The sequence below is a fragment of the Mixophyes fleayi genome, chromosome 11 (genome assembly GCF_038048845.1).
Source record: "Mixophyes fleayi isolate aMixFle1 chromosome 11, aMixFle1.hap1, whole genome shotgun sequence".
NCBI lineage: Eukaryota > Metazoa > Chordata > Amphibia > Anura > Limnodynastidae > Mixophyes > Mixophyes fleayi.
The window spans coordinates 45,986,877-46,041,024 of NC_134412.1; the positions used below are offsets into that span (position 1 = coordinate 45,986,877).

At 36.9% G+C, this 54,148-nt stretch overlaps 2 non-coding genes and 17 pseudogenes across 2 annotated transcripts; all 19 read left to right on the forward strand.

Moving 5' to 3' along the window:
* The first annotated feature begins 20,932 nt into the window (after positions 1–20,932).
* Positions 20,933–21,051, forward strand: LOC142108082 (5S ribosomal RNA; annotated as a pseudogene).
* An 83-nt stretch (positions 21,052–21,134) lies between these two features.
* LOC142108086 (5S ribosomal RNA) lies at positions 21,135–21,254 on the forward strand (annotated as a pseudogene).
* A 91-nt stretch (positions 21,255–21,345) lies between these two features.
* LOC142108042 (5S ribosomal RNA) lies at positions 21,346–21,464 on the forward strand. The gene has a single exon (XR_012680079.1). It is a non-coding gene; the product is annotated as a 5S ribosomal RNA (ribosomal RNA).
* A 79-nt stretch (positions 21,465–21,543) lies between these two features.
* On the forward strand, positions 21,544–21,662 carry LOC142108103 (5S ribosomal RNA; annotated as a pseudogene).
* A 92-nt stretch (positions 21,663–21,754) lies between these two features.
* Positions 21,755–21,873, forward strand: LOC142108093 (5S ribosomal RNA; annotated as a pseudogene).
* An 83-nt stretch (positions 21,874–21,956) lies between these two features.
* LOC142108088 (5S ribosomal RNA) lies at positions 21,957–22,075 on the forward strand (annotated as a pseudogene).
* A 91-nt stretch (positions 22,076–22,166) lies between these two features.
* Positions 22,167–22,285, forward strand: LOC142108050 (5S ribosomal RNA; annotated as a pseudogene).
* Positions 22,286–22,386: 101 nt separating this feature from the next.
* On the forward strand, positions 22,387–22,505 carry LOC142108074 (5S ribosomal RNA; annotated as a pseudogene).
* A 93-nt stretch (positions 22,506–22,598) lies between these two features.
* Positions 22,599–22,717, forward strand: LOC142108089 (5S ribosomal RNA; annotated as a pseudogene).
* A 92-nt stretch (positions 22,718–22,809) lies between these two features.
* Positions 22,810–22,928, forward strand: LOC142108084 (5S ribosomal RNA; annotated as a pseudogene).
* An 84-nt stretch (positions 22,929–23,012) lies between these two features.
* Positions 23,013–23,131, forward strand: LOC142108085 (5S ribosomal RNA). The gene has a single exon (XR_012680101.1). It is a non-coding gene; the product is annotated as a 5S ribosomal RNA (ribosomal RNA).
* Positions 23,132–23,224: 93 nt separating this feature from the next.
* On the forward strand, positions 23,225–23,343 carry LOC142108104 (5S ribosomal RNA; annotated as a pseudogene).
* Positions 23,344–23,434: 91 nt separating this feature from the next.
* LOC142108044 (5S ribosomal RNA) lies at positions 23,435–23,553 on the forward strand (annotated as a pseudogene).
* Positions 23,554–23,646: 93 nt separating this feature from the next.
* Positions 23,647–23,765, forward strand: LOC142108091 (5S ribosomal RNA; annotated as a pseudogene).
* Positions 23,766–23,857: 92 nt separating this feature from the next.
* LOC142108063 (5S ribosomal RNA) lies at positions 23,858–23,976 on the forward strand (annotated as a pseudogene).
* Positions 23,977–24,067: 91 nt separating this feature from the next.
* LOC142108083 (5S ribosomal RNA) lies at positions 24,068–24,186 on the forward strand (annotated as a pseudogene).
* Positions 24,187–24,278: 92 nt separating this feature from the next.
* LOC142108081 (5S ribosomal RNA) lies at positions 24,279–24,397 on the forward strand (annotated as a pseudogene).
* Positions 24,398–24,493: 96 nt separating this feature from the next.
* On the forward strand, positions 24,494–24,612 carry LOC142108090 (5S ribosomal RNA; annotated as a pseudogene).
* Positions 24,613–24,702: 90 nt separating this feature from the next.
* Positions 24,703–24,821, forward strand: LOC142108101 (5S ribosomal RNA; annotated as a pseudogene).
* Positions 24,822–54,148: the final 29,327 nt, after the last annotated feature.

Sequence of the window (54,148 nt, forward strand, 5' to 3'; positions counted from 1 at the left end):
ATCAACACAGCTACAAAACACTGAATATAGCAAGCAACACAGTGTCAGATTCTCAATCCTAAAACCTTTCACCTCATTTTAAAGGATGAGATCTGCAATTTATTTGTAACCCATACGCTCTGATCAAATATTTTGAGACCAGCTAATAGGATCAGTGTTCTGAATACAGAAAAATAAAATCATCTGTATGTCTCAACCATTGTCACATGTATACCTGAACCATTAAATATTACATTACCTCTAATTGTCCTTCAGAGTGACATCACCACCCTATGGCCAATTTGTATAACTTTAACCCTTAATCAGAGTCACATCACCATCTTCTGGTGAATTTCTATATTTTATTGATTTTAAATCTTCATTAGTGACATCACCACCTTGTGGCCAAGTTCTATATTACATTGGCTTTAAATCTTTTTCAAACTGACATGCCATTTTCTGGCCTATTTGTTTAATGCATTGACTTTAAATCTTCCTCGGAGTCACATCACCATCTTGTGGCCAATTTCAATATTGTATTGAATCTTAAGCATCAACGGAGTGATGCTACCACCTTGTGGTCAATTTCTATATTATCTTAATTTTAAAGTTTCATCACAGTGATTTTACCATCTTGTGGCCAATTTCAATATTGTATTGAATCTTAAGCATCATCAGAGTGATGCTACCACCTTGTGGTCAATTTCTATTTTATCTTCATTTTAAAGTTTCATCACATTGATTTTACCATTTACAGGCCAGATTCAATATTGCATTGACTTTCAACAAAACTATACTTTCACTCTGATGAAGCTTTAAACTTCTATATTACATTGTTTTATCTCCTCAACTGGGGATCACCACCACCTTTTGACCAATTTATATATTGCATTGCTTTCATTCATTATCAGGGTTTTGTTAACCTACAAGATGCATGTCATAATCCTGATCTTTGTAGTTATACTTTAATACAGCTACAAAACACTGTGTATGGCAAACCACACAGTGCATTCTTGTCACTCACCGGACCGTGAGTGCTTCTTCCCGGACATTTAGGAACCGTGGCCGTCCTCCATCCTGAGGGTCTGCGCATGCGCAGCCCTTTCCTACCCTTCAGTGTATGTCCCTTTAACTTAATTGGCAGATCAGGCAACACTCCCTATATTAAGCACCTGTGGTCAACACCACGTTGCCTGATCTTGGAGTCTCATTCCCCATGAGTCTCTGAAGGTGTTTCCTCGTTTATTCAGCGCTGCTGATTCCTGTGGTTTCCAAACCACTTCTACCTCTGTGGTTTCCAAACCACTTCTACTACTGTGGTTCCCATACCACTTCTACCATCAAGTGTATCATCGTGACTGTTAGCTGATTCCTATCCGCTGCCTCCGTGCACTACAGTCTTCTAAGCCACTTCAACTCTATCTCATATCAGTGTGACTGTTTGCTGATTCCTATCCGCTGCCTCCGTGCACTTCAGCCACTCTCCACATCCACTCACCTGTTCATCAAGACTGTGAGCTGATTCCTATCCGCTGCCTCCGTGCACTTCAGCCACTCTCCACATCCACTCACCTGTTCATCATCAAGACTGTGAGCTGATTCCTATCCGCTGCCTCCGTGCACTACAGTCTTCAACTTGCAACTCGTCCGTGTTTCCTCATCGTGACTGTTAGCTGATTCCTATCCGCTGCCTCCGTGCACTACAGTCTCCAGCTTGCAACTCGTCTGTGTTTCATCATCGTGACTGTTAGCTGATTCCTATCCGCTGCCTCTGTGCACTGCAGTCTTCATCTCATCACTCCCGTGTTTCCTCGAGACTGCTGCTATTCTTGCCATCCGCTACTCTCCGTGATCAACAGCTCCTGGTCTACTCTGCTCACCCGTGTTCCATCGCTATTTGCACCTGCTGGTTGCTACTGGTTACCTCCGTGTGTCCGCAGAGTCCTGCTGCTGCTGCTGCCAGCGCTAATCGTCCATCTACTGCTGATCCGCTCTCCACGCCTTCCTGTGTTCCGCTGGTCTCTACCCGCCTGTCAGCATTGGATTCGTGTCTCATCCGCTATCCTGCTACTAGACCATCACCATTCTCCTGGGTCCTCCAAGAGTCCAGTTCCGTGTTCTACCGATTCCTGTGGATTCGTGTCCCTGTTGGTTTACTTACCTGTGCGCTGCACCTACTAGACCTCTGCTTCATCCATCCAGGGACTTCTCATCCTGCCGGCCTCCTGCCGCTCAGGTATCGCTGCACTCCTGTCTGACTGCCTGCTTCTGAACCACGGTATGCATACTTCTCATTGACTGTGCTGGTGTATTGCATATCTTGCTGGACGGTGTTGGTTCTCCTCTGGAGGCTACTATCCGCTGAGTCTATTGCCATCATTGACTGTACTATCTTGTGCCGGATTACTTCAAGAGACTTTCCATATTTGCAGTGCTGTTCAGTCATTCATATATATATATCTATATTGTGCATATTACTGTGGACCGTGTTAAGGTGCCGTGTTTACCCTGTGTTGCAGTCTCTCCCCGTGCACCTCCTCACATATATATTCAGTGGTACAACTTGCTAGTAGCAGACCACTGATCCCTGTTTCCAGTATCACCTGTTCCAGTATCCTCCCACATAGCAGTGGTACAACTTGCTATCGCAGACCACTGACTCCCCGGATACCTCCACTTGGATTCCATTCCTTCACCCAGACAGCGGTACAACTTGCTATCCGCAGACCGCTGACTCTCATCACTTCCTCGTTTCTGTTGGACATTCCTCCTCACTATAGCAGTGGTACAACTTGCTATTGCAGACCACTGACTACCTTCACGTGTCCTTGTCCATACAGTTCCTCGTGTACTATTACCTCCATATTACCAGTGTTGCTAGTCATAGACTTTCCTGAGCATCTCATCTTCTGCTATTTCCTGTTCCGTGATCACCCTGCTACCAGAGTACCCTATTACCACCTACATTGCTCTGGTAAGCCTACCACCTGGTGATCCCTGGGTAAAGACTCCTAGTGCCCGTGACAATTCTCAATCTTGAAACCTGTCACCTCATTAAAACATTTGAGATCTGCAACTTAATTGTAACCCATTCACTCTGTGATTATATATTTTGAGAGCGGCCACAAGGATAGGTGTTCTGACTAAAGCTAAATAAAATCATTAGTATTTCTCTACCATTTTCTTTGGTATAGCTGAACAGATATATATTACATTATCTCTAACTTTCCTTCAGAGTGACATCACCACTGGCCAATTTCAATATTGAACTGAAATTGAAGCTTCATCAGAGTGATACTATCATCTTGTTCCAATTTCTATATTGCATTGATTTATCTCTTAATCAGTATAGCACCACCCCCTTTTGGCCAATTTATATATTGCATTGCTTCCACTCATCATCAGGATGATATCAACCTACAAGATGCATGTCAAAATCCTGATCTCCGTAGTTAAACATCAACTAAAACACTGAATATAGCAAGCAACACAGTGTCAGTTTCTCAATCTTAAAACCTTTCACCTCATTTTAAAGGATGAGATCTGCAACTTATTTGTAACCCATACACTCTGTGATAAAAAAATTTGAGACCAGCTGATAGGATCAGTGTTCTCAATACAGAAAAATAAAATCATCTGTATTTCTCAACCATTGTCATATGTATACCTGAACCATTATATATTATATTACCTCTAATTGTCCTTCAGAGTGACATCACCACCCTATGGCCAATTCCTATAACTTTAACCCTTAATCAGAGTTACATCACCATCTTCTGGTAAATTTCTATATTATATTGATTTTAAATCTTCATCAGAGTGACATCACCACCTTATGGCCAAGTTCTATGTTACATTGGCTTTAAATCTTTTTCAAACTGACATGTCATTTTCTGGCCTATTTGTTTAATGCATTGACTTTAAATCTTCCTCAGAGTCACATCACCATCTTGTGGCCAATTTCAATATTGTATTGAATCTTAAGCATCAATGGAGTGATGCTACCACCTTGTGGACAATTTCTATATTATCTTCATTTTAAAGTTTCATCACAGTGATTTTACCATCTTGTGGTCAATTTCAATATTGTATTGAATCTTAAGCATCATCAGAGTGATGCTACCACCTTGTGGTCAATTTCTATATTATCTTCATTTTAAAGTTTCATTACAGTGATTTTACCATTTACAGGCCAGATTCAATAATGCATTGACTTTGAACAAAACTATAGTTTCACTCTGATGAAGCTTTAAACTTCTATATTACATAGTTTTATCTCCTCAACTGGGGATCACCACCACCTTTTGACCAATTTATATATATTGCATTGCTTTCATTCATTATCAGGGTTTTGTTAACCTACAAGATGCATGTCATAATCCTGATCTTTGTAGTTATACATTAATACAGCTACAAAACACTGTGTATGGCAAACCACACAGTGCATTCTCAATCTTGAAACCTGTCACCTCATTAAAACATTTGAGATCTGCAACTTAATTGTAACCCATTCACTCTGTGATTATATATTTTGAGAGCGGCCACAAGGATAGGTGTTCTGACTAAAGAAAAATAAAATCATTTGTATTTCTCTACCATTTTCTTTGGTATAGCTGAACAGATATATATTACATTAGCTCTAATTTTCCTTCAGAGTGACATCACCACTGGCCAATTTCAATATTGAACTGAAATTGAAGATTCATCAGAGTGATACTCTGAATTTACATAGAATTAGATTTAATAGATACATAGAATCTTGTTCCAATTTCTATGTTGCATTGATTTATCTCTTAATCAGTATAGCAACCACCCCCTTTTGGACAATTTATATATTGCATTGCTTCCACTCATCATCAGGATGATATCAACCTACAAGATGCATGTCAAAATCCTGATCTCCGTAGTTAAACATCAACACAGCTACAAAACACTGAATATAGCAAGCAACACAGTGTCAGATTCTCAATCCTAAAACCTTTCACCTCATTTTAAAGGATGAGATCTGCAATTTATTTGTAACCCATACGCTCTGATCAAATATTTTGAGACCAGCTAATAGGATCAGTGTTCTGAATACAGAAAAATAAAATCATCTGTATGTCTCAACCATTGTCACATGTATACCTGAACCATTAAATATTACATTACCTCTAATTGTCCTTCAGAGTGACATCACCACCCTATGGCCAATTTGTATAACTTTAACCCTTAATCAGAGTCACATCACCATCTTCTGGTGAATTTCTATATTTTATTGATTTTAAATCTTCATTAGTGACATCACCACCTTGTGGCCAAGTTCTATATTACATTGGCTTTAAATCTTTTTCAAACTGACATGCCATTTTCTGGCCTATTTGTTTAATGCATTGACTTTAAATCTTCCTCGGAGTCACATCACCATCTTGTGGCCAATTTCAATATTGTATTGAATCTTAAGCATCAACGGAGTGATGCTACCACCTTGTGGTCAATTTCTATATTATCTTAATTTTAAAGTTTCATCACAGTGATTTTACCATCTTGTGGCCAATTTCAATATTGTATTGAATCTTAAGCATCATCAGAGTGATGCTACCACCTTGTGGTCAATTTCTATTTTATCTTCATTTTAAAGTTTCATCACATTGATTTTACCATTTACAGGCCAGATTCAATATTGCATTGACTTTCAACAAAACTATACTTTCACTCTGATGAAGCTTTAAACTTCTATATTACATAGTTTTATCTCCTCAACTGGGGATCACCACCACCTTTTGACCAATATATATATATTGCATTGCTTTTATTCATTATCAGGGTTTTGTTAACCTACAAGATGCATGTCATAATCCTGATCTTTGTAGTTATACATTAATACAGCTACAAAACACTGTGTATGGTGTGAAAAGTGGATTGACATATTGATTGGTGATTCTATATAGCCAAATATACTCCATTTTGTATGCTCAATTTTAAAATATACATTTTATGCTTAGAATATATTCTGTAAAATATGTAACAGCTTTTTGCAGTCTTAATACCTGACATTTACAAAAATGTCATGATGTTGATAACAGAGGAAGTATGTTTTTACAGATAGGACCTGCGGTTAAGCTATTTCTTAGAATTTAGCAGGGTAGATGGAGGCTTCTCTATCTTATCTACCCATATAGCTTGCGGTTAGCGGGGGCTGATGTCTGGGGCTGATGTTTGTGACGATTTACGCATTATAGGCAGTGCAATAATAAACAGCTAAAATATAAATGTAATTGTACTTTGTGGAATAAACTCAGAACTCACTTTGACAACACCAAACTTGAGTGTTCTCTTCCTGATTTCCTCAGCTAGCTGACAATTCATAAGTTGCAATATTAGTTACTGAGACTCAAGGATAGGCTGTTGATGATATCCTCACTTAAAGGATCAAGGTTGAGGATTTCACCTCTAAGATTTCTTGATGCCGAAAAAAAACCCGGGAGGCCAAGTGATTGGATCGAAGAACAAGGACGGTTCTGACTGGGAATATCAATGACGTCTATAACCGCGGTAAGTAACATATTGATTAGCGATTTTCGCCAATTGTTACTTGACGTGTCTTGAGATTCCTGTCAGACAGTTAGTTTTTCTTTCAAATCCAAGCGCCTCTCTATAACCCTGCCTCCTTGTCTCAGTATAAGAGTAAAAGTGACTAAGATTATCTGTATTTACTGTTGTCATATATTATTGATGAATTGATAAGGAAAAACAATTGTTATTCAATAGTCAAATTGTATGGTCAGCAATATTACAAAGATAATATTCTATAAATGACTGAAACCCTTAATATTTTAGAGGATGCCTTTATAAATAAGGAAAATACATACGGTTGTAATTGTTGTTTAGGAAGTTTAAAATGGTTTGTACATGGTAGAACTGCCGCTTTATTTTATTTTGTAACAAAATCAGTGAAAGAACCTTTTGGATTAAAAAAAAACTGATCGTCATAGAAGGAGGGTTTGGGGAAAAAACAAAACTACTATTTCAGTCATTTTGACAACTGGATATCACGGGTCAGTAAACCTCAGAGAAGGAAAAAGTCTCCATCAAATAATTAACGAACCAGAGCCAGACAGATTCTTTTGTCCCTATTCAATTCACTACACAGAGTTAGTGGACCACCTGATTGACGCATGTGATGTGAAGCAGAGCTAATATAACATTCTGCAACAGTTATATGGATTTATAACTAACAGAAATTAGAGGATAAAAATTGTTGTGACACATTATTCAATAATTAATACATAACAGAAGTGTTGATTGCCTATCATCATCATCATCATCATTTATTTATATAGCGCCACTAATTCCGCAGCGCTGTACAGAGAACTCATTCACATCAGTCCCTACCCCATTGGAGCTTACAGTCTAAATTCCCTACTATAGACACACACTCACACACAGACAGACAGAAAGACAGACAGAGAGAGAGAGAGACTAGGGTCAATTTTTTTTTTTTTTTATTGCAGCCAATTAACCTACCAGTATGTTTTTGGAGTGTGGGAGGAAACCGGAGCACCCGGAGGAAACCCATGCAAACACAGGGAGAACATACAAACTCCACACAGATAAGGCCATGGTTGGGAATTGAACTCATGACCCCAGTGCTGTGAGGCAGACGTGCTAACCACTACGCCACTGTGCTGCCCATGATTGCCTATAACAAAACTCTTTTTAAAGGAATAGGGAAAGTATTAATAAGTTAAGAAAGGATAGAATGGGAGCCTCTAACGGCAAGGGTGGACGCACCCCTGTCGAAATAGTCAAGGAAAAGGTTGGTCCACATGCAGTGAAGGGAATAGGAAAGATACTTAAAAGAGGAGGATTTCCCCCAGAAGGAGAATTTAATTCTACAAAATGGAAAGAATTTAGAAAATGTAACTTAGACTGGTTAAAAAGGAAAAATAAAGGAGATTTAGTTCATATTTGGGTAATGGCTAGTGAAAAGTGGGAAGAGGAGCTTAGAAGGAAAAAAGAAGATGGAGAGGCAAACCAAATGACTGTCTGTCTAGCCACATCCTCAATCACTAATGATTATAGACCCCCTCCATATCAAGAGGCAGTTACTGTTGACCAGCCAAATGACCCGCTAGTTGTGCCTCCATTAACCAGATATCCAATCATAATGACATGTCCAAAATGCACAAGTCAAACGGACCAAGAAGGAAAATGCCCCGCATGCCCTATAAACCCCCCACATATGTTAACCAGACTAGAAGATTATAACCCAAAAGGATTAAAGGAAGAAACAAGGGCAGAAACCCGGAGAAAAGGCAACCCCATAGATATAACAACAGCGGGGATACAGACCATGTTTTATGCACAAGATAATACAGACACCCTTCAAATGTATCCAGTACGTACATTCGCCTATGCCAATCCCCGTGGAGGGCAATTGGTGGATGCGAATGACCCAGGGGTATTTCATCCACAATTCCTCACAAGACCCTTTTCAGTTATGGAAGTCAATGCAATCTTGAAAGACTGTCCAGACCCCTACAAATCCCCTGGCCAGTTCGGGACTTATATGCAAACTATGTGTACCTTACATGCTGCTGCTTGGCTAGATATGTCACAAATCTGTAAAAACAAACTTACACTGAGAGACCTGAGAGCCATTGAGAACATGGGAATACATGCTGTAACCGAATATCATGGGGAAATTGTTGCAGTAAACGATAATGAAAAGAAGACAGAGTCCAATTCGTTAATCGGCTATGCAGATGGTGTCATGAAAGAAATGAAAGACACCCTGAAGATGTGGGTCCGCAGGGAGACAGACCCTTTAGAGACTACTACTATAAGATAGTCACCCAGATACGTAACGAAGGGATGGACCCTGCAGCTGCGGTTGGACTACGAATGGTCAAGAAAACAGCACTAGAGGGCATGCGACCACTGATAAAACAAAAACTAATGATGAGTACTACAGCCTACAAAACCACACCTGTGGATCAGTTGTTGGAAATAGTGGAAGCCCTGGAAGATCAAGAAAAGGAAGAAAAGGAAAGAAAAGCAGCCAAACCTAAACAAGTGTATGTGGTGACCGAAACAAAGAAAAAGTATACACCACGAGAAGAAACAAGGAGATTCGTAAGTCCAACCTCTGGACAGTGTTTTTGGTGCCAGAAAACTGGTCACATGAAGAGGGACTGTCGTCAGTATAAAAAGTGGCAAGAGAAGAAAAAGGAGACCACGCAACCAACCGAACATAACGGTTCCGACTGAAGGTTGGGCGCCCCGGTAGAAGAAATATATACCTTCCCTCCACAACAAAATCGGAGTGAAGGATTCGTGAATATCACTTTACCAGGAGGGGAGGAAATTTCCTGTTTGCTCGATACCGGGCCAAGCCAATCAGTGATTCGTAAAGAAGAAATGCCACCATGTCTCATTACCAACGAACCAATAATAGCCAAAGGACTTACAGGGGAAAAAGTTTCCCTGAGAAAGACAAAAAAGATCAATGTGCAAGTACAAAGACACCCACAACAAGTGCCAATTGAATTTCTGGTTTCACCCACTTGTCCGGTAAATCTTCTAGGATCAGATCTCCTGCAGAAGCTACAAGCAAGTATTTTGTACAGGGGGGACAAAGTAATATTTAAAACAGCATTACACCCCCAAGAGTATGACCAGTTGCAAGCAGCTATCAAGATCTTCCTCCTAGAAAAACCAGAGAGCAAGGAGACCTTTGAGTCTTGGGAACATTTTGGGATTGCGGATAAACTCTAGGCAAAGGGAAAGGATGATGTGGGAAGGATGAATGTCTAGCCAGCACAACTCACAGTCAAACCAAACACAGTACCAGTAACGACACGACAGTATTCACTGAGCAAGGAACAGACACAAGCGGTAGGGGTACAGGTGCATAATCTGGAACAAAAGGGAATCGTTAGGAAATGTAAATCACCCTATAACAGTCCACTATTCCCGGTCCGGAAGCGACCAACACCTGACTCAGATGGGACTCCAATTTTCCGCATGGTGCATGACCTGAGGGAAATCAACAAAAGATTGGTGGTCCCTATTCCAATTGTCCCGAATCCACATACCCTCCTAAATGGCATAGATCCCCGAGCAAAGTGGTTCTCAGTCATAGACTTAGCCAATGCATTTTTCTCTGTACCAATCACAGAAGATTCTCAGTTGTTACTTGCATTTACCCATGATGGACAACAATACTGCTGGACAAGATTGCCTCAGGGAGGGGCAACGTCACCTTCGGAATTCACTGAAGCAATGTCAGGAATACTAAAAAAATGGGGACCCATCTACTCCCAAGATACACTACTATTGCAGTACGTAGATGACCTACTGATTGCCATAACTTCCAAACAGAAATGTGAAGAAGAAACTATATCACTTCTCAAGTTTCTGGCAGAAGAAGATTGTAGGGTATCCCAAAGTAAACTACAATATGTTAAGGAAAAGGTCATCTTTTTGGGACATTGCATCTCACAAGGAACAAGACATCTTACAATGGAAAGAATAAGGGCAATACTAGAAGCCCCTTTCCCAAAGACTTTGAAAGAAAAAAGGGCGTTTCTGGGCCTGACATCATACGTGAGAGATTGGATACTGGGGGCATCAGCCCTAATGCAGCCCTTGTATGATGCTACCAAGAAAACGGCAGTTAATACCATAGAAGAACTACAAGCACAACAGGAAGCAGTGGACAAAATTAAGGAAGCTGTGTGCTCAGCCCCAGCACAAGGACTACCGGATTATGACAAATCCTTCACGCTGTTTTGCCATGAGAAAAAGGGACATGCCATGGGGGTACTTACACAAGAACACAGTAAAAAACAAAGACCAGTTGCATATTACTCCACAACATTAGATGGAGTCATGAAGGGTTCTCCATCCTGTATAAGGTCAGTGGCGGCTGCGGCAACATTGAAGGATAAATGCGCTGATGTAGTACTGGATCATGCATTGACAATCCAGGTACCCCATGCAGTAACTGAAATACTGCAGCAAGCATCTACAAGGCACCTCAGCACTGCCAGACGCACTAAGTATGAGGTAGCCTTATTATCTGCAAGCAACGTCACCATCAAGAGATGCACAGTACTGAACCCTGCCACTCTATTGCCAACCGAAGATGAAGATGAACCGGACGGTTCAAAAGGAGGGAAGGAAGGAAGCAAAAAAGGGGAACAACATGAAGCACCTCACGATTGTATATCAATGATAGAACAAGAAATAAAACCAGACTGGGAGTTAGAAGAGAACCCAATAGCTAATCCAGATTTTTGATTTTTCACGGATGGATCCAGCTATTATGAGAAAGGGACCAAACATGCAGGCTATGCAGTGGTTTCCCCAACGGAAGTCATGGAAGCAGAACCTCTCCCAGCAGGAACTTCAGCGCAAGCAGCAGAACTAATGGCACTCATAAGAGCGCTAGAAATGGCTGAAGGACAGACAGTGAACATTTACACAGACTCCCGCTATGCATGGGGAATGGCACATGACTATGCATCCATCTGGAAGCAAAGACACTACCTCACAGCAACGGGAAAACCCATAAAAAATGGAGAACTAATACAAAGACTGACAAGGGCACTACGCCTACCAAAACAGATGGCAGTGATAAAGACAAAAGCTCACACAAAAGAAGATACTGAAGAAGTGAGAGGAAATGCGTTTGCAGACAAACAAGCCAAGAAAGCAGCAGTAAGGGAAAAAAGGATGGGAATTTATGTCCAAAAAGAGAAAACGGAAATTGATGTGGAAATCCTCATAAAATTGCAAAAACAAGCAGAATCAGAACACAAGCTTTGGAAAAAGGAGGGAGCACAAGAATCTTGCATAGGTCTATGGAAGAAGGATGGCAAGTGGTGTTTACCAAAAGCACTGTATTCACCAATGCTTCAAGTAGCCCATGGACCAGATCACAAGGGAAAAGAACAAATGACAAAGTTAGTTCAAGAATTCTGGATAGCACCAGGATTCTATGTGGCAGCCAAAGCATACACAGACCAATGCTGGATATGCACAGAAAATAATCCAGGAAGACGAACCAGGACCAACATGGGACATGTGCCCAATGCATATTTCCCTTTCCAAAGAATGCAAATAGACTATATCCATATGCCAAAGTGTGGCACTTACGAGTATGTGTTAACTTGCACGGACATATTCAGCTGATGGCCGGAGAGTTGGCCAGTATCCAAGGCTAACGCACTCACCACAGCAAAGTAAATAATGTCAGAAATAGTCTGCAGATATGGAGTACCGGAAGTCATAGAATCAGACAGAGATAGCCATTTTACAGGAGAAGTAATGCAACATATCATGCAAGATTTAGGCATTTCACAAGCCTTCCATGTACCTTATCGACCGCAAGCTAGTGGCAGAATAGAAAGGCTAAATGGCACTCTCAAGTTGAAAATTCAGAAGGCAATGCAAGAGACAGGGAAAACCTGGGTGGAGTGTTTAGCCCTAGCCCTGTTCGCTGTAAGAACTACACCTGTGAAAGAGACAGAGTATTCACCATATGAAATATTATTTGGGGAGAAACCAAAGACAGGTTGCTATTTCCCACAAGAATTGCAGCACAAACACGGCAGTATGACAGGATATGTTAAATTGCTTGCCGAACATTTAACTAAAATACATTCTCAAGTTTTGTCTTCTGATAATAGGATTACAGATGTTGAACCACACAGTCTAATGATCGGTGATTGGGTGTACCTAAAGAGACACGTGAGAAGTACCCTGGAACCCAGATATGACGGGCCATTCCAGGTGTTACTGACTACTCCCACTTCGGTCAAGGTGCCCCAGAGAGACTCTTGGATACACGCTTCACACTGCAAAAAGACCAAGATAACCATCCAAAGAGGAGAACCATAGATAATGGGAAGTAAAGTTTTGATAATCATTTCCTTCCTTATATTTAGGTCTCTAACACTGTGTGCTCAAAGTAACAAATGTAGAGGAAAGATAGGGGTTGAGGAATGCATATGTGAGCGCTGCATCCATAACGGATCCCAATGCACCCATAGTTGCAAAGATCATTACAATAGGCTTGGACACCACGGTTCCCCACTTGTAATAGAGAATAGGTTGTCTCGAAGGGAGACTAAGCACCCTTGTGATGGACTTCCCCCGGTACTCAAGTGTATTTGTGAGTACTGTGGAGACCCCCCAGAAGAAAGATGTAAAGAGTGGTGTAGGTCACCCCACGAAAGAAATAATGTAATGATGGGATTACATAGCATGGTCTCTCAAGTGGTTAATGTTACAAATTGTTGGATATGTTCCCCTAACCCAGAGTCAGGGGGGGGAGGCCAATGGACATTTATTTCCATAAACCTAATAGAACTTGCGGTAAGCATAAAACCAAACCTGGGCACAAAGGTCAATTCCCTGAAACAGCTGACTCTCCAGGAAGAGAGAAAATTTATAACAAATCCTCCAGAAATAGATGCCCAGTTGAGCGGCAGCAATATAGAATTCTGTTTTATGATCACAAATCACACCATTCTGAGGATAATAACCATGACCAGAGGTAACATTACAACTGTCTTCAAGCCACAATACAGGGATTTGGGATATCTTCCATGCAGAAAAGCCCCATTATCATAGGAAAAGTGGACCATTTCAATATCACACCAGGAGTCCCCTTACCCTATGACATAGAAAAAGACACTTGTCTCCGTCACGATATAGGAGCCTTGATAACAACTGACATCCCAAGCTGGTTAAACACTACTTACCTTAATTGAAACATAGGTTGGTCTTGGACTATTTGACAGCACAAACAGGGGGTTACTGTATGGCCCTTTACACCCAGACCGGTAGAATGTGCTGCACATTCATAACTAATGAGGAAGATAATGTTGAGGAAGTAGTCGCAAATCACACTGCAGAAGTACAGGCCATTATGACTAAGTTTGCTACAGAGCACAAAGAACTGCCATGGTTCTATGGGGGAATAGATTGGTCATGGCTGAATCCCCTGAACTGGTTTAAGGGAATTGCTGGTTGGATAATGGGAATATTAGTATGGATCGCAAAAATTGCAGGATTGATTCTACTATGCTATATACTCACCAAAGTTTTTATGTGTTGTTTTACATGTACCACTAAGAGAGTTAAGAAACATCTGACAAATGGAGTAAATAAAGCTAATGAATATGAAAGAAATTATCCAGAACACAAATATGATGACATCAGAGCGTTGGAAGACAGGGATGAAGAAATCTACTTGGAAAGAGAAAAATATGTTTCGAAATAATGTCAGACAGGTGCACTATTCACTTTGTTATGCGGGACAGTTATTACCCTCCGGCTAGTCTGTAACAGGACCTATGGGGACAGGACGCATTTAATCAGGGCATCGCCTGGTCTGATTAACATAGTGAACTAGTGTTTTAGTATATTTGTCTTTTTAAGAATAAAAGTAGGGACTGTGAAAAGTGGATTGACATATTGATTGGTGATTCTATATAGCCAAATATACTCCATTTTGTATGCTCAATTTTAAAAGATACATTTTATGCTTAGAATATATTCTGTAAAATATGTAACAGCTTTTTGCAATCTTAATACCTGACATTTACCAAAAAGGTCATGATGTTGATAACAGAGGAACTATGTTTTTACAGATAGGACCTGCGGTTAATCCATTTCTTAGAATTTAGCAGGGTAGATGGAGGCTTCTCTATCTTATCTACCCATATAGCTTGCGGTTAGCGGGGGCTGATGTCTGGGGCTGATGTTTGTGACGATTTACGCATTATAGGCAGTGCAATAATATAACAGCTAAAATATAAATGTAATTGTACTTTGTGGAATAAACTCAGAACTCACTTTGACAACACCGAACTTGAGTGTTCTCTTCCTGATTTCCTCAGCTAGCTGACAATTCATAAGTTGCAATATTAGTTACTGAGACTCAAGGATAGGCTGTTGATGATATCCTCACTTAAAGGATCAAGATTGGGGATTTCACCTCTAACAATGGCAAACCACACAGTGCATTCTCAATCTTAAAACCTGTCACCTCATTAAAACATTTGAGATCTGCTACTTATTTGTAACCCATTCACTCTGTGATTATATATTTTGAGAGCGGCCACAAGGATAGGTGTTCTGACTAAAGCTAAATAAAATCATTAGTATTTCTCTACCATTTTCTTTGGTATAGCTGAACAGATATATATTACATTCCTTCAGAGTGACATCACCACTGGCCAATTTCAATATTGAACTGAAATTGAAGCTTCAGCAGAGTGATACTATCATCTTGTTCCAATTTCTATATTGTATTGATTTATCTCTTAATCAGTATAGCACCACCCCCCTTTTGGCCTATTTATATATTGCATTGCTTCCACTCATCATCAGGATGATATCAACCTACAAGATGCATGTCAAAATCCTGATCTCCGTAGTTAAACATCAACACAGCTACAAAACACTGAATATAGCAAGCAAAATCATTTTAAAGGATGAGATCTGCAACTTATTTGTAACCCATACACTCTGTGATCAAATATTTTAAGACCAGCTGATAGGATCAGTGTTCTGAATACAGAAAAATAAAATCATCTGTATTTCTCAACCATTGTCATATGTATACCTGAACCATTATATATTATTTTACCTCTAATTGTCATTCAGAGTGACATCACCACCCTATGGCCAATTTCTATAACTTTAACCCTTAATCAGAGTGACATCACCACCTTGTGGCCAAGTTCTATATTACATTGGCTTTAAATCTTTTTCAAACTGACATGCCATTTTCTGGCCTATTTGTTTAATGCATTGACTTTATATCTTTCTCAGTGTCGCATCAAAAACTTTTGGCCAATTTCAATATTGTATTGAATCTTAAGCATCATCAGAGTGATGCTACCACCTTGTGGTCAATTTCTATATTATCTTCATTTTAAAGTTTCATCACAGTGATTTTACCATTTACAGGCCAGACTCAATATTGCATTGACTTTGAACAAAACTATAGTTTCACTCCGATGAAGCTTTAAACTTCTATATGACATAGTTTTATCTCCTCAACTGGGGATCACCACCACCTTTTGACCAATTTATATATTGCATTGCTTTCATTCATTATCAGGGTTTTGTTACCCCACAAGATGCATGTCATTTTCCTGATCTTTGTAGTTATTAGGGATGTGCACCGGCGACTTTTGAGGTCTCGTGTTTTGTGTTTTGGATCCGGATTTTCATTATTTTTGGGGTTCGGATTTGTCTCGCAAAACACTTGACGAAAGGTCTCGGTTCGGATTTAAGGTTTTGGATTCGGATTTTTTTTGAAAAAAACATAAAAAGTTTAAAAATCAAGTTTTTGGGCTTATTTTCACTCCTACGCTATTATTAACCTCAATAACATTCAATAACAAGCATTTCCACTAATTTACAGTGTATTCTGAACACCTCAAAATATAGTTATTAGTCCAAAACGTTGCAACGAGGTATCTTTCTGGACTGCGTTGAGGAGTGGGTCACCACAATATATATAATAAGAAAACCATCAACTTGTATGATTCGCAGCAATAAATGTACCTGGACTGCGTAGAGGAGTGGGTCACCACAATATATATTAAAAACCCTGAACTTGTATGATTCGCAGCAATAAATGTACCTGGACTGCGTAGAGGAGTGGGTCACCACAATATATATTAAAAACCCTGAACTTGTATGATTCGCACCAATAAATGTACCTGGACTGCGTAGAGGAGTGGGTCACCACAATATATATTAAAAACCCTGAACTTGTATGATTCGCAGCAATAAATGTATCTGGACTGCGTAGAGGAGTGGGTCACCACAATATATATAATAAGAAAACCATCAACTTGTATGATTCGCAGCAATAAATGTACCTGGACTGCGTAGAGGAGTGGGTCACCACAATTTATATAATAAGAAAACCATCAACTTGTATGATTCGCACCAATAAATGTACCTGGACTGCGTAGAGGAGTGGGTCACCACAATATATATTAAAAACCCTGAACTTGTATGATTCGCACCAATAAATGTACCTGGACTGCGTAGAGGAGTGGGTCACTACAATATATATTAAAAACCCTGAACTTGTATGATTCGCACCAATAAATGTACCTGGACTGCGTAGAGGAGTGGGTCACCACAATATATATTAAAAACCCTGAACTTGTATGATTTGCACCAATAAATGTACCTGGACTGCGTAGAGGAGTGGGTCACCACAATATATATTAAAAACCCTGAACTTGTATGATTCGCAGCAATAAATGTATCTGGACTGCGTAGATGAGTGGGTCACCACAATATATATAATAAGAAAACCATCAACTTGTATGATTCGCACCAATAAATGTACCTGGACTGCGTAGAGGAGTGGGTCACCACAATATATATTAAAAACCCTGAACTTGTATGATTCGCAGCAATAAATGTACCTGGACTGCGTAGAGGAGTGGGTCACCACAATATATATTAAAAACCCTGAACTTGTATGATTCGCACCAATAAATGTACCTGGACTGCGTAGAGGAGTGGGTCACCACAATATTATTAAAAAACCCTACACAGGTCTGAATTCCACCCAAAAAGTTTATGGACTGCGTAGTGTAGTGTTCCCCACAATATTATTTAAAATTTTTGCAGCAACAGTCAACGTTGTTTAATATCTGATACACCTCTATCTGGACTGCATAGTGGAGTGGCCCCAGTACCCAATTTGGTACCGGGGCCACAATAAAATAAATACACCCTCAACTGGTCTGAATTCCACCAAACAAGTATCTTGACTGCGTAGTGGGTGGCCCCGGTACCCAATTTGATACCGGGGCCACAATACCTCCTCCAATTTCCAAGTGTAGTGTTTATAACATCTTAACACTACACTAATTCTAGCACGTCAAAACCTCTTGTTTTAAATAATGCCAGGGCATTTATTTATTAACTTTTGATTTAATTTATTGAATTTGTTGGCATTTTCTTTTACTTTTTGAACATGGCAAACGACTGTTGAATGGTCACATAATGCCAAAAAAAAAGTTGCAAGATGGAATTGTCCTTGGGCCCTCCCACCCACCCTTATGTTGTTGAAATAGGACATGCACACTTTAACAAACAAATCATTTCAGCGACAGGGCCTACCAAACAACTGTGGCTGAAATGATTGGTTTGTTTGGGCCCCCACACCAATAAAACAATTCATCTCTCCCTGTACAAACTAAACAGGCTCTACTGAGGAAAGATGTCGTCCTCATCCTCAACCTCTGATTCCTCTCCCCCTACAGTGTGTACTTCCTCCTCCTCACACATTATCAATTCGTCCCCGCTGGACTCCACAACCACAGTCCCTCTGTACTGTCTGGAGGGCAGTGCTGTACTTCAGAGGAATTGATTATTCATTTTTATAAACATCATTTTTTCAACGTTGTGAGGAAGCAACCTCCTTCGCCGCTCACTGACCAGGTTCCCCGCTGCACTAAAAACTCTTTCCGAGTACACACTGGAGGGGGGACAACTCAGTTAAAAAATAGAGCCAGTTTGTACAGGGGCTTCCAAACTGCCTTTTGGAGTTCTACCACGTCACTACCTCTAGTTAATTTAGATTGCAAGGCTTGTAAATATAAATACTTTGAAGATAAAAAAAGGAGGCTGCACAGACTGTGGAGCTAGAAAGTGAAATTAAATGGACCACGTTACTTTGGTGGCTATCTATGCCCCCCCCCCGCCCTACACTTGTAGTTGAATATAAATAAAGCAGCCTGCATAGACTGTAGAACTAGAAATTCAAATATACAAAGAAATGGACAAAGGCAGTTTGGTATCTGTCTGCATCAGATCCCCTCTCCACTAGGAGTAAAACAGAAAACTTTTCAGCCGTTATATAATCTAGAATATAAATAGAAATTGAGAAAGGCAATTTGGTATCTGTCTGCATCATAATCATCAACATCCTCCTCAGCGCCAGCTACATCAATATCCTCCTCCCAGTGTACAACATTCACACCTTCATTAGCCAAATCTGTAACTGGACTGTGGGTGATCCTTCCAGCATATGCAGAGGGCGTGCTGCAAATGCTGGATGGAGTCACCTCTTCCCGTACAGTGATGGGAAGGTCAGGGTTCACAACCAACAACACCCTTGGACTCGCCTTGGGGATTTGTGATGTCATCTGTTTAGAAGGCAGAGTTCTTTGCTGTTTTGTTGTTGTTGCTGACAGCATAACTCTCTTAAATTTTTTGTAGGGGGGGGGGAGGGCTTAGATCCTTGGGTGAAGCTGGACCACTAGTCATGAACACGGGCCAGGGCCTAAGCCGTTCCTTGCCACTACGTGTCGTAAATGGCATATTGCCAACTTTACGTTTCTCCTCAGATGATTTTAAGTTTCTCTTTTTGCTATTTTTTTAGAACTTGGGCTTTTTAGATTTTACATGCCCTGTACTAGGAGATTGGGCATCGGGCTTGCCAGACGACGTTGATGGCATTTCATCGTCTATGTCATGACTAGTGGCAGCAGCTTCAGCATTAGGAGGAAGTGGGTCTTGATCTTTCCCTACTTTATCCTCCAAATTTTGGTTTTCCATTATATGTAGCACAAGAGAGCGTACCCCTAAGCCACACACACTCGGCAAAGCCTTTAAAAATTATATGCGGCACAGGAGAGTAGCACTGGACTTATACTGCTGAATCAGTGAACTTTGTAATAGCAGTACCACTGGACTTATACACTGCTGAATCAGTGAACTTTGTAATAGCAGTACCACTGGACTTTTACTGCTGAATGTGTGAACTTGGTAATATTGCAGTACCAATGGGCTTATATACTGCTGGATTGGTTTTGCAAATTTGGTTATAATTATTATTTTTTTAAATTTTTTATTTTAATTTTTTTTATAACTTTTTTTTTATTTTTTAAAAACTTGGGAATAATGGGGAAATAACTATGCCATTAGAAGCACAGAGCACAGGACACAGCACCACTGGACTGAACAGGACACAGCGCAGGACCCAGCAGCACTACTGAACTCAGCAGGACAGAGCACAGGACACAGCACCACTGGACTGATACCGCAGAATGTGTGAACTTTGTAATATTGCAGAACCACTGGACTTTTACTGCTGAATGTGTGAACTTGGTAATATTGCATTACCAATGGGCTTATACTGCAGGATTGGTTGTGCAAATTTTGTTGTAATTAAAAAAAAATGTAATTATTTTTTTGTATTTTTTTTAAATAACTTTTTTTTATTTTTTTAAACACTTTGGAATATTGGGGAAATAACTATGCCCTTAGAAGCACAGAGCACAGGACACAGCACCACTGGACTGAACAGGACACAGCACAGGACCCAGCAGCACCACTGACCTCAGAAGGACAGAGCACAGGACACAGCACTACTGGACTGAGCAAAGCACAGCACAGCACAGCACTTAACTGAACAGCACAGAACTTAACTGAACAGCACAGAACTTAACTGAACAGCACGAGATATAGCAGGACAGAGGACCACCTAACACACCCTCCCTCTACCCTGATCAATGCCCGAGTGAAGATGGCGGCAACTAGCGGGGAATTTATAGGATCCGAGTATCGCGAGATCCGACAACGGGATTATGAGTCAGAGCCTCAGTTTCAGATTTGAATTTGGCGCCAATACCCGGATCTGTCTCGGATCCGACTCGGATCGGTAACGTTCGGGTGGGCTCGGCTTTCATAAATCCGAGTGCGCTCATCTCTAGTAGTTATACATTAATACAGCTACAAAACACTGTGTATGGCAAACCACACAGTGCATTCTCAATCTTGAAACCTGTCACCTCATTAAAACAAGGTGCTGGAGGTTTTTTTTTTTTTTCGTTTTTTTTTTTCTCTCTTGTTCCTGCTTACTTCAATGCTGGTGTTAAGATGTATAAGAGATGTAGGTCAGTAGGCAAGCAATACCTACAGCCACACCACCCTGAAAAAGCCCAATGTCATATGATCTTGGAAGTTAAGCAGTGCCAGGCCTGGTTAGTACTTGGATGGGAGACCACCTGGGAATACCAGGTGCTGAAGGTTTTTTTTTTTTTTCTCTCTTGTTCCTGCTTCCTTAAATGCTGGTGTTGAGATGTATAAGAGATGTAGGTCAGTAGCCAATCAACACCTACAGCCACACCACCCTGAACAAGCCCAATCTCCTCTGATCTTGGAAGCTAAGCAGGGCCGGGCCTGGTTAGTACTTTGGATGGGAGACCACCTGGAAATACCAGTTACTGTAGGTTTGTTTTTTTCATTTTTTTTTCTCTCTTATTCCTGCTTCCTTCAATGCTGGTGTTGAGATGTATAAGAGATGTAGGTCAGTAGGCAAGAAATACCTACAGCCACACTACCCTGAACAAGCCCAATCTCGTTTGATCTTGGAAGCTAAGCAGGGCCAGGCCTGGTTAGTACTTGGATGGGAGACCACCTGGGAATACCAGGTGCTGTAGGTTTTTTTTTCTCTCTTGTTCCTGCTTCCTTCAATGCTGGTGTTGAGATGTATAAGAGATGTAGGTAAGTAGGCAGAACAATACCTACAGCCACACTACCCTGAACAAGCCCAATCTCATCTGAGCTTGGAAGCTAAGCAGGGCTGGGTCTGGTTAGTACTTGGATGGGAGACCCCCTGGGAATACCAGGTGCTGTAAGTTTGTTTTTTTCGTTTTTTTTTTCTCTCTTGTTCCTGCTTCCTTCAATGCTGGTGTTGAGATGTATAAGAGATGTAAGTCAGTAGGCAAGCAATAACTACAGCCGCACCACCCTGAAAAAGCCCAATGTCGTATGATCTTGGAAGTTAAGCAGTGCCAGGCCTGGTTAGTACTTGGATGGGAGACCACCTGGGAATACCAGGTGCTGAAGGTTTTTTTTTTTTATTTCTCTTGTTCCTGCTTCCTTAAATGCTGGTGTTGAGATGTATAAGAGATGTAGGTCAGTAGCCAATCAATACCTACAGCCACACCACCCTGAACAAGCCCAAACTCCTCTGATCTTGGAAGCTAGGCAGGGCCGGGCCTGGTTAGTACTTGGATGGGAGACCACCTGGAAATACCAGTTACTGTAGGTTTGTTTTTTTCATTTTTTTTTCTCTCTTATTCCTGTTTCCTTCAATGCTGGTGTTGAGATGTATAAGAGATGTAGGTCAGCAGGCAAGAAATGCCTACAGCCACACTACCCTGAACAAGCCCAATGTCGTTTGATCTTGGAAGCTAAGCAGGGCTGGGCCTGGTTAGTACTTGGATGGGAGACCACCTGGGAATACCAGGTGCTGTAGGTTTTTCTTTTTTTCTTTATTTCTTTTTTTTTTCTCTCTTGTTCCTGCTTCCTTCAATGCTGGTGTTGAGATGTATAAGAGATGTAGGTTAGGAGGCAAGCAATACCTACAGCCACACCACCCTCAACAAGCCCAATCTCGTCTGATCTTGTAAGCTAAGCAGGGCCGGGCCTGCTTAGTACTTGGATGGGAGACCACCTGGGAATACCAGGTGCTGTAGGTTATTTTTTTTTTGTTTTCTTTTTCTCTCTTGTTCCTGCTTCCTTCAATGCTGGTGTTGAGATGTATAAGAGATGTAGGTCAGTAAGCAAGCAAAACCTACAGCCACACCACCCTCAACAAGCCCAATCTTGTCTGATCTTGTAAGCTAAGCAGCGCCAGGCCTGGTTAGTACTTTAATGGGAGACCACCTGGGAATACCAGGTGCTGTAGGTTTTTCTTTTTTCTTTTTTTTTTCTCTCTTGTTCCTGCTTCCTTCAATGCTGGTGTTGAGATGTATAAGAGATGTAGGTCAGTAAGCAAGCAATACCTACAGCAACACCAGCCTGAAAAAGCCCAATTTCGTCTGATCTTGGAAGTTAAGCAGTGCCAGGCCTGGTTAGTACTTGGATGGGAGACCACCTGGGAATACCAGGTGCTGAAGGTTTTTGTTTTTTTTCTCTCTTGTTCCTGCTTCCTTAAATGCTGTTGTTGAGATGTATAAGAGATGTAGGTAAGTAGGCAGCACAATACCTACAGCCACACTACCCTGAACAAGCCCAATCTCATCTGAATTTGGAAGCTAAGCAGGGCCAGGCCTGGTTAGTACTTGGATGGGAGACCACCTGGGAATACCAGGTGCTGTAAGTTTTTTTTTTTTCGTTTTTTTTTTCTCTCTTGTTCCTGCTTCCTTCAATGCTGGTGTTGAGATGTATAAGAGATGTAAGTCAGTAGGCAAGCAATACCTACAGCCACACTACCCTGAACAAGCCCAATCTTGTTTGATCTTGGAAGCTAAGCAGGGCTGGGCCTGGTTAGTACTTGGATGGGAGGCCACCTGGGAATACCAGGTGCTGTAGGTTTGTTTTTTTCATTTTTTTTTCTCTCTTATTCCTGCTTCCTTCAATGCTGGTATTGAGATGTATAAGAGATGTAGGTCAGCAGGCAAGAACTACCTACAGCCACACTACCCTGAACAAGCCCAATCTTGTTTGATCTTGGAAGCTAAGCAGGGCTGGGCCTGGTTAGTACTTGGATGGGAGGCCACCTGGGAATACCAGGTGCTGTAGGTTTTTCTTTATTTCTTTTTTTTTTCTCTCTTGTTCCTGCTTCCTTCAATGCTGGTGTTGAGATGTATAAGAGATGTAGGTTAGGAGGCAAGCAATACCTACAGACACACCACCCTCAACAAGCCCTATCTTGTCTGATCTTGTAAGCTAAGCAGGGCCGGGCCTGCTTAGTACTTGGATGGGAGACCACCTGGGAATACCAGGTGCTGTAGGTTTTTCTTTTTTCTTTTTTTTTTCTCTCTTGTTCCTGCTTCCTTCAATGCTGGTGTTGAGATGTATAAGAGATGTAGGTCAGTAAGCAAGCAATACCTGCAGCCACACCACCCTGAACAAGCCCAATCTCTTCTGATCTTGGAAGCTAAGCAGGGCTGGGCCTGGTTAGTACTTGGATGGAAGACCACCTGGAAATACCAGGTACTGTAGGTTTGTTTTTTTCTTTTTTTTTTCTCTCTTGTTTCTGCTTCCTTCAATGCTGGTGTTGAGATGTATAAGAGATGTAGGTTAGTAGGCAAACAATACCTACAGCCACACCACCCTCAACAAGCCCAATCTCGTCTGATCTTGGAAGCTAAGCAGGGCCGTGCCTGCTTAGTACTTGGATTGGAGACCACCTGGGAATACCAGGTGCTGTAGGTTATTTTTTTTTTTGGTTTTTTTCTCTCTTGTTCCTGCTTCCTTCAATGCTGGTGTTGAGATGTATAAGAGATGTAGGTCAGTGGGCAAGCAATACCTTCAGCCACACCACCCTGAACAAGCCCAATGTCATATGATCTTGGAAGTTAAGCAGGGCCAGGCCTGGTTAGTACTTGGATGGAAGACCACCTGGGAATATCAGGTGCTGAAGGTTTTTGGTTTTTTTTTCATTTTTTTTTCTCTTTTGTTCCTGCTTCCTTTAATGCTGGTGTTGAGATGTATAAGAGATGTAGGTCAGTAGCCAATCGATACCTACAGCCACACCACCCTGAACAAGCCCAATCTCAGCTTATCTTGGAAGCTAAGCAGGGCTGGGCCTGGTAAGTTTTTGGATGGGAGACCACCTGGAAATACCAGGTACTGAAGGTTTTTTTTTTTCGGTTTTTTTCTCTCTTGTTACCGCTTCCTTCAATGCTGGTGTTGAGATGTATAAGAGATGTAGGTCAGTAGGCAAGCAATACCTAAAGCCACACCACCCTGAAGAAGCCTAATCTCATCTATTCTTGGAAGCTAAGCAGGGCCTGGCCTGGTTAGCACTTGGATGGAAGACCACCTGGGAATACCAGGTGCTGTAGGTTTTTTTTTTTTTTTCTCTCTTGTTCCTGCTTCCTTCAATGCTGGTGTTGAGATGTATAAGAGATGTAGGTCAGTAGGCAAGCAATACCTACAGCCACACAACCCTGAACAAGCCCAATCTAGTTTAATCTTGAATTATGTAAAAGGATTGATGTAAGTCATTGTTTCCAAGAGAAAGTGAGACAGGAGTGTAAAAAAGCGTTGTTTTTGTACGGCAATGAAGAAATGACTATGTTTTTCGATTTCTCTTGCTCAGAAAGACTTAGAAAGTTGATAATTTTGGTCAATGTTAGAAATGTTATGAGAAACAAGAGTTATGTAAAAGTTTTGATGTAAGTCATTGTTTCCAAGAGAAAGTGAGACAGGAGTGTAAAAAAGCATTGTTTTTTTACGGCAATGAAGAAATGACTATGTTTTGCGATTTCTCTTGCTCAGAAAGACTCAGAAAGTTGATAATTGTGGGCAATGTTAGAAATGTCATGAGAAACAAGAATTATGTAAAAGGATTGATGTAAGTCATTGTTTCCAAGAGAAAGTGAGACAGGAGTGTAAAAAAGCGTTGTTTTTGGACGGCAATGAAGAAATGACTATGTTTTGCGATTTCTCCTGCTCAGAAAGACTTAGAAAGTTGATAATTGTGGGCAATGTTAGAAATGTCATGAGAAACAAGAATTATGTAAAAGGATTGATGTAAATCATTGTTTCTAAGAGAAAGTGAGACAGGAGTGTAAAAAAGCGTTGTTTTTGGACGGCAATGAAGAAATGACTATGTTTTGCGATTTCTCTTGCTCAGAAAGACTAAGAAAGTTGATAATTGTGGGCAATGTTAGAAATGTCATGAGAAACAAGAATTATATAAAAGGATTGATGTAAGTCATTGTTTCCAAGAGAAAGTGAGACAGGAGTGTAAAAAAGCGTTGTTTTTGGACGGCAATGAAGAAATGACTATGTTTTGCGATTTCTCCTGCTTAGAAAGACTTAGAAAGTTGATAATTGTGGGCAATGTTAGAAATGTCATGAGAAACAAGAATTATGTAAAAGGATTGATGTAAATCATTGTTTCTAAGAGAAAGTGAGACAGGAATGCAAAAAAAGCGTTGTTTTTGTACGGCAATGAAGAAATGACTATGTTTTGCGATTTCTCCTGCTCAGAAAGACTTAGAAAGTTGATAATTGTGGGCAATGTTAGAAATGTCATGAGAAACAAGAATTATGTAAAAGGATTGATGTAAATCATTGTTTCTAAGAGAAAGTGAGACAGGAGTGCAAAAAAGCGTTGTTTTTGTACGGCAATGAAGAAATGACTATGTTTTGCGATTTCTCGTGCTCAGAAAGACTTAGAAAGTTGATAATTGTGGGCAATGTTAGAAATGTCATGAGAAACATGAATTATTTAAAAGGATTGATGTAAATCATTGTTTCTAAGAGAAAGTGAGACAGGAATGCAAAAAAGCGTTGTTTTTGTACGGCAATGAAGAAATGACTATGTTTTGCGATTTCTCCTGCTCAGAAAGACTTAGAAAGTTGATAATTGTGGGCAATGTTAGAAATGTCATGAGAAACAAGAATTATGTAAAAAGATTGATGTAAATCATTGTTTCTAAGAGAAAGTGAGACAGGAATGCAAAAAAGCGTTGTTTTTGGACGGCAATGAAGAAATGACTATGTTTTGCGATTTCTCCTGCTCAGAAAGACTTAGAAAGTTGATAATTGTGGGCAATGTTAGAAATGTCATGAGAAACAAGAATTATGTAAAAGGATTGATGTAAATCATTGTTTCTAAGAGAAAGTAAGACAGGAATGCAAAAAAAGCGTTGTTTTTGTACGGCAATGAAGAAATGACTATGTTTTGCGATTTCTCCTGCTCAGAAAGACTTAGAAAGTTGATAATTGTGGGCAATGTTAGAAATGTCATGAGAAACAAGAATTATGTAAAAGGATTGATGTAAATCATTGTTTCTAAGAGAAAGTGAGACAGGAATGCAAAAAAGCGTTGTTTTTGTACGGCAATGAAGAAATGACTATGTTTTGCAATTTCTCCTGCTTAGAAAGACTTAGAAAGTTGATAATTGTGGGCAATGTTAGAAATGTCATGAGAAACAAGAATTATGTAAAAGGATTGATGTAAATCATTGTTTCTAAGACGAAGTGAGACAGGAATGCAAAAAAGCGTTGTTTTTGTACGGCAATGAAGAAATGACTATGTTTTGCAATTTCTCCTGCTCAGAAAGACTTAGAAAGTTGATAATTGTGGGCAATGTTAGAAATGTCATGAGAAACAAGAATTATGTAAAAGGATTGATGTAAATCATTGTTTCTAAGAGAAAGTGAGACAGGAATGCAAAAAAGCGTTGTTTTTGTACGGCAATGAAGAAATGACTATGTTTTGCAATTTCTCGTGCTCAGAAAGACTTAGAAAGTTGATAATTGTGGGCAATGTTAGAAATGTCATGATAAGCAAGAATAATGTAAAAGGATTGATGTTAATCATTGTTTACAAGAGAAAGTGAGACAGGAATGCAAAAAAGCGTTGTTTTTGTACGGCAATGAAGAAATGACTATGTTTTGCAATTTCTCCTGCTCAGAAAGACTTAGAAAGTTGATAATTGTGGGCAATGTTAGAAATGTCATGAGAAACAAGAATTATGTAAAAGGATTGATGTAAATCATTGTTTCTAAGACGAAGTGAGACAGGAATGCAAAAAAGCGTTGTTTTTGTACGGCAATGAAGAAATGACTATGTTTTGCAATTTCTCCTGCTGAGAAAGACTTAGAAAGTTGATAATTGTGGGCAATGTTAGAAATGTCATGAGAAACAAGAATTATGTAAAAGGATTGATGTAAATCATTGTTTCTAAGAGAAAGTGAGACAGTATTGCAAAAAAGCGTTGTTTTTGTACGGCAATGAAGAAATGACTATGTTTTGCAATTTCTCCTGCTCAGAAAGACTTAGAAAGTTGATAATTGTGGGCAATGTTAGAAATGTCATGAGAAACAAGAATTATGTAAAAGGATTGATGTAAATCATTGTTTCTAAGAGAAAGTGAGACAGGAATGCAAAAAAGCGTTGTTTTTGGACGGCAATGAAGAAATGACTATGTTTTGCGATTTCTCCTGCTCAGAAAGACTTAGAAAGTTGATAATTGTGGGCAATGTTAGAAATGTCATGAGAAACAAGAATTATGTAAAAGGATTGATGTAAATCATTGTTTCTAAGAGAAAGTGAGACAGAAATGCAAAAAAGCGTTGTTTTTGTACGGCAATGAAGAAATGACTATGTTTTGCGATTTCTCGTGCTCAGAAAGACTTAGAAAGTTGATAATTGTGGGCAATGTTAGAAATGTCATGAGAAACAAGAATTATGTAAAAGGATTGATGTAAATCATTGTTTCTAAGAGAAAGTGAGACAGGAATGCAAAAAAGCGTTGTTTTTGTACGGCAATGAAGAAATGACTATGTTTTGCAATTTCTCGTGCTCAGAAAGACTTAGAAAGTTGATAATTGTGGGCAATGTTAGAAATGTCATGAGAAGCAAGAATAATGTAAAAGGATTGATGTTAATCATTGTTTACAAGAGAAAGTGAGACAGGAATGCAAAAAAGCGTTGTTTTTGTACGGCAATGAAGAAATGACTATGTTTTGCATTTTCTCCTGCTCAGAAAGACTTAGAAAGTTGATAATTGTGGGCAATGCTAGAAATGTCATGAGAAACAAGAATTATGTAAAAGGATTGATGTAAATCATTGTTTCTAAGAGAAAGTGAGACAGAATTGCAAAAAAGCGTTGTTTTTGTATGGCAATGAAGAAATGACTAGGTTTTGCGATTTCTCCTGCTCAGAAAGACTTAGAAAGTTGATAATTGTGGGCAATGTTAGAAATGTCATGAGAAACAAGAATTATGTAAAAGGATTGATGTAAATCATTGTTTCTAAGAGAAAGTGAGACAGGAATGCAAAAAAGCGTTGTTTTTGGACGACAATGAAGAAATGACTATGTTTTGCGATTTCTCGTGCTCAGAAAGACTTAGAAAGTTGATAATTGTGGGCAATGTTAGAAATGTCATGAGAAACAAGAATTATGTAAAAGGATTGATGTAAATCATTGTTTCTAAGAGAAAGTGAGACAGAAATGCAAAAAAAGCGTTGCTTTTGGACGGCAATGAAGAAATGACTATGTTTTGCAATTTCTCCTGCTCAGAAAGACTTAGAAAGTTGATAATTGTGGGCAATGTTAGAAATGTCATGAGAAACAAGAATTATGTAAAAGGATTGATGTAAATCATTGTTTCTAAGAGAAAGTGAGACAGGAATGCAAAAAAGCGTTGTTTTTGTACGGCAATGAAGAAATGACTATGTTTTGCAATTTTTCCTGCTCAGAAAGACTTAGAATGTTGATAATTGTGGGCAATGTTAGAAATGTCATGAGAAACAAGAATTATGTAAAATGATTGATGTAAATCATTGTTTCTAAGACGAAGTGAGACAGGAATGCAAAAAAGCGTTGTTTTTGTACGGCAATGAAGAAATGACTATGTTTTGCGATTTCTCCTGCTCAGAAAGACTTAGAAAGTTGATAATTGTGGGCAATGTTAGAAATGTCAGGAGAAACAAGAATTATGTAAAAATATTGATGTAAATCATTGTTTCTAAGAGAAAGTGAGACAGTATTGCAAAAAAGCGTTGTTTTTGTACGGCAATGAAGAAATGACTATGTTTTGCGATTTCACCTGCTCAGAAAGACTTAGAAAGTTGATAATTGTGGGCAATGTTAGAAATGTCATGAAAAACAAGAATTATGTAAAAGGATTGATGTAAATCACTGTTTGTAAGAGAAAGTGAGACAGGAATGCAAAAAAGCGTTGTTTTTGGACGACAATGAAGAAATGACTATGTTTTGCGATTTCTCGTGCTCAGAAAGACTTAGAAAGTTGATAATTGTGGGCAATGTTAGAAATGTCATGAGAAACAAGAATTATGTAAAAGGATTGATGTAAATCATTGTTTCTAAGAGAAAGTGAGACAGAAATGCAAAAAAAGCGTTGCTTTTGGACGGCAATGAAGAAATGACTATGTTTTGCAATTTCTCCTGCTCAGAAAGACTTAGAAAGTTGATAATTGTGGGCAATGTTAGAAATGTCATGAGAAACAAGAATTATGTAAAAGGATTGATGTAAATCATTGTTTCTAAGAGAAAGTGAGACAGGAATGCAAAAAAGCGTTGTTTTTGTACGGCAATGAAGAAATGACTATGTTTTGCAATTTTTCCTGCTCAGAAAGACTTAGAATGTTGATAATTGTGGGCAATGTTAGAAATGTCATGAGAAACAAGAATTATGTAAAATGATTGATGTAAATCATTGTTTCTAAGACGAAGTGAGACAGGAATGCAAAAAAGCGTTGTTTTTGTACGGCAATGAAGAAATGACTATGTTTTGCGATTTCTCCTGCTCAGAAAGACTTAGAAAGTTGATAATTGTGGGCAATGTTAGAAATGTCATGAGAAACAAGAATTATGTAAAAATATTGATGTAAATCATTGTTTCTAAGAGAAAGTGAGACAGTATTGCAAAAAAGCGTTGTTTTTGTACGGCAATGAAGAAATGACTATGTTTTGCGATTTCACCTGCTCAGAAAGACTTAGAAAGTTGATAATTGTGGGCAATGTTAGAAATGTCATGAAAAACAAGAATTATGTAAAAGGATTGATGTAAATCACTGTTTGTAAGAGAAAGTGAGACAGGAATGCAAAAAAGCGTTGTTTTTGGACGGCAATGAAGAAATGACTATGTTTTGCGATTTCTCGTGCTCAGAAAGACTTAGAAAGTTGATAATTGTGGGCAATGTTAGAAATGTCATGAGAAACAAGAATTATGTAAAAGGATTGATGTAAATCATTGTTTCTAAGACGAAGTGAGACAGGAATGCAAAAAAGCGTTGTTTTTGTACGGCAATGAAGAAATGACTATGTTTTGCGATTTCTCCTGCTCAGAAAGACTTAGAAAGTTGATAATTGTGGGCAATGTTAGAAATGTCATGAGAAACAAGAATTATGTAAAAGGATTGATGTAAATCATTGTTTCTAAGAGAAAGTGAGACAGGAATGCAAAAAAGCGTTGTTTTTGGACGGCAATGAAGAAATGACTATGTTTTGCGATTTCTCCTGCTCAGAAAGACTTAGAAAGTTGATAATTGTGGGCAATGTTAGAAATGTCATGAGAAACAAGAATTATGTAAAAGGATTGATGTAAATCATTGTTTCTAAGAGAAAGTGAGACAGGAATGCAAAAAAGCGTTGTTTTTGTACGGCAATGAAGAAATGACTATGTTTTGCGATTTCTCCTGCTCAGAAAGACTTAGAAAGTTGATAATTGTGGGCAATGTTAGAAATGTCATGAGAAACAAGAATTATGTAAAAGGATTGATGTAAATCAGTGTTTGTAAGAGAAAGTGAGACAGGAATGCAAAAAAGCGTTGTTTTTGGACGGCAATGAAGAAATGACTATGTTTTGCGATTTCTCCTGCTCAGAAAGACTTAGAAAGTTGATAATTGTGGGCAATGTTAGAAATGTCATGAGAAACAAGAATTATGTAAAAGGATTGATGTAAATCATTGTTTGTAAGAGAAAGTGAGACAGGAATGCAACAAAGCGTTGTTTTTGTACGGCAATGAAGAAATGACTATGTTTTGCGATTTCTCCTGCTCAGAAAGACTTAGAAAGTTAATAATTGTGGGCAATGTTAGAAATGTCATGAGAAACAAGAATTATGTAAAAGGATTGATGTAAATCATTGTTTCTAAGAGAAAGTGAGACAGGAATGCAAAAAAGCGTTGTTTTTGGACGGCAATGAAGAAATGACTATGTTTTGCGATTTCTCCTGCTCAGAAAGACTTAGAAAGTTGATAATTGTGGGCAATGTTAGAAATGTCATGAGAAACATGAATTATGTAAAAGGATTGATGTAAATCATTGTTTCTAAGAGAAAGTGAGACAGTATTGCAAAAAAGAGTTGTTTTTGTACGGCAATGAAGAAATGACTATGTTTTGCGATTTCTCCTGCTCAGAAAGACTTAGAAAGTTGATAATTGTGGGCAATGTTAGAAATGTCGTGAGAAACAAGAATTATGTAAAAGGATTGATGTAAATCATTGTTTCTAAGAGAAAGTGAGACAGTATTGCAAAAAAGGGTTGTTTTTGTACGGCAATGAAGAAATGACTATGTTTTGCGATTTCTCCTGCTCAGAAAGACTTAGAAAGTTGATAATTGTGGGCAATGTTAGAAATGTCATGAGAAACAATAATTATGTAAAAGGATTGATGTAAATCATTGTTTGTAAGAGAAAGTGAGACAGGAATGCAAAAAAGCGTTGTTTTTGGACGGCAATGAAGAAATGACTATGTTTTGCGATTTCTCGTGCTTAGAAAGACTTAGAAAGTTGATAATTGTGGGCAATGTTAGAAATGTCATGAGAAACAAGAATTATGTAAAAGGATTGATGTAAATCATTGTTTACAAGAGAAAGTGAGACAGGAATGCAAAAAAGCGTTGTTTTTGTACGGCAATGAAGAAATGACTATGTCTTGCGATTTCTCCTGCTCAGAAAGACTTGGAAAGTTGATAATTGTGGGCAATGTTATAAATGTCATGAAAAACAAGAATTATGTAAAAGGATTGATGTAAATCATTGTTTCTAAGAGAAAGTGAAACAGGAGTGTAAAAAAGCGTTGTTTTTGGACGGCAATGAAGAAATGACTATGTTTTGCGATTTCTCCTGCTCAGAAAGACTTAGAAAGTTGATAATTGTGGGCAATGTTAGAAATGTCATGAGAAACAAGAATTATTTAAAAGGATTGTTGTAAATCATTGTTTCTAAGAGAAAGTGAGACAGGAATGCAAAAAAGCGTTGTTTTTGTACGGCAATGAAGAAATGACTATGTTTTGAGATTTCTCTTGCTCAGAAAGACTTAGAAAGTTGATAATTGTGGGCAATGTTAGAAATGTCATGAGAAACAAGAATTATGTAAAAAGATTGATGTAAATCATTGTTTCTAAGAGAAAGTGAGACAGGAATGCAAAAAAGCGTTGTTTTTGGACGGCAATGAAGAAATGACTATGTTTTGCGATTTCTCCTGCTCAGAAAGACTTAGAAAGTTGATAATTGTGGGCAATGTTAGAAATGTCATGAGAAACAAGAATTATGTAAAAGGATTGATGTAAATCATTGTTTCTAAGAGAAAGTGAGACAGTATTGCAAAAAAGCGTTGTTTTTGTACGGCAATGAAGAAATGACTATGTTTTGCAATTTCTCCTGCTCAGAAAGACTTTGAAAGTTGATAATTGTGGGCAATGTTAGAAATGTCATGAGAAACAAGAATTATGTAAAAGGATTGATGTAAATCATTGTTTCTAAGAGAAAGTGAGACAGGAATGCAAAAAAGCGTTGTTTTTGGACGGCAATGAAGAAATGACTATGTTTTGCGATTTCTCGTGCTTAGAAAGACTTAGAAAGTTGATAATTGTGGGCAATGTTAGAAATGTCATGAAAAACAAGAATTATGTAAAAGGATTGATGTAAATCATTGTTTACAAGAGAAAGTGAGACAGGAATGCAAAAAAGCGTTGTTTTTGTACGGCAATGAAGAAATGACTATGTTTTGCGATTTCTCCTGCTCAGAAAGACTTGGAAAGTTGATAATTGTGGGCAATGTTATAAATGTCATGAAAAACAAGAATTATGTAAAAGGATTGATGTAAATCATTGTTTCTAAGAGAAAGTGAGACAGGAGTGTAAAAAAGCGTTGTTTTTGGACGGCAATGAAGAAATGACTATGTTTTGCAATTTCTCCTGCTCAGAAAGACTTAGAAAGTTGATAATTGTGGGCAATGTTAGAAATGTCATGAGAAACAAGAATTATGTAAAAGGATTGATGTAAATCATTGTTTCTAAGAGAAAGGGAGACAGGAATGCAAAAAAGCGTTGTTTTTGGACCGCAATGACTATGTTTTGCGATTTCTCGTGCTCAGAAAGACTTAGAAAGTTGATAATTGTGGGCAATGTTAGAAATGTCATGAGAAACAAGAATTATGTAAAAGGATTGATGTAAATCATTGTTTCTAAGAGAAAGTGAGACAGAAATGCAAAAAAAGCGTTGCTTTTGGACGGCAATGAAGAAATGACTATGTTTTGCAATTTCTCCTGCTCAGAAAGACTTAGAAAGTTGATAATTGTGGGCAATGTTAGAAATGTCATGAGAAACAAGAATTATGTAAAAGGATTGATGTAAATCATTGTTTCTAAGAGAAAGTGAGACAGGAATGCAAAAAAGCGTTGTTTTTGTACGGCAATGAAGAAATGACTATGTTTTGCAATTTCTCCTGCTCAGAAAGACTTAGAAAGTTGATAATTGTGGGCAATGTTAGAAATGTCATGAGAAACAAGAATTATGTAAAAGGATTGATGTAAATCATTGTTTCTAAGACGAAGTGAGACAGGAAAGCAAAAAAGCGTTGTTTTTGTACGGCAATGAAGAAATGACTATGTTTTGCGATTTCTCCTGCTCAGAAAGACTTAGAAAGTTGATAATTGTGGGCAATGTTAGAAATGTCATGAGAAACAAGAATTATGTAAAAATATTGATGTAAATCATTGTTTGTAAGAGAAAGTGAGACAGTATTGCAAAAAAGCGTTGTTTTTGTACGGCAATGAAGAAATGACTATGTTTTGCGATTTCACCTGCTCAGAAAGACTTAGAAAGTTGATAATTGTGGGCAATGTTAGAAATGTCATGAAAAACAAGAATTATGTAAAAGGATTGATGTAAATCACTGTTTGTAAGAGAAAGTGAGACAGGAATGCAAAAAAGCGTTGTTTTTGGACGGCAATGAAGAAATGACTATGTTTTGCGATTTCTCGTGCTCAGAAAGACTTAGAAAGTTGATAATTGTGGGCAATGTTAGAAATGTCATGAGAAACAAGAATTATGTAAAAGGATTGATGTAAATCATTGTTTCTAAGACGAAGTGAGACAGGAATGCAAAAAAGCGTTGTTTTTGTACGGCAATGAAGAAATGACTATGTTTTGCGATTTCACCTGCTCAGAAAGACTTAGAAAGTTGATAATTGTGGGCAATGTTAGAAATGTCATGAGAAACAAGAATTATGTAAAAGGATTGATGTAAATCATTGTTTCTAAGAGAAAGTGAGACAGTATTGCAAAAAAGCGTTGTTTTTGTACGGCAATGAAGAAATGACTATGTTTTGCAATTTCTCCTGCTCAGAAAGACTTTGAAAGTTGATAATTGTGGGCAATGTTAGAAATGTCATGAGAAACAAGAATTATGTAAAAGGATTGATGTAAATCATTGTTTCTAAGAGAAAGTGAGACAGGAATGCAAAAAAGCGTTGTTTTTGGACGGCAATGAAGAAATGACTATGTTTTGCGATTTCTCCTGCTCAGAAAGACTTAGAAAGTTGATAATTGTGGGCAATGTTAGAAATGTCATGAGAAACAAGAATTATGTAAAAGGATTGATGTAAATCATTGTTTCTAAGAGAAAGTGAGACAGGAATGCAAAAAAGCGTTGTTTTTGTACGGCAATGAAGAAATGACTATGTTTTGCGATTTCTCCTGCTCAGAAAGACTTAGAAAGTTGATAATTGTGGGCAATGTTAGAAATGTCATGAGAAACAAGAATTATGTAAAAGGATTGATGTAAATCAGTGTTTGTAAGAGAAAGTGAGACAGGAATGCAAAAAAGCGTTGTTTTTGGACGGCAATGAAGAAATGACTATGTTTTGCGATTTCTCCTGCTCAGAAAGACTTAGAAAGTTGATAATTGTGGGCAATGTTAGAAATGTCATGAGAAACAAGAATTATGTAAAAGGATTGATGTAAATCATTGTTTGTAAGAGAAAGTGAGACAGGAATGCAACAAAGCGTTGTTTTTGTACGGCAATGAAGAAATGACTATGTTTTGCGATTTCTCCTGCTCAGAAAGACTTAGAAAGTTAATAATTGTGGGCAATGTTAGAAATGTCATGAGAAACAAGAATTATGTAAAAGGATTGATGTAAATCATTGTTTCTAAGAGAAAGTGAGACAGGAATGCAAAAAAGCGTTGTTTTTGGACGGCAATGAAGAAATGACTATGTTTTGCGATTTCTCCTGCTCAGAAAGACTTAGAAAGTTGATAATTGTGGGCAATGTTAGAAATGTCATGAGAAACATGAATTATGTAAAAGGATTGATGTAAATCATTGTTTCTAAGAGAAAGTGAGACAGTATTGCAAAAAAGCGTTGTTTTTGTACGGCAATGAAGAAATGACTATGTTTTGCGATTTCTCCTGCTCAGAAAGACTTAGAAAGTTGATAATTGTGGGCAATGTTAGAAATGTCGTGAGAAACAAGAATTATGTAAAAGGATTGATGTAAATCATTGTTTCTAAGAGAAAGTGAGACAGTATTGCAAAAAAGGGTTGTTTTTGTACGGCAATGAAGAAATGACTATGTTTTGCGATTTCTCCTGCTCAGAAAGACTTAGAAAGTTGATAATTGTGGGCAATGTTAGAAATGTCATGAGAAACAAGAATTATGTAAAAGGATTGATGTAAATCATTGTTTCTAAGAGAAAGTGAGACAGGAATGCAAAAAAGCGTTGTTTTTGGACGGCAATGAAGAAATGACTATGTTTTGCGATTTCTCGTGCTTAGAAAGACTTAGAAAGTTGATAATTGTGGGCAATGTTAGAAATGTCATGAGAAACAAGAATTATGTAAAAGGATTGATGTAAATCATTGTTTACAAGAGAAAGTGAGACAGGAATGCAAAAAAGCGTTGTTTTTGTACGGCAATGAAGAAATGACTATGTTTTGCAATTTCTCCTGCTCAGAAAGACTTAGAAAGTTGATAATTGTGGGCAATGTTAGAAATGTCATGAGAAACAAGAATTATGTAAAAGGATTGATGTAAATCATTGTTTCTAAGAGAAAGTGAGACAGGAATGCAAAAAAGCGTTGTTTTTGTACGGCAATGAAGAAATGACTATGTTTTGCAATTTCTCCTGCTCAGAAAGACTTAGAAAGTTGATAATTGTGGGCAATGTTAGAAATGTCATGAGAAACAAGAATTATGTAAAAGGATTGATGTAAATCATTGTTTCTAAGACGAAGTGAGACAGGAATGCAAAAAAGCGTTGTTTTTGTACGGCAATGAAGAAATGACTATGTTTTGCGATTTCTCCTGCTCAGAAAGACTTAGAAAGTTGATAATTGTGGGCAATGTTAGAAATGTCATGAGAAACAAGAATTATGTAAAAATATTGATGTAAATCATTGTTTCTAAGAGAAAGTGAGACAGTATTGCAAAAAAGCGTTGTTTTTGTACGGCAATGAAGAAATGACTATGTTTTGCGATTTCACCTGCTCAGAAAGACTTAGAAAGTTGATAATTGTGGGCAATGTTAGAAATGTCATGAGAAACAAGAATTATGTAAAAGGATTGATGTAAATCATTGTTTCTAAGAGAAAGTGAGACAGGAATGCAAAAAAGCGTTGTTTTTGGACGGCAATGAAGAAATGACTATGTTTTGCGATTTCTCGTGCTTAGAAAGACTTAGAAAGTTGATAATTGTGGGCAATGTTAGAAATGTCATGAGAAACAAGAATTATGTAAAAGGATTGATGTAAATCATTGTTTCTAAGACGAAGTGAGACAGGAATGCAAAAAAGCGTTGTTTTTGTACGGCAATGAAGAAATGACTATGTTTTGCGATTTCACCTGCTCAGAAAGACTTAGAAAGTTGATAATTGTGGGCAATGTTAGAAATGTCATGAGAAACAAGAATTATGTAAAAGGATTGATGTAAATCATTGTTTCTAAGAGAAAGTGAGACAGTATTGCAAAAAAGCGTTGTTTTTGTACGGCAATGAAGAAATGACTATGTTTTGCAATTTCTCCTGCTCAGAAAGACTTTGAAAGTTGATAATTGTGGGCAATGTTAGAAATGTCATGAGAAACAAGAATTATGTAAAAGGATTGATGTAAATCAGTGTTTGTAAGAGAAAGTGAGACAGGAATGCAAAAAAGCGTTGTTTTTGGACGGCAATGAAGAAATGACTATGTTTTGCGATTTCTCGTGCTCAGAAAGACTTAGAAAGTTGATAATTGTGGGCAATGTTAGAAATGTCATGAGAAACAAGAATTATGTAAAAGGATTGATGTAAATCATTGTTTCTAAGAGAAAGTGAGACAGTATTGCAAAAAAGCGTTGTTTTTGTACGGCAATGAAGAAATGACTATGTTTTGCAATTTCTCCTGCTCAGAAAGACTTTGAAAGTTGATAATTGTGGGCAATGTTAGAAATGTCATGAGAAACAAGAATTATGTAAAAGGATTGATGTAAATCAGTGTTTGTAAGAGAAAGTGAGACAGGAATGCAAAAAAGCGTTGTTTTTGGACGGCAATGAAGAAATGACTATGTTTTGCGATTTCTCGTGCTCAGAAAGACTTAGAAAGTTGATAATTGTGGGCAATGTTAGAAATGTCATGAGAAACAAGAATTATGTAAAAGGATTGATGTAAATCATTGTTTCTAAGACGAAGTGAGACAGGAATGCAAAAAAGCGTTGTTTTTGTACGGCAATGAAGAAATGACTATGTTTTGCGATTTCACCTGCTCAGAAAGACTTAGAAAGTTGATAATTGTGGGCAATGTTAGAAATGTCATGAGAAACAAGAATTATGTAAAAGGATTGATGTAAATCATTGTTTCTAAGAGAAAGTGAGACAGTATTGCAAAAAAGCGTTGTTTTTGTACGGCAATGAAGAAATGACTATGTTTTGCAATTTCTCCTGCTCAGAAAGACTTTGAAAGTTGATAATTGTGGGCAATGTTAGAAATGTCATGAGAAACAAGAATTATGTAAAAGGATTGATGTAAATCATTGTTTGTAAGAGAAAGTGAGACAGGAATGCAACAAAGCGTTGTTTTTGTACGGCAATGAAGAAATGACTATGTTTTGCGATTTCTCCTGCTCAGAAAGACTTAGAAAGTTAATAATTGTGGGCAATGTTAGAAATGTCATGAGAAACAAGAATTATGTTAAAGGATTGATGTAAATCATTGTTTCTAAGAGAAAGTGAGACAGGAATGCAAAAAAGCGTTGTTTTTGGACGGCAATGAAGAAATGACTATGTTTTGCGATTTCTCCTGCTCAGAAAGACTTAGAAAGTTGATAATTGTGGGCAATGTTAGAAATGTCATGAGAAACAAGAATTATGTAAAAATATTGATGTAAATCATTGTTTCTAAGAGAAAGTGAGACAGTATTGCAAAAAAGCGTTGTTTTTGTACGGCAGTGAAGAAATGACTATGTTTTGCGATTTCACCTGCTCAGAAAGACTTAGAAAGTTGATAATTGTGGGCAATGTTAGAAATGTCATGAAAAACAAGAATTATGTAAAAGGATTGATGTAAATCACTGTTTGTAAGAGAAAGTGAGACAGGAATGCAAAAAAGCGTTGTTTTTGGACGGCAATGAAGAAATGACTATGTTTTGCGATTTCTCGTGCTCAGAAAGACTTAGAAAGTTGATAATTGTGGGCAATGTTAGAAATGTCATGAGAAACAAGAATTATGTAAAAGGATTGATGTAAATCATTGTTTCTAAGACGAAGTGAGACAGGAATGCAAAAAAGCGTTGTTTTTGTACGGCAATGAAGAAATGACTATGTTTTGCGATTTCACCTGCTCAGAAAGACTTAGAAAGTTGATAATTGTGGGCAATGTTAGAAATGTCATGAGAAACAAGAATTATGTAAAAGGATTGATGTAAATCATTGTTTCTAAGAGAAAGTGAGACAGTATTGCAAAAAAGCGTTGTTTTTGTACGGCAATGAAGAAATGACTATGTTTTGCAATTTCTCCTGCTCAGAAAGACTTTGAAAGTTGATAATTGTGGGCAATGTTAGAAATGTCATGAGAAACAAGAATTATGTAAAAGGATTGATGTAAATCATTGTTTCTAAGACGAAGTGAGACAGGAATGCAAAAAAGCGTTGTTTTTGTACGGTAATGAAGAAATGACTATGTTTTGCGATTTCTCCTGCTCAGAAAGACTTAGAAAGTTGATAATTGTGGGCAATGTTAGAAATGTCATGAGAAACAAGAATTATGTAAAAGGATTGATGTAAATCATTGTTTACAAGAGAAAGTGAGACAGGAATGCAAAAAAGCGTTGTTTTTGTACGGCAATGAAGAAATGACTATGTTTTGCGATTTCTCCTGCTCAGAAAGACTTAGAAAGTTGATAATTGTGGGCAATGTTAGAAATGTCATGAGAAACAAGAATTATGTAAAAGGATTGATGTAAATCAGTGTTTGTAAGAGAAAGTGAGACAGGAATGCAAAAAAGCGTTGTTTTTGGACGGCAATGAAGAAATGACTATGTTTTGCGATTTCTCCTGCTCAGAAAGACTTAGAAAGTTGATAATTGTGGGCAATGTTAGAAATGTCATGAGAAACAAGAATTATGTAAAAGGATTGATGTAAATCATTGTTTGTAAGAGAAAGTGAGACAGGAATGCAACAAAGCGTTGTTTTTGTACGGCAATGAAGAAATGACTATGTTTTGCGATTTCTCCTGCTCAGAAAGACTTAGAAAGTTAATAATTGTGGGCAATGTTAGAAATGTCATGAGAAACAAGAATTATGTAAAAGGATTGATGTAAATCATTGTTTCTAAGAGAAAGTGAGACAGGAATGCAAAAAAGCGTTGTTTTTGGACGGCAATGAAGAAATGACTATGTTTTGCGATTTCTCCTGCTCAGAAAGACTTAGAAAGTTGATAATTGTGGGCAATGTTAGAAATGTCATGAGAAACATGAATTATGTAAAAGGATTGATGTAAATCATTGTTTCTAAGAGAAAGTGAGACAGTATTGCAAAAAAGCGTTGTTTTTGTACGGCAATGAAGAAATGACTATGTTTTGCGATTTCTCCTGCTCAGAAAGACTTAGAAAGTTGATAATTGTGGGCAATGTTAGAAATGTCGTGAGAAACAAGAATTATGTAAAAGGATTGATGTAAATCATTGTTTCTAAGAGAAAGTGAGACAGTATTGCAAAAAAGGGTTGTTTTTGTACGGCAATGAAGAAATGACTATGTTTTGCGATTTCTCCTGCTCAGAAAGACTTAGAAAGTTGATAATTGTGGGCAATGTTAGAAATGTCATGAGAAACAAGAATTATGTAAAAGGATTGATGTAAATCATTGTTTGTAAGAGAAAGTGAGACAGGAATGCAAAAAAGCGTTGTTTTTGGACGGCAATGAAGAAATGACTATGTTTTGCGATTTCTCGTGCTTAGAAAGACTTAGAAAGTTGATAATTGTGGGCAATGTTAGAAATGTCATGAGAAACAAGAATTATGTAAAAGGATTGATGTAAATCATTGTTTACAAGAGAAAGTGAGACAGGAATGCAAAAAAGCGTTGTTTTTGTACGGCAATGAAGAAATGACTATGTCTTGCGATTTCTCCTGCTCAGAAAGACTTGGAAAGTTGATAATTGTGGGCAATGTTATAAATGTCATGAAAAACAAGAATTATGTAAAAGGATTGATGTAAATCATTGTTTCTAAGAGAAAGTGAGACAGGAGTGTAAAAAAGCGTTGTTTTTGGACGGCAATGAAGAAATGACTATGTTTTGCGATTTCTCCTGCTCAGAAAGACTTAGAAAGTTGATAATTGTGGGCAATGTTAGAAATGTCATGAGAAACAAGAATTATTTAAAAGGATTGTTGTAAATCATTGTTTCTAAGAGAAAGTGAGACAGGAATGCAAAAAAGCGTTGTTTTTGTACGGCAATGAGGAAATGACTATGTTTTGCGATTTCTCTTGCTCAGAAAGACTTAGAAAGTTGATAATTGTGGGCAATGTTAGAAATGTCATGAGAAACAAGAATTATGTAAAAAGATTGATGTAAATCATTGTTTCTAAGAGAAAGTGAGACAGGAATGCAAAAAAGCGTTGTTTTTGGACGGCAATGAAGAAATGACTATGTTTTGCGATTTCTCCTGCTCAGAAAGACTTAGAAAGTTGATAATTGTGGGCAATGTTAGAAATGTCATGAGAAACAAGAATTATGTAAAAGGATTGATGTAAATCATTGTTTCTAAGAGAAAGTGAGACAGTATTGCAAAAAAGCGTTGTTTTTGTACGGCAATGAAGAAATGACTATGTTTTGCAATTTCTCCTGCTCAGAAAGACTTTGAAAGTTGATAATTGTGGGCAATGTTAGAAATGTCATGAGAAACAAGAATTATGTAAAAGGATTGATGTAAATCATTGTTTCTAAGAGAAAGTGAGACAGTATTGCAAAAAAGCGTTGTTTTTGGACGGCAATGAAGAAATGACTATGTTTTGCGATTTCTCCTGCTCAGAAAGACTTAGAAAGTTGATAATTGTGGGCAATGTTAGAAATGTCATGAGAAACAAGAATTATGTAAAAGGATTGATGTAAATCATTGTTTGTAAGAGAAAGTGAGACAGGAATGCAAAAAAGCGTTGTTTTTGGACGGCAATGAAGAAATGACTATGTTTTGCGATTTCTCGTGCTTAGAAAGACTTAGAAAGTTGATAATTGTGGGCAATGTTAGAAATGTCGTGAGAAACAAGAATTATGTAAAAGGATTGATGTAAATCATTGTTTACAAGAGAAAGTGAGACAGGAATGCAAAAAAGCGTTGTTTTTGTACGGCAATGAAGAAATGACTATGTCTTGCGATTTCTCCTGCTCAGAAAGACTTGGAAAGTTGATAATTGTGGGCAATGTTATAAATGTCATGAAAAACAAGAATTATGTAAAAGGATTGATGTAAATCATTGTTTCTAAGAGAAAGTGAGACAGGAGTGTAAAAAAGCGTTGTTTTTGGACGGCAATGAAGAAATGACTATGTTTTGCGATTTCTCCTGCTCAGAAAGACTTAGAAAGTTGATAATTGTGGGCAATGTTAGAAATGTCATGAGAAACAAGAATTATTTAAAAGGATTGTTGTAAATCATTGTTTCTAAGAGAAAGTGAGACAGGAATGCAAAAAAGCGTTGTTTTTGGACGGCAATGAAGAAATGACTATGTTTTGCGATTTCTCTTGCTCAGAAAGACTTAGAAAGTTGATAATTGTGGGCAATGTTAGAAATGTCATGAGAAACAAGAATTATGTAAAAAGATTGATGTAAATCATTGTTTCTAAGAGAAAGTGAGACAGGAATGCAAAAAAGCGTTGTTTTTGGACGGCAATGAAGAAATGACTATGTTTTGCGATTTCTCCTGCTCAGAAAGACTTAGAAAGTTGATAATTGTGGGCAATGTTAGAAATGTCATGAGAAACAAGAATTATGTAAAAGGATTGATGTAAATCATTGTTTCTAAGAGAAAGTGAGACAGTATTGCAAAAAAGCGTTGTTTTTGTACGGCAATGAAGAAATGACTATGTTTTGCAATTTCTCCTGCTCAGAAAGACTTTGAAAGTTGATAATTGTGGGCAATGTTAGAAATGTCATGAGAAACAAGAATTATGTAAAAGGATTGATGTAAATCATTGTTTCTAAGAGAAAGTGAGACAGTATTGCAAAAAAGCGTTGTTTTTGGACGGCAATGAAGAAATGACTATGTTTTGCGATTTCTCCTGCTCAGAAAGACTTAGAAAGTTGATAATTGTGGGCAATGTTAGAAATGTCATGAGAAACAAGAATTATGTAAAAGGATTGATGTAAATCATTGTTTGTAAGAGAAAGTGAGACAGGAATGCAAAAAAGCGTTGTTTTTGGACGGCAATGAAGAAATGACTATGTTTTGCGATTTCTCGTGCTTAGAAAGACTTAGAAAGTTGATAATTGTGGGCAATGTTAGAAATGTCATGAGAAACAAGAATTATGTAAAAGGATTGATGTAAATCATTGTTTACAAGAGAAAGTGAGACAGGAGTGTAAAAAAGCGTTGTTTTTGTACTGCAATGAAGAAATGACTATGTTTTGCAATTTCTCCTGCTCAGAAAGACTTAGAAAGTTGATAATTGTGGGCAATGTTAGAAATGTCATGAGAAACAAGAATTATGTAAAAGGATTGATGTAAATCATTGTTTCTAAGAGAAAGTGAGACAGGAATGCAAAAAAGCGTTGTTTTTGGACCGCAATGAAGAAATGACTATGTTTTGCGATTTCTCCTGCTCAGAAAGACTTAGAAAGTTGATAATTGTGGGCAATGTTAGAAATGTCATGAGAAACAAGAATTATGTAAAAGGATTGATGTAAATCATTGTTTCTAAGAGAAAGTGAGACAGGAATGCAAAAAAGCGTTGTTTTTGTACGGCAATGAAGAAATGACTATGTTTTGCGATTTCTCCTGCTCAGAAAGACTTAGAAAGTTGATAATTGTGGGCAATGTTAGAAATGTCATGAGAAACAAGAATGATGCAAAAAGATTGATGTAAATCATTGTTTCTAAGAGAAAGTGAGACAGGAATGCAAAAAAGCGTTGTTTTTGGACTGCAATGAAGAAATGACTATGTTTTGCGATTTCTCCTGCTCAGAAAGACTTAGAAAGTTGATAATTGTGGGCAATGTTAGAAATGTCATGAGAAACAAGAATTATGTAAAAGGATTGATGTAAATCATTGTTTCTAAGAGAAAGTAAGACAGGAATGCAAAAAAGCGTTGTTTTTGTACGGCAATGAAGAAATGACTATGTTTTGCGATTTCTCCTGCTCAGAAAGACTTAGAAAGTTGATAATTGTGGGCAATGTTAGAAATGTCATGAGAAACAAGAATTATGTAAAAGGATTGATGTAAATCATTGTTTCTAAGAGAAAGTGAGACAGGAATGCAAAAAAGCGTTGTTTTTGTACGGCAATGAAGAAATGACTATGTTTTGCGATTTCTCCTGCTCAGAAAGACTTAGAAAGTTGATAATTGTGGGCAATGTTAGAAATGTCATGAGAAACAAGAATTATGTAAAAGGATTGATGTAAATCATTGTTTCTAAGAGAAAGTGAGACAGGAATGCAAAAAAGCGTTGTTTTTGTACGGCAATGAAGAAATGACTATGTTTTGCAATTTCTCCTGCTCAGAAAGACTTAGAAAGTTGATAATTGTGGGCAATGTTAGAAATGTCATGAGAAACAAGAATTATGTAAAAGGATTGATGTAAATCATTGTTTCTAAGACGAAGTGAGACAGGAATGCAAAAAAGCGTTGTTTTTGTACGGTAATGAAGAAATGACTATGTTTTGCGATTTCTCCTGCTCAGAAAGACTTAGAAAGTTGATAATTGTGGGCAATGTTAGAAATGTCATGAGAAACAAGAATTATGTAAAAGGATTGATGTAAATCATTGTTTACAAGAGAAAGTGAGACAGGAATGCAAAAAAGCGTTGTTTTTGTACGGCAATGAAGAAATGACTATGTTTTGCGATTTCTCCTGCTCAGAAAGACTTAGAAAGTTGATAATTGTGGGCAATGTTAGAAATGTCATGAGAAACAAGATATATGTAAAAGGATTGATGTAAATCATTGTTTCTAAGAGAAAGTGAGACAGTATTGCAAAAAAGCGTTGTTTTTGTACGGCAATGAAGAAATGACTATGTTTTGCGATTTCTCCTCCTCAAAAAGACTTAGAAAGTTGATAATTGTGGCCAATGTTAGAAATGTCATGAGAAACAAGAATTATGTAAAAGGCTTGATGTAAATCATTGTTTCTAAGAGAAAGTGAGACAGGAATGCAAAAAAAGCGTTGTTTTTGGACGGCAATGAAGAAATGACTATGTTTTGCGATTTCTCCTGCTCAGAAAGACTTAGAAAGTTGATAATTGTGGGCAATGTTAGAAATGTCATGAGAAACAAGAATTATGTAAAAGGATTGATGTAAATCATTGTTTCTAAGAGAAAGTAAGACAGAAATGCAAAAAAGCGTTGTTTTTGTACGGCAATGAAGAAATGACTATGTTTTGCGATTTCTCCTGCTCAGAAAGACATAGAAAGTTGAATAATTGTGGGCAATGTTAGAAATTTCATGAAAAACAAGAATTATGTAAAAGGATTGATGTAAATCATTGTTTCTAAGAGAAAGTGAGACAGGAATGCAAAAAAGCGTTGTTTTTGTACGGCAATGAAGAAATGACTATGTTTTGCGATTTCTCCTGCTCAGAAAGACTTAGAAAGTGATAATTGTGGGCAATGTTAGAAATGTCATGAGAAACAAGAATTATGTAAAAGGATTGATGTAAATCATTGTTTCTAAGAGAAAGTGAGACAGAAATGCAAAAAAGCGTTGTTTTTGTACGGCAATGAAGAAATGACTATGTTTTGCAATTTCTCCTGCTCAGAAAGACTTAGAAAGTTGATAATTGTGGGCAATGTTAGAAATGTCATGAAAAGCAAGAATTATGTAAAAGGATTGATGTTAATCATTGTTTACAAGAGAAAGTGAGACAGGAATGCAAAAAAGCGTTGTTTTTGTACGGCAATGAAGAAATGACTATGTTTTGCAATTTCTCCTGCTCAGAAAGACTTAGAAAGTTGATAATTGTGGGCAATGCTAGAAATGTCATGAGAAACAAGAATTATGTAAAAAGGATTGATGTAAATCATTGTTTTCTAGAGAAAAGTGAGACAGAATTGCAAAAAAGCGTTGTTTTTGTATGCAATGAAGAAATGACTATGTTTTGCCGATTTCTCCTGCTCAGAAAGACTTAGAAAGTTGATATTGTGGGCAATGTTAGAAATGTCCATGAGAAACAAGAATTATGTAAAAGGATTGATGTAAATCATTGTTTCTAAGAGAAAGTGAGACAGTATTGCAAAAAAAAGCGTTGCTTTTGTACGGCAATGAAGAAATGACTATGTTTTGCAATTTCTCCTGCTCAGACAGACTTAGAAAGTTGATAATGTTGGGCAATGTTAGAAATGTCATGAGAAACAAGAATTATGTAAAAGGATTGATGTAAATCATTGTTTCTAAGAGAAAGTGAGACAGGAATGCAAAAAAGCGTTGTTTTTGGACGGCAATGAAGAAATGACTATGTTTGCGATTTCTCCTGCTCAGAAAGACTTAGAAAGTTGATAATTGTGGGCAATGTTAGAAATGTCATGAGAAACAAGAATTATGTAAAAGGATTGATGTAAATCATTGTTTGTAAGAGAAAGTGAGACAGAAATGCAAAAAAGCATTGTTTTTGTACGGCAATGAAGAAATGACTATGTTTTGCGATTCTCCTGCTCAGAAAGACTTAGAAAGTTAATAATTGTGGGCAATGTTAGAAATGTCATGAGAAACAAGAATTATGTAAAAGGATAGATGTAAATCATTGTTTCTAAGAGAAAGTGAGACAGGAATGCAAAAAAGCGTTGTTTTTGGACGGCAATGAAGAAATGACTATGTTTGCGATTTCTCCTGCTCAGAAAGACTTAGAAAGTTGATAATTGTGGGCAATGTTAGAAATGTCGTGAGAAACAAGAATTATGTAAAAGGATTGATGTAAAATCATTGTTTCTAAGAGAAAGTGAGACAGTATTGCAAAAAAGGGTTGTTTTTGTACGGCAATGAAGAAATGACTATGTTTTGCGATTTCTCCTGCTCAGAAAGACTTAGAAGTTGATAATTGTGGGCAAATGTTAGAAATGTCATGAGAAACAAGAATTATGTAAAAGGATTGATGTAAATCATTGTTTGTAGAGAAAGTGAGACAGGAATGCAAAAAAGCGTTGTTTTTTGGACGGCAATGAAGAAATGACTATGTTTTGCGATTTTCTCGTGCTTAGAAAGACTTAGAAAGTTGATAATTGTGGGCAATGTTAGAAATGTCATGAGAAACAAGAATTATGTAAAAGGATTGATGTAAATCATTGTTACAAGAGAAAGTGAGACAGGAATGCAAAAAAAGCGTTTTTTTTTGTACGGCAATGAAGAAATGACTATGTTTTGCGATTTCTCCTGCTCAGAAAGACTTGGAAAGTTGATAATTGTGGGCAATGTTATAAATGTCATGAAAAACAAGAATTATGTAAAAGGATTGATGTAAATCATTGTTTTTAAGAGAAAGTGAGACAGGAGTGTAAAAAAGCGTTGTTTTTGGACGGCAATGAAGAAATGACTATGTTTTGCGATTTCTCCTGCTCAGAAAGACTTAGAAAGTTGATAATTGTGGGCAATGTTAGAAATGTCATGAGAACATGAATTATTTAAAAGGATTGTTGTAAATCATTGTTTCTAAGAGAAAGTGAGACAGGAATGCAAAAAAGCGTTGTTTTTGTACGGCAATGAAGAAATGACTATGTTTTGCGATTTCTCCTGCTCAGAAAGGACTTAGAAAGTTGATAATTGTGGGGCAATGTTAGAAATGTCATGAGAAACAAGATATATGTAAAAAGGATTGATGTAAATCATTGTTTCTAAGAGAAAGTGAGACAGTATTGCAAAAAAGCGTTGTTTTTGTACGGCAATGAAGAAATGACTATGTTTTGCGATTTCTCCTCCTCAAAAAGACTTAGGAAAGTTGATAATTGTGGCCAATGTTAGAAATGTCATGAGAAACAAGAATTATGTAAAAGGCTTGATGTAAATCATTGTTTCTAAGAGAAAGTGAGACAGGAATGCAAAAAAGCGTTGTTTTTGGACGGCAATGAAGAAATGACTATGTTTGCGATTTCTCCTGCTCAGAAAGACTTAGAAAGTTGATAATTGTGGCAATGTTAGAAATGTCATGAGAAACAAGAATTATGTAAAAGGATTGATGTAAATCATTGTTTCTAAGAGAAAGTAAGACAGAAATGCAAAAAAGCGTTGTTTTTGTACGGCAATGAAGAAATGACTATGTTTTGCGATTTCTCCTGCTCAGAAAGACATAGAAAGTTGATAATTGTGGGCAATGTTAGAAATTTCATGAAAAACAAGAATTATGTAAAAGGATTGATGTAAATCATTGTTTCTAAGCGAAAGTGAGACAGAAATGCAAAAAAAAGCGTTGTTTTTGTACGGCAATGAAGAAATGACTATGTTTTGCAATTCTCCTGCTCAGAAAGACTTAGAAAGTTGATAATTGTGGGCAATGTTAGAAATGTCATGAGAACAAGAATTATGTAAAAGGATTGATGTAAATCATTGTTTCTAAGAGAAAGTGAGACAGGAATGCAAAAAAGCGTTGTTTTTGGACGGCAATGAAGAAATGACTATGTTTTGCGATTTCTCGTGCTCAGAAAGACTTAGAAAGTTGATAATTGTGGGCAATGTTAGAAATATCATGAGAAACAAGAATTATGTAAAGGATTGATGTAAATCATTGTTTCTAAGAGAAAGTGAGACAGTATTGCAAAAAAAAGCGTTGCTTTTGTACGGCAATGAAGAAATGACTATGTTTTGCAATTTCTCCTGCTCAGACAGACTTAGAAAGTTGATAATTGTGGGCAATGTTAGAAATGTCATGAGAAACAAGAATTATGTAAAAGGATTGATGTAAATCATGTTTCTAAGAGAAAGTGAGACAGAAATGCAAAAAAAGCGTTGCTTTTGTACGGCAATGAAGAAATGACTATGTTTTGCAATTTCTCCTGCTCAGACAGACTTAGAAAGTTGATAATTGTGGGCAATGTTAGAAATGTCATGAGAAACAAGAATTATGTAAAAGGATTGATGTAAATCATTGTTTCTAAGAGAAAGTGAGACAGGAATGCAAAAAAGCGTTGTTTTTGGACGCAATGAAGAAATGACTATGTTTTGCGATTTCTCCTGCTCAGAAAGACTTAGAAAGTTGATAATTGTGGGCAATGTTAGAAATGTCATGAGAAACAAGAATTATGTAAAAGGATTGATGTAAATCATTGTTTCTAAGAGAAAGTGAGACAGGAATGCAAAAAAGCGTTGTTTTTGTACGGCAATGAAGAAATGACTATGTTTTGCGATTTCTCGTGCTCAGAAAGACTTAGAAAGTTGATAATTGTGGGCAATGTTAGAAATGTCATGAGAAACAAGATATATGTAAAAGGATTGATGTAAATCATTGTTTCTAAGAGAAAGTGAGACAGTATTGCAAAAAAGCGTTGTTTTTGTACGGCAATGAAGAAATGACTATGTTTTGCGATTTCTCCTGCTCAAAAAGACTTAGAAAGTTGATAATTGTGGACAATGTTAGAAATGTCATGAGAAACAAGAATTATGTAAAAGCTTGATGTAAATCATTGTTTCTAAGAGAAAGTGAGACAGAATGCAAAAAAGCGTTGTTTTGGACGGCAATGAAGAAATGACTATGTTTTGCGATTTCTCCTGCTCAGAAAGACTTAGAAAGTTGATAATTGTGGGCAATGTTAGAAATGTCATGAGAAACAAGAATTATGTAAAAGGATTGATGTAAATCATTGTTTCTAAGAGAAAGTAAGACAGAAATGCAAAAAAGCGTTGTTTTTGTACGGCAATGAAGAAATGACTATGTTTTGCGATTTCTCCTGCTCAGAAAGACATAGAAAGTTGATAATTGTGGGCAATGTTAGAAATTTCATGAAAAACAAGAATTATGTAAAAGGATTGATGTAAATCATTGTTTCTAAGCGAAAGTGAGACAGAAATGCAAAAAAAGCGTTGTTTTTGTACGGCAATGAAGAAATGACTATGTTTTGCAATTTCTCCTGCTCAGAAAGACTTAGAAAGTTGATAATTGTGGGCAATGTTAGAAATGTCATGAGAAACAAGAATTATGTAAAAGGATTGATGTAAATCATTGTTTCTAAGAGAAAGTGAGACAGGAATGCAAAAAAGCGTTGTTTTTGGACGGCAATGAAGAAATGACTATGTTTTGCGATTTCTCGTGCTCAGAAAGACTTAGAAAGTTGATAATTGTGGGCAATGTTAGAAATATCATGAGAAACAAGAATTATGTAAAAGGATTGATGTAAATCATTGTTTCTAAGAGAAAGTGAGACAGTATTGCAAAAAAAGCGTTGCTTTTGTACGGCAATGAAGAAATGACTATGTTTTGCAATTTCTCCTGCTCAGACAGACTTAGAAAGTTGATAATTGTGGGCAATGTTAGAAATGTCATGAGAAAACAAGAATTATGTAAAAGGATTGATGTAAATCATTGTTTCTAAGAGAAAGTGAGACAGAAATGCAAAAAAAAGCGTTGCTTTTGTACGGCAATGAAGAAATGACTATGTTTTGCAATTTCTCCTGCTCAGACAGACTTAGAAAGTTGATAATTGTGGGCAATGTTAGAAATGTCATGAGAAACAAGAATTATGTAAAAGGATTGATGTAAATCATTGTTTCTAAGAGAAAGTGAGACAGGAATGCAAAAAGCGTTGTTTTTGGACGGCAATGAAGAAATGACTATGTTTTGCGATTTCTCCTGCTCAGAAAGACTTAGAAAGTTGATAATTGTGGGCAATGTTAGAAATGTCATGAGAAACAAGAATTATGTAAAAGGGATTGATGTAAATCATTGTTTCTAAGAGAAAGTGAGACAGGAATGGCAAAAAAAGCGTTGTTTTTTGACGGCAATGAAGAAATGACTATGTTTTGCGATTTCTCGTGCTCAGAAAGACTTAGAAAGTTGATAATTGTGGGCAATGTTAGAAATGTCATGAGAAACAAGATTATGTAGAAAGGATTGATGTAAATCATTGTTTCTAAGAGAAAGTGAGACAGGATTGCAAAAAAGCGTTGTTTTTGTACGGCAATGAAGAAATGACTATGTTTGCATTTCTCCTGCTCAAGAAAGACTTAGAAAGTTGATAATTGTGGGACAATGTTAGAAATGTCATGAGAAACAAGAATTATGTAAAAGGCTTGATGTAAATCATTGTTCTAAGAGAAAGTGAGACAGGAATGCAAAAAAGCGTTGTTTTTGGACGGCAATGAAGAAATGACTATGGTTTGCGATTTCTCGCTGCTCAGAAAGACTTAGAAAGTTGATAATTGTGGGCAATGTTAGAAATGTCATGAGAAACAAGAATTATGTAAAAGGATTGATGTAAATCATTGTTTCTAAGAGAAAGTGAAGACAGGAAATGCAAAAAAGCGTTGTTTTTGGACGGCAATGAAGAAATGACTATGTTTTGCGATTTCTCCGTGCTCAGAAAGACTTAGAAAGTTGATAATTGTGGGCAATGTTAGAAATGTCATGAGAAACAAGAATTATGTAAAAGGATTGATGAAAATCATTGTTTGTAAGAGAAAGTGAGACAGGAATACAAAAAAGCGTTGTTTTTGGACGGCAATGAAGAAATGACTATGTTTTGCAATTTCTCCTGCTCAGAAAGACTTAGAAAGTTGATAATTGTGGGCAATGTTAGAAATGTCATGAGAAACAAGAATTATGTAAAAGGATTGATGAAAATCATTGTTTCTAAGAGAAAGTGAGACAGGAATGCAAAAAAGCGTTGTTTTTGTACGGCAATGAAGAAATGACTATGTTTTGCGATTTCTCGTGCTCAGAAAGACTTAGAAAGTTGATAATTGTGGGCAATGTTAGAAATGTCATGAGAAACAAGAATTATGTGAAAGGATTGATGTAAATCATTGTTTCTAAGAGAAAGTGAGACAGGAATGCAAAAAAGCATTGTTTTTGTACGGCAATGAAGAAATGACTATGTTTTGCAATTTCTCCTGCTCAGAAAGACTTAGAAAGTTGATAATTGTGGGCAATGTTAGAAATGTCATGAGAAACAAGAATTATGTAAAAGGATTGATGTAAATCATTGTTTCTAAGAGAAAGTGAGACAGAAATGCAAAAAAGCGTTGTTTTTGGACGGCAATGAAGAAATGACTATGTTTTGCGATTTCTCGTGCTCAGAAAGACTTAGAAAGTTGATAATTGTGGGCAATGTTAGAGATGTCATGAGAAACAAGAATTATGTGAAAGGATTGATGTAAATCATTGTTTCTAAGAGAAAGTGAGACAGGAATGCAAAAAAGCATTGTTTTTGTACGGCAATGAAGAAATGACTATGTTTTGCAATTTCTCCTGCTCAGAAAGACTTAGAAAGTTGATAATTGTGGGCAATGTTAGAAATGTCATGAGAAACAAGAATTATGTAAAAGGATTGATGTAAATCATTGTTTCTAAGAGAAAGTGAGACAGAAATGCAAAAAAGCGTTGTTTTTGTACGGCAATGAAGAAATGACTATGTTTTGCGATTTCTCGTGCTCAGAAAGACTTAGAAAGTTGATAATTGTGGGCAATGTTAGAAATGTCATGAGAAACAAGAATTATGTAAAAGGATTGATGTAAATCATTGTTTCTAAGAGAAAGTGAGACAGGAATGCAAAAAAGCATTGTTTTTGGACGGCAATGAAGAAATGACTATGGTTTACGATTTCATGTGCTCAGAAAGACTTAGAAAGTTGATAATTGTGGGCAAAGTTAGAAATGTCATGAGAAACAAGAATTATGTAAAAGGATTGATGAAAATCATTGTTTGTAAGAGAGAGTGAGACAGGAATGCAAAAAAGCGTTGTTTTTGGACGGCAATGAAGAAATGACTATGTTTTGCAATTTCTCCTGCTCAGAAAGACTTAGAAAGTTGATAATTGTGGGCAATGTTAGAAATGTCATGAGAAACAAGAATTATGTAAAAGGATTGATGTAAATCATTGTTTCTAAGAGAAAGTGAGACAGGAATGCAAAAAAGCGTTGTTTTTGGACGGCAATGAAGAAATGACTATGTTTTACGATTTCTCGTGCTCAGAAAGACTTAGAAAGTTGATAATTGTGGGCAATGTTAGAAATGTCATGAGAAACAAGAATTATGTAAAAGGATTGATGTAAATCATTGTTTCTAAGAGAAAGTGAGACAGGAATGCAAAAAAGCGTTGTTTTTGGACGGCAATGAAGAAATGACTATGTTTTGCGATTTCTCGTGCTCAGAAAGACTTAGAAAGTTGATAATTGTGGGCAATGTTAGAAATGTCATGAGAAACAAGAATTATGTGAAAGGATTGATGTAAATCATTGTTTACAAGAGAAAGTGAGACAGGAATGCAAAAAAGCGTTGTTTTTGTACGGCAATGAAGAAATGACTATGTTTTGCGATTTCTCCTGCTCAGAAAGACTTAGAAAGTTGATAATTGTGGGCAATGTTAGAAATGTCATGAGAAACAAGAATTATGTAAAAGGATTGATGTAAATCATTGTTTCTAAGAGAAAGTGAGACAGGAATGCAAAAAAGCATTGTTTTTGTACGGCAATGAAGAAATGACTATGTTTTGCAATTTCTCCTGCTCAGAAAGACTTAGAAAGTTGATAATTGTGGGCAATGTTAGAAATGTCATGAGAAACAAGAATTATGTA